Raw genomic sequence first — 72089 nt, 5'->3', positions numbered from 1 at the left:
ACTTCTCTGTGTATTGTCACATGCCAGCGAATCCTAAACTTCGGCTAAATTCTTTGTTTTCCATTAAGCGTTTTTTTCTCTTTCTCTCTCTCATTCGAGACCAACTTCGTCATGCGCCTAGATATGTCTCGAATGATTGCAGCCGAGCGCAAGCTTTTCTTTATTGTTCCAGGCGCTTCCAGTTCACTTCAGCCGGTTTATCTGGATACTTTTGCGGCGAATTTAATTGAGCGCTGCCGAATGCAGCGAGCAATCATATTTCGACGACCAACGAGCACGTATTCTGATATCGGCTCTACTGAGTTGCTAAGTTCTTTGCAGGAGCAAGTCAGTCCAATAAACAGCTCATTTCAGTGCTCAACCTGTCTGCTTATTTGTTATCGGGGGCATTGTCACACCTTTTATACCAATTTCATTTGACTTCTCGAACAACTGAAAAAAAAAAATGGCAAGAGTTCAACGCTGCTGAACCAAATATTGAGCGAGAGCACTAGCTGAGGGTTACCGAGAGTTCTTCTTCTTTTTCTTGTTCTTTAGCCCACATATAAATCCCCACTTTAACCAAGCCGTATGAACGTGCCTTAGTGGCCTATAGGGGTAACGTGAATGCCAGGGTCTTAGCAGGCTGATTCTGACATAACCGTCCCATGTGAAACAAGAGAACCAAGTTGGCAGCTCCTGCCAACTGAGCCGCGGCTCCGACCGCGCCAAGTCGACCGCTTGTCTTGGTAGCCCATCTCTCACTTTTGTGTCACGTAGGGTGTGACGTCAGAGCGGCACATTGGTAAGACATGGCTACCACCGCGCTACGCCGACGGCTTGAGTTGGTAGCCCAGCTCTCACCCTAATGTCATGTGGGGCGTGACGTCACAGAGTCACGTGGGTAACACGTGCGTGGCTACCGCTGCGCTATGCTGAAGGCTCGAAACCTAGAGTAGTATTGCTTTCGCAATAAAAAAACAACATGTGACAGTATACCTGGAAGGTATACGCTCACTTGGGAAGCTGGAAGGCAACAACAAAGCGTAGCAAAACGACGCGTTTTATCCTGCAATAAGCAAGGGAAGGATGCTGCGAAATTGCAGAAGGTGTGAAATTTCACTAAGGCAACATCCAATAGCTTTCATACAGGAACTGCTATAAGAACGTCAGTGACGTTGAGTATGAATGACAGTTTAGTTATGGGGGTTGCCTTCACAAAGCAGCTCAGGGTATGCGAGACGCCGTAGTGGAGAGCTCCGAATATTTCGACCACCTGGGGCCCTTTAACGTGCACTGAGCTGCACAGCACACGGATGGCTTGCTTTTCGCCTCTATCAAAAAGCGGTTGCCGTGGTTGAGATTCGATCCCGCATCCTTGAGTACTGCAGTCGAGAGCCATAAACATGACTATGAATGAGACTAAGAATTGCTATGAATGAGAGGAAGTACATTAAAGCGCTGAAGCCAACTTCCCTGCAGTGAGTTTTATTACGAGCCGAAATTTGCGCATTTTGAATTGAATAAAATGCGTGACAGGACTTTATTTCTGCAGACATGTTAGCTTTTGCGGTATCAATGGCAGAACAAATAAATTGCTAAACATTTTTAGATTTTACGAGAGCTGTACTGAGACTATAGCTTCATAGAAGAGATCCGAGAAATGTAAATTAAGAGATTTTGGGGCACGCTTGTACATTTGGTTTGACAATTTTGTGAATCTAATTGAATTTCCATTTGACCAGACTATTTGGGTCTTTTGCTCCAAGTATTATGTTTACTCTAAGCTGAGTCATCCCGCGACGCGAGATGTTTTCTGAACAGTGAAGGTGGCCGCAGATGAAGTGAGTGTTGCGTGGCGCTTGCGGGGGTGGAGGTAGCGTGGCCGAAGGGTGAAACTAAGCCGCAGCACGATACAAAATGTGCGAGCCTGTTGATTGGAACCAAACGGCATAGCGTGGCTACAATGTGCAAGTAGACAAAATCAATCAATTAGAAAGCATAGGTGAAAATGACACTTTGAGCTGAAATAGAAACGGCGACTCAGTAGGGCTGGAGCACCCCGCACGCTTATCTAAATGCGAAGACTACTTCGAAGATTAGAAGGGAATGTGAGAAGGAATCGTCAGGGCTATAAAGGCGTCTGCGTCATCAACTATGGCGAGAACTTCCACTGTGCTTCCCAACGGCAGGGCGTCATGAAATAGCCAGACTAAACGTATGGTGCAGGGAGAGGTATAGAGTTTTCCGAAATTCTTATGCCCGGCTCTTGAGGATGGAAGTTCACCGGCACTTTTCTCCGAAGATGCCTTCTTGCCAGCTCTGACCAGCTCTCGAGTAAACAAGCTCAGAGTGAGCTTAGTACTGGTCCATGTCAAGTGTGCAAATGAGCATTTTCGACATCGGTGAAGAGTTCTACTATGACGACCAGTGATCGGCTTTACGCGGGACTGACGTTGGCTTAGGAACACGCAATTCGAGCAAGAAACAAGCGGACGATCAATTAAATTTAAATTCAGTTCAGAACGTTATTTATCCCAGAGATGAAAAGGTCTACGGTTAAATAGCTACTTGACATGTAGCTTGACTAAGCCAGGACCCTTTTACAGGGCAACGTACAGCCTATAGCACTCATTAAGTATGATACATACGGATGGATCATGAATAAGTTACTTCGTGCTTAATAAATACAATAAACACAAACATGTGAATTTTCACTAATGGAATGCAGTTGAAAAAGGAAGCAGTGTAACAGATAAAACACGTGGAAGGTAATACACAAAGACAAAAAAAAAAATAAGAATCTAGAATATGCTATTATTCAGCGCTTGTGGATTTCATGAGGACGAAAACAAGGTACACTAGTAAACAAACATTACCTTTGAGAGAACGCAGCAAATTTAAGTATGCCAAATACAGAAACACAAGATATTCAAAAGAAAAAACTATTATTATTCATCATTTATTTCATAAAATCTCTCAGAAAATATCTTTCTTGAGATCGGTAAGATCATGCCACCATTCATCTTCCATAATTAGTGCATTGCTAACGTACTGTCTATTTGAGTTTTTTGCATCCAGGCCTGCCTTGGTGCATTCATTTTAAGGATGCTAATTTGCGAATGAAGTTACTCAGGTGCGAAGGCCTAGATTTCATTACAGGCAAAGTGTTACGTTGTAGCATTTTGTTCATTGGTGAAATACTATGTAAAAAATAACAGTGGTGTATATGATAGGTAGTCTGCAGATGAAAGAATACGAATCGTCTTTTTTACAAGAAGCTGGTTTACATGTTTATAAGCTGGCTACGGTTCACAAGGTGAAATGACAATAGTTATTCTGAGAGTGAAATTTTCCAAAACCACGATATCGACACAGAACGCTTACAGTTTTTGAGAAGTTATGAATGAGGTATTGAATATGGTCAGACCACTTGAAATTCTAGTAAAAAATGGCGCCTGGACTTCTAGCCTTAGCGGTATTATGGTTAGCGACAAAGGTATGGGTATTGTGCGGTTTACGGAACGAAAAATAATTGCTTCAGATTTTTTGGCGTCTACATTTAAGGAGCTAAGATTGGAGCATTGTAGTAACGCTTCTAAAAGGGCATTTCTATTAGCCAGTAATTCATTTGTAAATCTGACGGTAAGGAACAAGCTGGCGCTGTCGGCTGAAATTATAAATTTTTCCATCTCTGTAACTTTCACGAGTTCATTATATATAAAGTAAAAAAAAAAAATCTCCAATATACTTCCCCGAAAAGCACCGGACTTAAAATATTTGAAGGAGAAGCACAAGTAATTAGTGCTTAGATATTGATAGCGTTTATCGCGATATAAGGCAGAGTTGTGCAGTGCAGTTCCTCTGACCCCTACGCATGCAATTTTGTTTCTAGAATGTTGTAATTAATGGAGTCAAACGCTTTATTATATTCAATTTATATGCTTGGAGCTAGTAGCTTTCGTTCTACATTTTGTAAAATATTTTATTTATTTATTTATACACGGGCCTATATTCACCAGCAGGTACAATAAGGTAGGGGGTATACCACAGTATACTTTATACATTAGCGCCGAAGAAAACAACATGTAGAAACGTACACACAATAATAGAGGACAATTCAAGGAGTTCGGTAGGATAGAGCAAGAGCATGCGGAGAAAATATCAACGTAAATAAGTACTGGGAATGAAATGAAAATACAGGGTAATGCCGTACATAGTAAAAATTTGCAGAGTGTAAAACATAGTAAAGAGAATGAATGTTGTGAAAACAAATTGAAATACAGACCACGAATATCAGTATTGAGCCAGAGAAGCCTTAATATAATGCAAAATACTGAATCGGGTGTAGCCATAGCTGTGTCGTGAGGTAGATTATTTCATAAACGGATTGTGCGTGGAAAAAATGGAGGGGCAAAAATTGATGTACATATTGATATCTCTTTAGTCTTATGCGGAAGGTGCAGACTGCCGAAGACGCGGTAGTCAAATACACAGCCGACAGAGGCCTATCATGCTCTCCTCCGGAATCAGAGCTCTTTATCTACAACCCAAAAATCCGGAAGAAGAAAGAGGAAGACATAATCAAAGCCGACGATTCTCTTGTCCCTCGAGTAGATGAAATCAGAATATTGGGTATGTTCAGAAAGGCCACAATACAAACATAACAAAGAAACGGGGAAATTACGCGGCGCAGTTGACGGGCATTTTTAGGAGAGTTGCGCTCAGAGACCACGGCCTCAAAGGACGCAGCCTCCTAAAGATAACGCAGGCCTAAATAATCAGCCGCATATATTGCGCCCCAAACTATATTAAAGAAGTTGAACGAGACAGAATGTACACCATCATAAGAAAATGCACCAAGTGGGCACTAGGACTCCCTATGTCCCCTTCGACAGAAAAGCTGGAAAAGATGGGGATTCACCATGCATGACAGGAACGTACTGAGGCGGTCCGAATTGAGCAGCTAGAAAGATTAATCCGGACAAAACGGGGAGAACCATTCTAGAGTGGATAGGCCTCTACAATAGAGGACTACAGATAGAGGACTACAAAAGAAAACAGGAATTCCTTTCGACATGAGGAAATACTCATTGGTCCCACCCTTGCCGAGGAACATGTACCCGGTACATATTAAAGAACGCAGATTACAGAGCAAAAACATTGCAAGAGCAATGAGAAACTAGATTGCAGAAGAAGTAGCCTATGTTGATGCATCGTGTGGGAAACAAGAAGCTGCAGTCTCGGGGGTGGTCGATGGAAACCCAATACCCAAGATTACGGCCTCGTCACGCACCCACGACACAGACACAGCTGAAGAGTCTGCAATAGTGCTCGCTTGCGTTGGTACCACCGTGGTTGGTACACAAGCAAACTTGGTTATTAGCGACAGCAAAACTACTATTTGAAATTTCGAAAAAGGGAGGATCTCGGAGGAAGCCAAGCTCATCCTCTTAGCTCGATGAATCGAAGAATCGAAGAATATCCATTATAAGGATACCTGCACATGAATCTGTCCCTGGCAACGAGGCTGCAGACGAGGTCGTGCGAGCTCTCTACCACCGGGTGGCTGCGGAACAACCCGATTCCAAGGGAATAAAATATTGCATCATAGCATATCATGAAATTACCGAGAACTATAGACTAAACAGAAGGAGCTATCCTCCCCAATATCGGTCTCTCTCCAACCATGAGGCGAATATTTAGAGGCATTTGCAAGCTGGAAATTACATCTGTCCAGTTTGTGTCTTCCTGACACAGACTGGCGATGAAAACGATTCAAAATACAAAACCTGTGGTAAAAAAGGCACTCTCAATCACATAATGTGCGAATGCGCCGATTCCCCAGGCGCCGGCATAAACATAGATAGTAGAGAAGCCTGGGAAGCTTGGTTGCGAAGCGGAGATCCCGCCATCCAGCGGCTAGTCATCCGCCTGGCGGCTGATGTCGTGAAGAAACAATGCAAATTCACTAGTCCTTGGTCAGCGGTGTCTTTCCTCACCCACGCTTCCGGCCTGCGTGCCGGGGCCGGGGAATAGGAGGCCCCTTCTCGCTGGAACAATGAAGTTTTTATACATACATACGACGCTGGGCAGTGTCCGCAGGTGGTTAAAGATAAGCATCGATGCGAAAACGAAATAGATCTGGTAAAAAAACGCGAGTCGAAAAATTCTCGACGTGAGGAAAGAAGAGGCCATGATAAGCCATTTTTGATGTTAGTGATAACGCGGTGATGCGAATAGTTGTGGTAGACAAAATGAGGGGATAGATTTTGAATTTTTTTCCAATTTGTTAAGAACTCGTGTACGGGTCCCATTTGACACAAGCATATTTTACGATTGGGCGGACATTTGTGACATTCAGCAGTTCTTTCACATCTTGTGAAGCATATTTAAAGTTTGGTTTTATAAATAAAATTTAAAGAGCGGGCACCCTTCAGAGTTAATGCGTCTACATGGCAGTTCCATGTCTAGTCAGAGCTGAATGCTACGCCCAAATATTTTACGTCGCTTACTTGAGTTATCATTTCACTGTTTAATTAGTATTGTAAATCGATCGGTTTAGGTTTTTGGGTAAAACAACAATGCTTAAATTTAAACACAGTTAGATTCATAAGCCAGGAGCAACACCAGGATGAAATAATGTTGACATCATTTCGAAATTCGAGCCTGTCGGGATCATGCTTTCTCGATATAAGAGGGAATAATGAGGGTACAATTAAATCTTGGAGTTTATACCTCAGCAAATGTCATTTAATTAGATCAGAAACAAAAGTGGGCCAATCCCAGGACTCCTGGGGAACACTTGAAAGTACGGAAACGTCTGTCGATTGGGATGCATTAATCAAGGTGTTTTGACTCAGTCCTGTGGAATAATTTTGAATCTATTAAAATATATTATGCGGAAAGCTGGGAATTCATAACGTGTGCAAAAGAAGGTTCCGAAAAATCGTATCGGACGCCGTTTGGAATTCAAGTAATACGCAATCCGTCTGTAGGCCCTGTTCATAGGAAGCGAAAGTGTCATGCGATAATTCGAGTAACCGCGTAATGCAAGACCGGCCAAACCCCATGCTGATAGTCAACAACAGAGTTGCTTTTATTTAGGGGCTTGATTAAGTTGGAGTAGGAAACGTGTTACAAACCCTTGTAGCAAACGATAATTAAGGATATCGGCCTATAGCTTACCACTTGGTTCCGAATTCCACCCTTGTGAGCAAGCACAACTTTGCGCATCTTCCGGTCGGTTGAGAAATCGCAATTACTATGCGACAGGTTAAATATTATGGTTAATTATTCGGCCATAATTGTTGCACATGACTTAAGAACTAAGTTTGGAATATCATCAGGGCCTAGTTCTGAATATTGCTCTGTTTATTCAAGCAATTCGTATAGTCCGAAATTGTCAATGAAGATGTCAGGTATAGGTTCACAAATGCAGCTTAGGCAAACCGGCAGTTGGGAAGGCACAGTTCTAGCAAAAATTGATTCGAAGTATTAATTAAAGCAATTTGGCTTATCGGTATCAATATTTATAGTGGTATTATTGAGGGTAATAGTGGGAATGCCGACGTCGTCCTTGCGGTTTGACTTATCCAATTGGCAAAAGTTCTTTAAGGGCGAAATTATTAAGGGTGAGTTGGCGGGTTAGTTGGTTTTGCATGGCGAAGGAAAAGCGCAAGGGACGGGACACAGAGACACGAGGAAGTGCCTTGTGTTTGTTCTTTCTCATCTCTGTTTCCCGTTCCTTGCGCTGTTCCTTCGCCATTCTTTAAAGATTTTCTGCACCATTGAGCTAAGTTGGCAAGTGTAATTTTTCTTGGATGTTTTGATTTCACTGCAAGTAAATCACCCAAACCACATAGAAATATATCATCATCATCATCATCATCATCATCATCATCATCATCATCTACAGCCTGACTATACCCACTGCAGGGCGAAAGCCTCTTCCATATTTCGCCACTTAACCCGATTCTGTGCTAGCTGCATCCACTTGACGCCCGCGAATTTCTTAACCTGATCCGCCCAGCTTTCTGCCGCCCCCTGCTACGCTTTCCTTCTCTTGGAATCTGGTTTGTTACCCTAAGCGACCATCGGTTATACTCTCTTCGCACTACTTGCCCTGCCCATGCCCATTTCTTCTTCTTAATTTCCACTAGAATGTCGGTAACTTGAGTTATTTCTCTGACCCACTCTGCACGCTTGCTATCTCTTAATGTTACCCCTACCATTTTTTGTTCCATAGCCCTCTGGGTTGTCCTCAACTTAAGTAGAACTCTGTTGGTTAGCCTCCACGTTTCAGCCCCTTAGGTGCGTACAGGTAAGATGCAACTGTTTTATACTTTCCTCGCACACTCAGTAATGATATCTCTGAAATTACTGTTCATTGCTTCTAGGGTAATGTCGCCAGTAGAATATATATATATATATATAGACACATTTTGAGGCAGAAGGATGCACCAGCAGATTCAGCTTTCTATTTCGGATAAGCCGAACAGCAGCTACCGACTAGCCACAGCTCATCAACACTTCGTCTTCTTCTCACGACACGATGACCGGTGATGATTACGTTCAAATGAAGATGAAGTTCACTCACAGTGCTTAAAAACGTCCCCCTCCCGGACGAAAGTAATTATCCTAGTCGCAAATTATATCTCAATGTCGGCGGTTAAAGTGTTTCAAACGCGACAAGTGCACAATTTCGGTGCCGCGACACCAACGATCGCGAACAGGCGATGCAGGTGTGATGAGATAGTTTACAAGGGAAGTTTGCTCTAGAACCGTGTACGGGCCAATAAAACGGCTCAGAAACTTTTCACAGAAGCCGGGTGTGCGCGTAGGTGTTCAGAGTAGCACTTCGTCTCCGGGGCGGAAAGACACTGAGCGATGCGTCGTATCACACGTGCTTTCCCTGGAAGCTTGAGTGGCTTCAGTTTGAAGGCGGGCACGATCACGGCAGTGGGCGATACGAGACACGAATTGTTCGTGGGAAGGCGTGGCAGAAGGAGTGGAAGCTGAGAAGAAAGTTGCTTCGAGTAAGAAGGTAGGGTGGCGGCCATAAACAAGAAAAAAAGGAAAGTATGTGGTGGTTCTTTGAACGGCAGAGTTGTAGGCGAAGGCCACGAAGGGGAGTAGAGAATCCCAGTTGTTGTGCTGAGCTTTCTGCGAGGCCATTGGTCTGAGGGTGGTAAGGAGATGTAGTTTTGTGCACCATGCCTGAAGCATGAAGCTCTGCGGCGAGGACGGTAGAGAGGAACGACTTGCCACGATCGCTAAGGAGGAGGCGAGGGGCGTCGTGGCGAAGACGTATGGTGTGAAGGAAGAAGGTGGTAATTTCGGGAGCCGGAAGGAAGTGCTGCGGTTTCAGCGTATCTAGTGAGGCGGTCAACGGCAGTAACGACCCAGCGGTTGCCAGCTGGAGTCAAGGGCAGGGGTCCATACAAGTTGATTCCGAAGACTTCGAAAGGCATGAAAGGACATAGGAGAGGTTGCAAGAGACCGGCAGGAGGCGACGTAGACCACTTGCGTCGTTGCCAAGGGATGCAAGACGCTACACATTTCAATACTCAGGTTGAAAGGTGAAGCCAGAAGAAACAAATTTTGATGCGGTCACAGGTTTTGTGGTATCCAATATGACCTGCAGTGGGGTCGTCGTAAAAGGCTTGTAGAATTTGAGGACGCAGGGAATAAGGAATTACGGGAACACAGGTGTGGCCCAGTGGGCTGTAGTTGTGATAAAATAATGTGCCATCCTGTAATTTGAAATTGTTGAGCCGTCAACGGAGACGGGCATTTTGAGGTCTAATAACACCAGTGAGAGTATCAATTAGCTTTCGACAGTAGGGGTCAGCACTCTGGTGGTGAGCAGGATTACAGTCTAATTCTGGCGTGGGAGCAATAGAGGAGGCGCTAAAAGACTGGCTAACTGTATACGGTTTATATGGCGTGTGTGCGTTTGGACCGGTGAAGAATGCGAGGCCATCTGTTGCAACGGCGAAGCAATAGGACAACGAGAGAGAGTGTCGGCGTCCTTGTGCTTCTTGCCCGATTTGTGTGCGACAGTGAAGTCGTACTCTCAAAGGCGGAGGATCCACCACCCGAGACGACTGGAGAAATTTTTCAAAGAGGATAGCCAGCATAGGGCGTGGTGGTCAGTGACGACCGTGGAGTGACGGCCGTACAGGTAAGGACGAAACTTCTGAACAGCCCAGACGACGGCTTAGAATTCTTGCTCGGTAATAGTGTAGTTTTGTTCTGCTGGAGCGAGAGTTCGGCTTGCATAGGCAACAACATTTTCTGTAGAGTTGTCTTAGCGTTGCAGAAGAACGGCACTAATGCCATGGCTACTGGCGTCGGTATGCAAAATAGTCGGAGCTTTGTCATCAAAATGGCAGAGGACTGGACCCGAAGTCAGAGCACGCTTCAGAGTTTCAAATGCTTTTTCGCAAGCAGGATACCAGACGAAAGGCGTGTCGGTGTGAGGTGCATGTAAAGGTGAGGCAATAGAGCCGAAATTGCGCATGAATCTGCGGAAGTATGATGCCAAGCCAAGGAAACTGCACAGAGATCTTTGACCCTAGTCGGGCGGTGAAAGTGCAGCGCAGCAGCGATTTTTTCAGGGTCAGGCTTAATTCCTTCGCTGCTTACGAGATGGCCAAGAACAATTATAGATTTTTATGCAAAATGGCATTTCTTTGTGTTTAGCTGTAGGCCAGCGCTGGAAAGGGCTGTCAAAACTTTATCGAGATGAGTAAGGTGATCAGAAAATGAAAAAAAAAAAAATTACGATGTAATCTAAATAACAGAGAAATGTTTTCCATTTGAGGCCGCGGAGAACTGTGTCAATCATGCACTCGAATGTAGCAGGATCGTTGCAGAGTCCAAATGGCATTACATTGAATTCGTATAAACAGCCCGGTGTTGCGAAGGCGGTCTTTATCAACTCCATGAATGGGGATCTGCCAGTATCCTAATCTTAAGTGAAGGCTGGAGAAACATTGGGCACCGTGTAAACAATCGAGGGCGTCGTCAATTCGAAGGAGGGGATACACATCCTTGCGATCGAATTCTATTAAGAGCACGGTAATCTGCACAAAAACGAACCGAATTGTCTTTTTATTTTGCTTTAGCACAACAGGCGATGACCAGGAACTGGACGATGGTCGTACGATGTTGCGTGCAAGCATGTCAGCAACAGTTTCCTGAATAACCTTGCGCTCGGTTGAAGACACTCGATATGGCCGGCGTCTAACTATGCCTGATCCGTCTGTGTGGATGCGATGCGTTGCTGCAGGGGTTTCCCAATGCGTCTGAATTGACGTCGAACGAGTCTGCATGCTTGTTCAATACAGCGAGCAATGCGTCTGTCTGGTCTGCTGTCAGGTCGGTGGTGATTGTGTGGCGAAGTACTGCACTGAGCGAGGCAGGGGATGAATCAGAGCGATCGGAGGTGGAACCGGGAAGAAGAGTGACAGGCTGGGCGGAAGCAACTGATGCAACAGTAGAGCCGAGGCTCAGAAGAATGAATGGGCTCTGATTTGGGGTTGAAGGCGGTGAGAAGAAAAGAACCGCTGTAACTGTGAAGAAGTGACACGTTATTGATAATACCTCTTGACAGGAGACGAGGGTTGGGTGTAATCAGGACGTCGACATCGGTGACGGCGTAGAAGAGACAAAACATATCTTCGTTGCTCGGATAGGATGTGATCGCCAAACATAACTATGCGGGAGGAAGGTGGTTCTCTATTGGTAACAATGTTGGATTCAGTGACCTTAAGATGCCGTCAATGGTGACTCGGGCTGTACACGCTCCACTAGGGTTAATATTCTCTCCATTTGCCGCACGTAAATAGGACCAATGTAAGGAGTGCACACGTTTCGTAGTTTTAAACACAAGTTAAGCTGCATAATGGAAATAGTGGCGCCGGTATCAATTAAAGCTTCCAGTACATTTCCTTCAACGAATACGGTCAACATGTTGGATGGGAGCAGAGGAGGAATTGGAGCGACGGTAGGCGGTGCAGGTTTACCTCCGGAAACTGCACAAGTTCGTTTTCCGTGTGGCGGGCAGAAGCTGAAGATGGAGGGCGAAGGGGTGACAAAGTCCGGCGAAAAGGTGATGAGCGGCGACGCGATGGCCGTGCTTTCATAGACAGGTCAGGGGGAGTCGACGGAGAGGAAAAGCAACGGAGGTCATTGTCGGTGTAATACTGGCGAGGAGGAAACTGGTAAGTACGCGTCGGCCTGTCGAAGGTACCTGTAGCTCGCACGCTCATCTCGTAATTGTCGGTGGCAGACGCGTGTAACATGGCCGCGGATGCCGCAGTAGAAACAAACTGGCCGAGGTGGGAGAGGCCACTAATTACTATACACTGGTTGTCGCGGGAAGAGGGCGGCGAGGCTGATAGTCGAAACTGCGCACTCAGGTTCATCCATGACGCCGTCTGATAGCCGTTATCTTGTTTTAATCTTGATGAAAGATGTTCGGCATTTCGCTCGTCAGCGGCCTCACCTCCGCAGGTCGCTGTTCCTAGTTTTCCCGACGGCTCGGGGAGCGGGGGCTCGGCAAGCGAACAGTGCGGTATGTAGAGGGACGTTTACTTGGAGAACGATAACGGGAAGAGGTAATGACACGGGACCCGTATTGTGGGACGTCTGCAGGATTCATATGCGTCGACAGGTACTCCTCGATTTCGGGTGGTCATTCACCACTACTCCGAGGATATCGTACACGCGAATGGAAGCCACGAAGTCCGGCGCGGCGGTACGGACAGAACCTCAACATGTGACCGGCCTCAACACAGTGGTAACAAAGGAGCCGATTGTCAGGGGCACGCAGACATCAGTTCTCCGAAACCGTGCCTCGGCTAGAAGAGGAGGATGGCGCTGGCTTGGATCAAGAGTAGGGGTGTCCACTATGGCACTGGGAGAGTCGTACCCACTATGGTGCTGGCTTGGATGAGGCACAGTGGTGTTCATTCTTGGAGGATCACAGAGGTTATGATGCAGAAGCACGGACGCGTACGTTGGCGTACTCGGTGGCTTCACCCCAGGCACAGACGGTTCCGGGATGGCTTGCCTAACTTCTTCAAGAGCGCCCTCCGCGAGTGATGGAAGCCTCGACGACGTTAGACCCTGTAGCTGAATGTGTCTAACATCTTGTCTGACCGTAGATCAAATACGCTCCCTTAGGGCATCATCAGAACCGTTGAAGCCGGAACCATAGACGATCGGTGACATGGCGGACACGTTACGGTTACAGTGCTGAGCCCTGTGTCGCAGTGTTTGTTCTATCATGGTGGCCTCCGTTAGAAAATCTGATGCCGTGCCAGGTGGATTGCGCACAAGCCCAGCAAATAGTTCTTGTTTCTCCCCGCGCATTAGGTGGCGCACTTTCTTCTCCTCTGGCATATTTGGATCAGCAAGCCTAAAAAGGCGGATCGTGTCCTCGTAGTACATTCGAATACTTTAGATAGGGGCTTGGACGCGAGATTGCAGCTCCGACTCCGCACGCTCTCTTCGGTCGTTGGCGGTGTAGGTCGCCAACAGCTGGCGACGAAAGAGGTCCCATGATGATAGTGTCGTTTCGTGGTTCACGAACCACATCTGCGCTGAATCTTCGAGAGCAAAGCACGCGTTGTAAAGCTTCCTTTGCTCATCCCAGCCGTTGTAATTGGCGACCCGTTCAAATTGGTCCAGCCAGTCTTCAGCGTCCTCATAAAGCTCGCGATGGAAGGACGGTGGCGTTCGAGACTGGAGGACGATGAACGGGGGTGAAGACTCTCCGTTAGCCGCAATATTTGTGTTGAATCTATGCATGTTGGCTGCAGGCGTGCAGGAAAGAGTCTCGAACTCTGGCGACTAACCTCAAAGGCGGCGGCTGCAACTGCGATGGACCGCTGTCAAATCCGTGGTGGCTCTCGGTTGCCCTTGAGGGGTGGAGCTCATCAAAAAGGAAAATTTCACCCTGCACCTCCACCAATAATTGTAACGAGTACCGAACACTGAACCGATCAGTTCCACACACTGCCCTCAGTTTCGTTCTCTTCTTTCTCGGTTTCGGGAGGCACGCGGCAATATGTTCGTAACGAACGAGGCAGAACAGGATCAAGATATCTCGTATGGGACATTCACAGCGGGGAGAAACATTTGTTATTGAGCCGGAACAATAGATCTAACAAGACTGCATTGGATTGCGACCGCACGACCACACGATAGCACCTGATACGCACGTTCGCCCTGTTCGTTCCATGGACACAAAAATGGCCGAGTGCGCCTCAATTACCGACAATGCATCGCGCACAGCGCGTCAGGTAATACCCCCTATATCCTCTGTTATCAGGCTCCATCTGTGGGCCCCTCGCCAAAAGCAGCGAAATATCGCACCTTTTCTTGCGCTCCTTATTGCGGCTTCGGTTGGCTGCTCCCTTTCCTGCGCGGGTAAGCAGAATGGGTCCCCACGCGAAGTATAAAAGCGAGGCGCACTGTCACCTCGCCTGTCTTCACTTCGCGTCTTGCTGCTGCTGCTTGTATCGCCGCCTGAGTGCTGCTGGCTGAAACTCCACAACCTCCAGGAGAAAGATCCCCTTATAAGAATAAAACCCCTTTGTTGTACGTCCTGCCTCAGCATTTCTGTGTACTGTAGCGGAAGCTTCACTACGCTAGTCAGAGCAGAGTTTCGCGTGGTCAGCTGAAGGCAAAGCGGCGCATGCGCTGTTACCATGGCGAACAGCGGCACCGCTGCGCGCGTGTTCCGCCGTTTCTCCGCGCCGGTATCCATTGCTACGCAGAGGCACGACGTCGCGGAGGTGCGTGACCTTCCAGCAGATTGAGTCATCATCGCTGTTGAGTGGTGAGAAGGAGTGTGACGTTGATGGGTGCAAGGTTCTCCTGCGCGAAGCAGACGTTTCTCCAATTCACTGGAATACTCTAAAGGCCGGAATACATGGAGCGTTTTTGCTGCGTCAAACCGGCGTTTTACGCCCAACGGCGCGCCCTCGACGCCCCGCGTCAGAAAAAACGCGCGCTGCCGCCGATCTGGCCCTGCCAGATATCTGGCGCGTGGGCGGCGCGGCGTCCTCTCGAACCGGAAGCTACTGCCGACGGGAGCCAATAGGAGCGCGGAAAGCTGGTATTTCCGGTTTGAGCAGCCGATATCAACATGGCCGCCATGGCTGACGATGTATGCGGTAGTTTGGCCGCAGAAATGTGATTATCGTAAAAATAAACACTTAATCAAGCACAGAATGTCGCTTTTTTGTGAGTATACGACCTACTCTCGGATCGTTATGTGTTTGTTTGCTCCCTGAAGTGAAATTTGTAAAAAAAAACAAACAAACAAAAAACGTCCCGCTGGTATTCGAGCGGGCATTCCGAAGTATCTTCGTTCATTCGAGGGAGCCAAATCCTTGCGCACCTATGTACGCTTTCTACATTTAGCACAGTAGCGTTAGAATGAGCACTTTCGCGATTTTAACACGAGACAGCGTCGCTTCTCTCACGTACCTCGCTCTGCGGTTATTTCCGCTCGCTGATGCATTTGCTTTCGCATCGAGGGATCCGCAGCGGCGCTCGCGCCGCTTCGTCGTTCCATGTATCTCGAGCTGGGTGTTGCGACGGCGTGGCAGTTTTCGACGCGCGAAAATCGTGGAAAAAAACGTCGCTTGTATTCCGGCCTTAAGAGAGTTATAGATGAGAGGATTTGCGTTCCGCTCCTCTCAAAGTTTCGAGCGGAACCCCCGCGGAGCCTAGCACATCAACAGAGTGTTACCTATAGACCGTTTACAGCGAGTAGTTCAACTCTTCCCTAACAGGTGGCGCCACCAGGACGGCCGTCATTGCTGGCCTTCGGAACGCATCGGCGCGCAGTGCTAACTGCTGCTGTGTATCTTGTGCAAGAATACCAGCTGACTTTTAAACAGCGCTGCTTTGATGCAGGTGTCATGTGTATTATCGAAGTATTCTGCGAGGAAGTAGAGCTAATGACCCTGTTGTTTAATGGCGGAAGAACAGAAGACGCTTTCTACATAAGGTGCACATCATGGCCTAGGCAACCGTTTTTCTGGGAGGTGTATCACGAGTTCATGTTCCTTTCTGGGACAAGAAAGCGCCTGTGAATTGAAGAGAATGGCTATACCTCACGCCCCAGCTTGTTTTAGCGCCGGCAGTAGCCATGGCAATGCGAGAACGACCCTGACGTTTTCTCAGGAATTGAATATTGAGTCTTTGCACTGCTGCCGAGTTTTTTTCGCAGGGCGTTAAGAGGTACCTTGACGTTGCTATTAATGTCTATGCAGTTATACGAATTGAATGCGCAGAGAAGGAAAGTTAGTGTGGGCATGTAAGTGAATCTGTTTTTTTTAATTAGGTACTAATTCCTAGGATATGCGGGATCGAATCTCGGCCTCGACCGGCTGCTTTTCGCTGGAGCCAAAAACCCAGGCGACCGTGTTTTGTGCGATATCAGTGCACATTAAAGAACCCCAAGGGATGGGGATTTCCGCAGCCCTCCACTCATAGCCTGAGTCGCTTTGGGACGTAACACCGCACAAACAAAACCAAACTTTAATTAGACAAGTACTGCTGAAATACATGTAATAACTGCTGCTTTTATGAAACTAATGCACGGGCCAATGATGAAATTTACCATGATGAGATTTTTTTATATCCGCGCTTGCTTGGGCTGCGTACTGTGCGTTCTGAATTCCGGTGCGGTTTCCAGTCACCTTCGCCCGAGCGCAGGTGAACGCCGCTTAGCGCCTGATGCGGCCTTCAAGCAGCGTAATAGTCTTTTGAAGCCAGGACGTTTACAGCAGATAAAATTATATCTTATCAATTGACGGGGATTACACGCGCGTCCATATTGAGCAGTAAGTATTGTGCACAATGTTAAATGAATATTCATAATGCGTCTCAGCCAGCATAGTCTGAGCATGCGTTCGCCCTTTGAGCAAGAAAATTAAAAAAAAAATAAGTTTGAGGGGACAATCAGTTTGTAATCTATTCAGTTTTACAGAAAATGTTTTCCACTGAGAGCGCTAGAGAGGGTATTGGTAAAAAAAAATAAAAAAAAAATGAGTCGACGGCTGACGGTTTGTCGAAACGTCAAGCCAATGCAGATAGTTAGGAGGATGCAATAAATGAAATACATGGCTAAATTAAACCTTTTTTAGCACCTACAAACACACTATGAGCATTCACAGGAAGTTTTTCGGCTGTCTACAAGCTGGTTGTCCCCAACGATAGCGGGTACGCCGCACCGTGCAGCCGAGTACTAGCGCGCCGAAAGCCGTCAAACCAGAAGGTTCGAAGGCCAGCGATGGCGGAAGGGTCACACGATCAAATATGGCAGCGCCCATGCGCTCGCGCTGTAAAGGGTCTATACTGTGGTATTAGCCAAGCGGCTGCTCACCTACTTGAGCGTAAGGTATCACTAGCGCCACCTATCGGTCAGCGGTGGAGGTATAGGAAAAAAGTTATGAATCAAGACTGCATTTTTTTTTGTTGACGAGCTGCTAAATAAAGTCATATTTTGTAGTTTCACTACATTATTCGATAGCAGTGGGGCTGTATCCTTAGAGTGAGGTTGACAAAAGGCCAGAAGGCTTTACGAGGCCCGCTCGCTGCGCCACTCCGGGCTCCTCGTGACTCGCGCGGGAGTGGGGACGAGGAGACGTTCCGCTTGCGCGCTCCGGTCTGAGCGTGTCGCACATGCGCTGTAGCGCTTCTGATAGCTCGCTGAGCGGAGTGGACGCGAAAACCAGCTCAGCTATCACTCTCTATTCTAAGAAGACACCGCGCAGGCTTCCTTCGCGCCGCGCCGACCTAATAAACATGGGAGCAGATTATGTGACACCTTGTATAGGAGTTCTTAGAGCACAGACTTACTGCTTGGAGTAAAACGTTACCAATAGTTGCATACTCCAAGACCGCAAACAAGAAATCGTGCAGAGGTTTATCAAACGACTGTTCCAGGTCAATTTGAATCAGAACTATTTGGCTCGTCTAATATGATAGTGTCTCCAATATTTTACGTGAAATATGGACATGCGTTTGAATACTGCGGCCTCTGATACTACAGACGTGATGCGAACCTATCTAGGCCATAATGACTAGCTGCAGACGACAGGCAAATAACCTTTGCGCAAAAATTTTGTAATCAGCATAACACAGGGAAGTTGGACGATATTTTTCAACAGTTTTCGACTGATAAGTATTTTTGCTTTTAATGATTAATATTGCATGCCTGGAATAGAAAGTGGGAGGCAGGAAACCCACATCATAAGATGCTTGGAAAACTTCCATCAAAGCATGAGCAATGCAAGGCAAAAATGTTTTATAGAATTCGCTAGTAATACTATCTGGGGCAGCAGATTTCTGGCTCTGATTTCTGATTTAATTTCGTCCAAAATGATTGGTCTCTATACTACAGCAAACTTATCATCAAATCAAGGAAAGTTTTCGAGCAATGAATTTTAACGGGAACCCTGATTTGGATCTGCACAAGTGCCAAATAGCTTCCGATAATAGTCGATGAAAGCAGCTAGAATACCAGTAGCATTGCTGGATCACCATACTGAATTTCAATATTTCCTTCGCAAGAGCATTCTCTTTCAACACTGAGGGCTCGACGAGAAGGCTGCTCGTCAAAAACCTTCGAGATCTGGATCTTATCAAGGCCCCCTAGTATCTTCCCGGCGCAAAGTATTAAGACAGTGCTTTTAGGTTATCAATTTCTTTGACAAAGGCACTAGGGCTAACCGTCTCTAGCTCACGTACATAGAGAGGCGTAGCCCTCTTAAATAAAATAAAATAGGAAATAAAAGACAGTTGATTTGCACATATGTGTGTACGCAACTGAAATAATCAGTATAAGCTTTATACTTATTTCCGTGTACCTCTTTTTTGTATGAAAGGACCTGCTTGCAATCGGCTAGAGGTGTGATGTCACTCCTGATAACATTACACTCTCGTTAATTTAGACTTCAAAATCTATAAGCGTATAATAAATATATACACAGTTAACCGGACGAATTAATAAATAAAATGACTAGAATTATCACGTCTACTAGTTAACATGAATGACGTGTTTCAATACGCCACTAAATCCCGTGAATACATGTTCCACGAGGTAGCTGAGCTTTGCCTAAGCAAGCAGCATATAGAACACTTGTTCATATTGAAACGTGAACAATAATTATTACAAACAGGCTACTTGCAATATCGTGGCAGTTTTTGTAGCATCGCAATAACCCAATATTTTGACGGACTTTAGAAAACAGGATGAACATGGTAACAGTAAATTTTAGTGCTGATCTTTTCTTTTTAACCTTTTTGCTACAACTGAATATTCGTGTCTACCGTCAGTAACAGTTGTGCCATTTTTTAATATCAGGAGGATGGAAGATGCGTGCTGGAGGATGGAAGGCAAAGGTGGTGGGTAATGGTTGTTGACGTTGAGCACATCTCGGTGGGGTGTGGGTAGTAACTGGAGATATTCTGGGAAATGAAGGTAGGACGTTCGCAATGGTATGACATTCTGTAGGCTGGGAGTGTATTTATTGATGGATGCAGAGTTCAGGGGGAGAAAGTGTGGTAAATAACCATTGTAGGTAGGCCAGTAGTGAAGACCTCTTTGAGGGAGGAGGCGGCATCACACAACACCAGGTGGACGCCCTTTGTGACAGAGAAAGAGCAGTAATTTTAATGCGAAACGTGGGGCCACTAGAACAGCCGTGAGGTATGATGCAAGAGTGAAATAAATGGTTTATTATTTACGGCGGTGAAGACATACAAGGACCTCAGTGTAAAGAGTTGCTATATTGTTATCGTCTTGTCAGCGTTTACCTACAGGACCAATGGGCTGCTCGTATAATGCATGGAAGGAAGGTTAAAAATGTCTGTAACGTCTGCGGGGAATGTATATGCATCAGTTGTGCTGAGGGTGTCACTGGGGACGTAAGTCTACTTATTTTAGCGATTTCTAAGATCACTGTCGCTTCACTCCGCCGGTGGATCCTCCGCAGGCGGGTCTTCCGCTTCTGCAGGCTCTTCTGGCGCTGGCGGATCCTCCGGTGGAGGATCTTCTGGTTCTTCTGGCTCTGCTGGTGGTGGCGGGTCCACTGGTGCTTCTGGCGGTATCGGTGCAGGCGGTTTAGCTTCAGTTATAGTGGAGGCTATATTGTCAAGGGTGTCTTTGTTAATAACGACCAATGGGCCTGGCTTCAGGCCGCCTCCAAGGTTCCCTATGCCGTTGCTATCCGTCACGATCACTGCAACAGTTTGCAAAGGATAAGGGAGAAAAGGACACAATGTGGGAAGACAGCTTGCGCTTCCTGGAAGTCTGCATATATTCCAAATGCCTGCAGGTTCTGTTAATAAGGTTTAAGTTTTCCGAGACGTGGACTTAATTGTATGGAAGCAAAGTAAAAAAAAAATACATATCTCCAAATACCAGTTTAAAACGTTTAAACTGGTCATTAGGAACCGCGTAGAAACACAACATTTATTGGACTACTGCCAACCAACGGGCAGTATTTAAAATGCCTTTCAACTGAATATTCGTTGTGTTACTCTGTTCGCAGCTACTAATAAAGATTATTTAAAGCTGTTGTGGCCATATGATATACTGTTGTGTACTCGAACATTTCATTCGAAGAAGAAACGCAACCGCGTACATGAGCAGCGAGCGAAAGCAAAGTGAAAGGTTCTCTACAAGCCTTTTAGACATTACACCAAAAGCACTAAATGGTATTGTCTAGGCCCCTGAGCTACTTTGAAAGACCCCGAAGGGAGTGCAGTAAACAGCAATAGTTTGAGGATGACTGTATAAGAATTACTCTACTTATAATTGATTCAAAATGACCCTTTCAGCACACAAACGTGTTGATAATTTGTGGGCACGTTCGTTTTTCAACGTAAAATGATGTTTATTTTAGCCATGAGCTTGGAGAATAATACATTAACAAAAGAAATGGTCGCACGACAGCTTCAGATACTGCGGCTGTTCTAGATGGTCATCAGTGTTATCGATTAAACCTACACTTGAGATAAATAGAATTCCTCAGCTTTATAGGAATTACAATCCCTGGTGGACATGAGCCCACTAGCACACAGCCACTGTTGCTGCTTTGCTGGTTACAGATATCTGATATTTTGCAATCAGGCCTACTTAAAGTCAAGCACTCATTTGTCGTAAAAAATGGCAGAAAATTCATTTCTTTCACGGATCATTACCTCGGTTTCTATGCTCTGCATAACATAACATACACAGTTTGATCGGTGGCTTTCAGAGAATTTAGAGGTGCTCTATTGTGCTTTAGTGCAGGCGGCTCGAAGAGATGTACAGCAAATTTTTGTTTCCATAGGCACTACTGTATAAGCTCCTCTGCATATAGTGCGTGCGGGAAGCTGGTAGGTATCATGAGATCGTGTACTGTAAGCTCCACGTTTTATTCTAAAGGAACCCCCCAGAAGAAGTGACGCATAGTTCATATTGTTTTCATTCGTCCTATGTACTGTATTGAACTGGTTGCCAATGAGAATTTGGAAATAACAGCTTAGGTCGATTTAATGCGCGTCGAGATAAGTTGCATCCATATTTGCTCATCTGGAGCGCATCTAGATTTGTCTCCCCCATCCGTTAAATGTAGCAGGCGGGTACAGCGAACACATAACAAGCTTCGCAAAAAAATATATTTCAATTAATTACCGTTATGTTGTTTGAACCTACATGGGAACCAAATGAATTTCATCAAAATATATTTGATGCATCATGCAATTTTGATAAGTGAAGATAACGTTGCTCGATGCGTATTCGTTTTGAACTTTTATTTGCTCACGGCAAAGAAAAAAAAAGTGGTCAGTCAGCCAAATACAAACCTGCAATTTGGCTACCAGGCCCAGCTAGTATGAATGCTACTGTGTGCCTATGAATAAGCCCTCAGGAGACAGAATTTGAGATTGAGACATCTATCCCTCATAGTGCCACCGCATCTAAATTGAAGGGACCACGAAATGTCGGCAAATACCTCTTATAAAGGCGATAAATGTGTAGCATGGATGCCTTTGGGCATTCTTCCGAAATATAACACATTGGAACGAAGGGAGCAATTTATTCAGTCAGTTCAGCCGTTCAGTCGTGTCCGACTCTTCGTGACCCTATAGACCATGTCACGTCAAGCTTTTCGGTCTCTCACTATCTTTCTAACATCACAGAACTTCATCTGCAGCTCCTAGAGGATGCCATCTAACCATCGCGTTCGCTGCCTACCCCTTCTCCGGCGACCCTCAACCTTTCCCAAAATCAAATCTTTCTCCAGCGACTCCTCTCTTCTCATCAGATGACCAAAGTATCTGAGCTTTAACTTTAGAATTGGACCCTCCAATGAGCAGTCAGGGTTTATAGTCGACAATATCGACTGATTTGATTTTCTGGCAGTCCAAGGAACTCTCATGAGTCTCCGCCAGCACCACCATTCAAACGAGTCAATTCTAAGGCGGTCAGCCTTCTTCACAGTCCAGCTCTCGCATCCATACGTCACAACTGGAAAGACCATATAGCACGAGCTATACGGATCTTGGTTGACAGATTAATTTCTCTGCTTTTACTAGGCGGTCAAGGCTAACCATGGCTCCCTTTCCCAGAAGCAGGCGTCTGCTAATTTCATGACGGCATCTCCTTTCGGGGTAATCTTGGATTAAAAACGCGATTTTGAAATTCGCTGTCAGATTGAGTGGAGAGGGGTGGTGCCTTTTCAACTATACCCTTTTTACTTCATATTTCACGAATATGGTGATGTCCTGGTTAGCGACAGGCAACTAGAAGCTGCTGAGTTCTGCAGCCACGACGGCCGGGATGTCGCGGGTACACTTCCGGCAGCTGTGGAGTCGTCTGCTCGCATGTAGCATGAACCCTTGAGCTTATCGAACCTGGTTCCATAACTTGCAAGTGGCGGCGTCTAGCAGTGGTCTGAAAATATAGATTGGTGTCCGAGTGCGATAAGCGCATGAGCTTGCCGTACCCTTCAAATCTACACCATATTTTAAGAATAGGACTTAAAATAGGCGATGTCTACAGTGCTGTCCGAAGCAGCTTTTATATAACTTTCAAGCGCAGTGCCAGCTAACCGGTCCCTTTACTAAATTTTTTCAAGTTCGATCGCGTGTACGGAGTACTGTTAATACAATGAAACTTATGCCAGAAAAAGTCTGCTCCAAGCTACGTTTGAAGGCGCACAATTTCGTTATTTTCACAGCACCGGATACCACGAGACTTTCACAGAGGGGCCGGCCACGAGAACTGCGAGTGACGCGCTATGGTCGTGCGCTCTTCCCGGGTATACTTTGTTTTGTATCGAAGCAACAGAGGACGGCGCTTTGCAGTTGGTTCGCGCAAGATCGCATATTTTACGCATGCACTGTTTTATCGTCGAGCTTATTCTTCCTTATAAAAAGGAGGATGCGATTGAGTTCACAGCGCTCGCAGCAGCGTGGCTAGCGTACAAGCTGAAGTGTTGAGCCAAAATTTACAGGCGGTAGCTGCTGTGCGGCTGTGAGTTGAAACTTGCTTGTATCGAACCTATATCACTTTTGTCAGCAACAAGGTGTGGGTCAGCGATCACCATGAACGAATAATTTCGATGTTATTTGCGGGAGGTTCGGTAGCTGAGAGTGCAGTGGTTGGACGGAGCCTGAGCGCCCTATTCATATCCCTTCGAATGGCTTTATTACCACTGTATTTAAAATAACAACAGTTTACATGCAGCTTGACCTGCTGTACCGCTGCTATACCGGTGATCGAGCCAGTTTTTAAATTGCAACCAAGGCGGCATTGTTTACCGTAATCGAGAGCGATGGCAGCCTGTGTGACAAAGGCGAACCACGATTAACAGTAACCGCGATTTACAAAAACCACGGCTACCCCTGTTAATATGGTAAATTGGGGCTCGATGTCCATGTCACGCATGATTAGGTCCTCTCAACGGTAGGGTCCGCCGATCAGTGTCACCAGCCGACAGAAGAAATATCGGTAAAACGAATAACAGTGAGATTAAAGGCACGATTCCAAATTTCATAATACAAAAAATGTCGCGACCTATTGCATCTGCTTTGAAATTTCATCATTAAATCACATAATATGGAGTTTTCTGGCCCATCTTCACCTCATAAAACTCATGTCTGCTCTCTCCCTTGCGCGGGGAATAAAGTAAAATCCAGCGACGACTTTGACATTCAATCTCGAACCATTGCATGGGTCTGTGTAGCCCTGGATATTCATGGTCCCCGAAGTTCGTGCTGACGCCTTCCCAACCTCTACCTTCTGTTTCTATTTAAACAGATCTATAGAGTGGTTCTTTCTTCCGCCATTGTTGCTTCTGTAGCGCAATGCCTTCACGCTACGAAGTTAAGCACGGAATTATCAGTTCGAATTCTGTTTGTAGGTTTTCATTCTGTATGTTTTTGAACTCAAAATAATAATAAAAATCTATATACTAACGTATTCCCTGGGGATATGCTTTCCTATAGGGCGCACTTTTCCTTTAATCCAAAAAGTCGTAAAACCATTTGTGAACAGAGGCGGGAGGCGATATCAAAAGATGACGCATGGCAACGCTCACACTATGACATTACCTCCAACTTCTCGCCTTCAGTGAATGTGTGTTACCTTTAGGTTGTGTTCAGAGGCACTTCTTAGCTGGAATCGCTGTTTAACTTGATGAAATGCAGCCACTGAGCAGAAAGAAGTTGCGGCGCACTGCTGTTGAGATATCGCAATTATGTCCACCTCAGCAGTCACTGGCGGTAGTAAAGATTCGAGCTCCGGATCGATTATAGCACACAACGAAGACGGGAAGGTAGAAAAAGGCAGTGACCAATGAATGTGGGGAAGGCAAAAATCACACTCGCGATGACAGGTGTAACAACTGTAAGTCTGCAAACCGAACGTATGCAGATAACATTTTTGTGGAAGAGCCACAGTCCCCGAACTGATTTGTTTACTTTTTAAGATTTCTCGAAGTGTTTCAGTTGAGGAGGGGATGAGGAGAGCTATTTTTTAATCTCCGCTGCCTCTGGTGTTCAAGAAGCTAGCTAAAACGTTCTTGTGACGGAGTGACTATTGAGGGATTGGTTATATCTTGTACGCTTTGTTCAACCTCATTTTAAACATTTAATGGTCTCTTTACGCTACAGCAAGTGTGTACTCTGATTCCATGCAAGAATCTTCAACAAGGAGACTATTGCGTTTGGGCTTAGAGAAGTTTCTTACATGATGGCAGCCCGTTGACAAAATGCATGCTCATCTGTGGTGCACCAGATCAATCAATCAATCAATCAATCAATCAATCAATCAATCAATCAATCAATCAATCAATCAATCAATCAATCAATCATCTAAAAACTTTGAGGTGACCATGAGAAGGTACAAAGTACGATTTCGTGGGACACAAAGAAGTGATTAGTGCTCGGGAGGATGGCGCTGGATCCAGTCTGTGATGCTAATGACGGAAAGAAGCGAGAACAAAGTGTGGGCTTTCGCAACAGCCTTCTTTCTGAGTAGGTCTCCGCTGAATCAGTTTTCTATGTAAAATACTGGGGACATCTTCTGGTGGCGGCAGGTGGTCAGGCTTCTCAGTTATCTGCGCACATTCGATGGCAGTCGTGCACGCTCGCTGAATATTTTTTTCTGGTGCCATTCTCGCCGTCATTAGCGAACTGCATAAGTAATAAGCAAGGCATAGTATCTGCCTTTGTATTTTTGGAACAGCCTATAAAATTAGAGAGAAAATCGCAGCATCGGCGTATGATACAATGAGTGAAGACGTTGGGAAATCAATTATACATCTTCTAGGCTCAATATAAAGCTTTTTTGGAATTTTTAGAGGCAATACTGACATTTTTAACTCTCGGCTGTGTGTTTAGTTTACGTTGCTTGATATACTAAAGAATTTTTCAGACTGTTAGCAATCCTTAAATAGTAATGTTTTAGTAAAAGAGAGATTTTTGAATTAATTATCGGCGGTCAGGCGCTCCACGATACCGGAGACGTGTCTACTAGCATAATGGCTAGCTAATATTATATAGCTAATTTTTTCAATTGTTGCTGTTTGGCGTGTTGCATGCAGCAATGTTTGCAAATTAAAATTACATTGATATCAGTTTCTAAATATACGAAAATGCCATCCCTGTCCCCTTTCCATTGCAAGACAATTTAGATTTATGCTCGTGCGAGAACGTAACTGAGTGGCCCTAGCAATAGCAATCCCTGCCCCAAAAAAGCCCGTAATAGAGCGACGCACTTGTAACGATCTGGCGAACCCGAAAACTGCCATCTGGCCGCTCAGTACGGGATGATGGGCTAGAAGCTCTCAAGCGTAACACAAGCTCGTACGCACGCTGTTAGATGCTGCCCAGTTCTTTTGGCAAAGTACTGACCCGAAGTTCCTTGCACTCCAGAAGTGACTAGAATCACTCTTTCGGAAGTGTAAAAACTATGCAGGCTACAAACTCTCAATAAATAAATAACCGAACAGTAACAATAAAATATAAAGCATAAATGTTAGTTAACCGGCATTCTAGTTAATACGTCTTTTATATATTCTCACGCGCGTACGTAAGAAACCGTTTTTCTAACACAGAAAACCTGTACTTAAAAATCTGAAATTATTCGGCTGAGTCCCGGAGCAGGACTCTGCTCTTATCCTTGATGATCAGCCCTTCTCGCTGCTACCCAATTAAGCGTTTTTTTCTGCCTTTCGGTCAAACACACAGTAACACATGGTCACAGCGACGGAAATTTTGAACGGCTTTACGACTTATACTAAAATGAGAATCCTGGCACTTCAGGAAACCTACAGAAGTGTGTCAGGTTGCTTTCGAGATTGAAGAAAGTGAAGAGGTTCCTTAAAGAAAGAAACTCCGCGTCAACACATACCTCCAGAAGCTACTTGGAAGTTGGAAGGAGCAACTGGCATGATGGAGTTTCCGTATCCTGGACGAATAACGCCCCCGGCAGCTGTATTAACGCCAGTAATAGGCAAACCAGCTAATCCCGTGCCAAAAGGATTCGCAGGTGGCACAACTACAGGAGTCAAACCAGTTAATCCTGTGCCAAATGAATTCGCAGGTGGCACAAGTACCGTTTGGAAAGGTGAGGGTGGCTTGATTACGACAATCGCTGCCTCTGTAAAAAAGGAGAGAAAAATATGTTTATTGTGTATAATTTATGCATGAGGAAAATAAAAGCTCCTTTAGAAAAGGTAGGCTCGCCAGCCACGTCTATACCGCCCTGACTTCCAACAATGTGCTCAGTTTCCTTTGCCTGCCCCAAGTAACAAAACTCGTCTTTTTTCCTCTTCCTTGATCTTCACACGCATACGCATACCGTCCACTCGCTCCACACCCTGAAATGAGATTAATGTCAGACAGCTGGTGAAGCCGACCAAGAGGCTAGTAGCTTCGGCATGGAGGCAGTTCATCGCATGCAGTTTTCTAGTAGTCGCGCTGTCACGGCAGCTGTCCGAGTAGTCTCCAGTGGCGTCTTTTGTTGCGTATTGACCTTACTTCCTTCCTATGCTTGCGAAACGGTAGCCGCTGCTTATTGAGGTTGTTCGATGGGCCGTTGTCTTTGTTTACAACAGCATGCGCTGCAGAGGGGGTCGAAACACTACAGGACTTATTTGTTACGTTTGTTTAATAACAGCAGAGGCGAGCTTTTCCGTTTTCACTTCGGCCTCTTTCGCATGGTTTGTAGAGGCTGATGCATCAGTTGGAGCCAGTGTTTCAGGTTCTTGCTTTGTGATTTCATTCTTAGAAAATGTGTTGAACACTTGCGGAGGCCTAAGCATAATCCTCCTTATCGCTGCCTATTTCACCTTGCTGAGATATGATAAATGCCGTTTTATTCCTTCCATTCTCAGCTTCTGGGCTTCCTGTGTCAGGTACTCCTTGTCAGTCTGGCATTTTAGAAGGCTCTCAGACTCGATTTCATTGGAAGATCGCTCTTGAGGCTGTGTTCATGAAGTAGCTCACCAAACTGCGCTGTAGTTGGGAAACTTTCCGTGCGACTCTGTCTGCTTCTGAGCTGGTGGTATTGTCTTGACCCTTTCCGTGTTCTCGGACACACTACATCTGAATCGGTATTTCATTAAAATTCATAATTGCTGAAGGTGTGTTGAATTTTAATTAAGGTAGCCGCTCCTCGTTGACTGCTGGGATCGCGCTGGGGCCGTTAAATTAATATTTGCAATGAATATCTCTGCGCAAAGTTTCCACGTAACAGGACTTATCTAGCGATGAGCTCAATGTTAACTCAAGTAACGGGAAGCCGGGTGTTGGTGTGAACGCGGTGGCACATTCGGCTTACGTCTATTTACGCTTGGTTGCATGTTCTGGATTCTGGTGTAGCGGTGATTCAGTGATCACTGGTTCATGCTTTAAGGGGTTTCTTTGGACTGCAGTGTTGATTGCCGCTGTGGTTGATGTGTTCTTTCCCGCCCGTTGACGGATGCACTCAAAGTCTCAGGGCAGCGTCGTAACTTTTCTGGTAGTCAGATCCTTCGACCAATTACAAAATTGAAAGCTGCATCGGTGCTCTGTTTTTTCCAGCTTGAGCTGCACCTTTCTACACTTGTGAGCTGGGCTCCAGTGCAAACCGGTCGTTGTTCGAGTCTCTGGACGTCGGTGAATATTTGCCGATGGCCATGCACTGAGTCATATTCACTTTTTTAGAAGTACTTGAAACTTCACCAGGTAGTAATGCAACTTTTTTGAGGAGGATGCGGATACGGCAGGGAACTCTACAGCTGGGCTGATGAAACATTTGGGTGCAGCAGTAGTGGGTGGCTGAAGAGCTTTGGTATGATAGCGGAGCAGCGTGAATGAACCTAGTCACCCCGTGAGAGCGTCTTCAAACTCCAAAACAAATGCAAACTCTTCACACACCTCCTCACCGCAAACGAAATGGCTCTGGAAGCTCTTTCATGGCTCACAAGTCGCCTTTAAAAGCTGTGAGGAACACCCGAAACTGTCTGAGGGCGAACAGAGTGCCAGCGCCTGATTAGATGAGATGAGCAGCGTCACTGCTCAGCCGGGTCTATAAAGGGCGCTGTGCGGCAAGCTTGTTTTTGACGTGGTCTATATGTGCCCATAAAAGCAGCTTGCGTCGAAAAAGCGTGCCTATTTTCTTGGAGGATTCAATGGTGGAGCTCATAGTAGCCATGCTGGAGTGTTCGATAGTTTTCATCCTACTAAAATCCAGGATGGTTTTATAGCGAAGTTACTGCCGACAGCTGCGATTTAAGTACAACAAAGATAGAAAATGAGAGGCATATCAGTCGAATCTAAAGGCATCTCAGTCGAATTCCTCCTACCAGTATGAGGTTCAGTCTCAGTAGCCTCGAAAAATGACAGCCACCTTTTAACAAGCATAGGAAGGAAGCAAAATCAGCGCACAGTAAAAATCGACGTTGAAAACAATTCAGAGACTTAGTGTGACAGTTGCAGGCGATGAACTGACTCCATGGTACTAGCTCGTTAGCCGGCTTCTGCAGCTGTTTTGAAATGCGCCTTACTTGATGGCGTGGAGCGTGAGCTTGTAGATGATTCGAGCGTGCGTTTAGAAAAAAGGAGGATGAAGAAGATGAAGCTTAGGACTTTGGGCCGGCAAACAAGACTCAGACCCATGTAGGAGTTAGGGAGTAAATCAAACTTAGACGCGGCTGGTGCGTCTTCTTTTCTTCTAGATATTGTGATAGAAGGACGGGACACCAACCGCGTCTAAAACTGCTTTATTCCCTGACGACAACATTGCGAGTCGTATTTTTTACGTGCTAAAAATCCATTTCCTCCTCCTTGTTCTCCAAAAGAATGCACTATTATTACATCACTCTCACGCATATATGGAAGCGCTGTCCTATCAAATCACTATGTCAAACGCGCTAACGAAAACCAGTGATGTTGAACGTATACATTTATAGAATAGCAAACTGCTAATAATACAATTTTTAGCTATTGCCTAGAAAGACGATAACTTGGTTGCCATATTTATGTGTTTAATGATCCGCTATAGAATATGCTAAATGCCTGATGTCCTAGCTTCCTAAAGCGATCGCAAGGCCGATTTAGCGGCCATATCTTAGGATCAAGCCGTCAGAAATGCCAAACTGAATGAGATAGCACGCAGCCATATTTAAGGTGCTCAGAATAGATAGGTGGCACTCTAAGAACGCAATGCGTTTATGAAAGCCCGCAGAGCAGAAAACAGGGACTCTGTTGTGTATTCCTTGGAGTGTTAATTTCTTTTGTAATTTGAACCGAAAGACGTTTTCTTTCCTACCACATAGAGAAAGAGATACAATACTGAAAAGATATCCCCAATGTGCCTAGTAGTACAAAGATTCGACTTGGATCGGAGACTGAACCGGAGACGAGTTTCACGGAGATGCTCTGTAGACTGAGCCAAACAGAACAACCTCAGTAGATAGTAGGGTGAGGTCAAAAAAGGCAAATTGGAAAGGCACATGAAGCCTATACCCTTTCCTAGCAGAATCTTTTCACGATGAATTCTAGAAAAGATCATCATCAACCAGATTACTTTTACTGTAGGGCGAAGGCCTCTCTTATATGCCTTCAATTATTCCTGTCCTGGGAATCCACTTGATGCCTGCCAACGTATTAACCTTATCCGCCAACCTAACATTCTGCCGCCCCCTGCTACGCTTTCCTTCAATTGGAATCCGATTTGTTACCCTTAGCGACCATCGGTTGTCCTCTCTACGCACTACATGCCCTGTCCATGTCCAGTTTTCCTTTTGATTTCTACTAGAATGTAATTAACTCAACTGATTTCTCTAATACACTCTGCACGTTCATATCTCTTAACGTTACGCTTAATATTTGCACTCTATAGCCCTTTCTAGGAACCAAATTCTAGAAACCATATACTTTTAAGCGCAGAGTCAGCAGGAGTGTAATATATAAGCAGGAGGAAAGCTTTAATTTTGCAAATATGAATGCTTGACAGAGTTTCTCTTAACTGCTCATGTGGCTGGGATGAACTTAGTGACAGTCTGTAATGCTCGGATGTCATTGCGGTTCAGAAGTTTAAACTTCTCTACTTCCGCACTGTTAGTTACAATGCCTGCAATAAATGATTTATTTAGCTTACACGGTCTAGAAATATAACTATGCCTGCAAAAATCATGCAAAACATGACCAGTATTTCCCCTCCGAATGAGCACACTAGTGCACATTTCTTTAATGTTCGCTCCCTCCAGTACTTCAAATACAATTCAGCGGTAAACTTCAAATATGGCGCACGCTTCAAGAGAGTAACATTCAAAAACACCTGCAATTTATTTCAGCGAATAAGTCGCGCATATGCCAACGTTCAGCGGTGTTTTGAGTTTGGCTGCACATCTTCTTTACCAATCTGCTATCTGCACAACCTTGGCGGTATTGAGACACTGACGGAAACGCTGCGTAGTAAAACAACTCACCAGTTCTGCAATCAGGTCTTGAAATAATGAAAACTATTGTCAACATGTAAACATGGGTTGTCGAAATTTTATTGGTATCCAAATCCTGAAAAAACAAAATTAACAGAAATACCGCGGCTGAGGCTCTGTCGATGCTCCGACCACGGAGAACGTGAGAAGCTTTATATGTACTGCTCCTTTCGCTTGTGATACTAACAAATATAGTGGTGTTCATTTGGGGATAATGTTTAATTTCTCTTTCACAATCCCCCAAAATATAGGTCCGAGTTTTTGTCTGGTTTAATGCTTCTCACATGTACGAACGAAACACGGCTGACTGGAGTTGATCCGATGGTACTGCGCCCGACATGGCAAAAGAAATGTATTGCAAAACAGACCTTATATTAACCAAAAACAATCGATAAGGCCCTAAGCGCCCTAGGAGCACTGTCGCTGCGAAATTGTTCCCTGTTCACAAGACGGTTATCACCAGCGAGCTCCCTTTAACAACTTACCACGTAAAATATTACTCAAATGTCTTACAATCAGATCAACATATGAGAATTCGATGACCTTCAAAGCCATCGGGACCAATTGAACCGGACACTAACACGTTATTTCGATGCTTAGCAAACATCTTTGGACACCTTAAAGTTATATACGGTGACCTTTGATATAAAACTTCGAACTTACAACTGCTTGAAAATCGCCTTATGGGAGATCCCTCTCGACGAAATTAGTAGCAGTTGTTATATAGATTGGCGAACACCAAAATTTACTGCTTCTAGGCGGCGCCAGGAAGATAGTGTACATCTGAGAGTTTCTCGCATGGAGCTTGCTAGCAGCCTGCTTTCACGTAGCGCTCACTGACCCGCTCCCCTTTAGCGGGATTCACCCTGAGGACCCAGGTGTTCACACAATTATTCAGGCGAAAGCCTTTATAGGCTCACGAGTGCCGTCTGTTCGTGTGTGCGTGCGTCCCACTTCTCGTGGACGTGGGGCTGCGGTTTACATTTAAAGCTATCAATGAAGAACTTTAATTAGCGGTAGATCGTAACCGATAATGATAGTGATAGTGAAGCCAATGACGACGATAGTGACAGTGATGATGACAGTGAAGTTGACGTTAGTGGGTGATGTGAGCACTTATGACTTACAGTGACGTCATCACCTGGTGTCGCCATCTAACATGACAGGGTGACATCATGACGTCACATTCCGTTATGTTTAATACCCGGAACTGACATCGTTGTGATGTCGCATCTGGCCATGACGTCAGGCTCGGCATCATTAACGACTTCACGAGGCGATTCACGCATATACGAAACTGACCCCGCCGAGTATCCGATCCTGGCGGCCGTGCTGCTCCCTTTCATTTGGCGCTTTCCCGATCGCCGCACAACACGGCACAAAGAACCAGACGCAGCAAACCAGGAATAAGTGGCTTTAGAACAAAGGTTTTCGCCTCATCCCAATTGGTGGCCCAAAGTGCCCTCTAAATGTTTTTGGCACAGATTCGTAGCTCTTCACACTTCCTTATAGCTGCCACAATTGGCGCACACAATTTCGTGGCCACACTTCGATCAACTAACTCTTCAGAACGCACAAGGTATTAGGGTGAGGCCGGGTAAACCGACAAAAAAGTGGCAAAAGTCGCGTTGTTTTTCTTATTGTAAATCTCGAAAAGTTGAACACAAACCTATATTGACATATTCGCCAAGCTGTCAGCAAATTTGAAAATTATTGCAACATTAAACTTACGAAGAATCAAGACTTAGAAAAAGGTCCCAATTGTGTCATTTCACGGTGATCTCTTGGGCGAAACGAGGCACAAGGCCGGACAAAACAAAATATTTTTTCTATTGCAAACAAAATATTCGCTTCTTGCTCTCGGAGGCCGCCGGCCCCTGAGCACTCTTCATGAGTGCATTCGGTGCACATTCTATAGTGAATCCACACACACAGCAAAGCGCTGTTGTGGCGCCTAATTGTTTGTAGAAGAGGCACTCCTAGTCACATGTCTAACCGATTGCTCTCCAGAATATTTTCTTTTGGCTTAAACACTGCCACGAACACTCTAATCTGTTTTTTTTTGGTTTTCTGCTAACATCACGTTATTTCTCGATATCTTTTGCTGCGTCTAGCGTGACCTTGTAAGGTGACTAAGTCATAACACTATTTGCCCCAGGCTCCATTGCTTTTGCTTTTTGTGCAGCAGACACAGGAGAACTTGAAAGCTCGCTTCAATATGAGCTGTCTTTTCATTGTCTTCGGTAAAAGTATGCCGGAGCAGTTTGTGCGGGAGTCATTTACACTCCTAATCTGGTTCAACATAAGTTCCAGTTATAAGTGAAACATTTAAAACAGTTCCACTTATGACCGGAGCCTCTGTGGAAGCAGGTTAAGAGTGTAGTTAAACACACAACTTCTCTCCAGTAGTGCTTAAAATAAGGCTTCATCGACATGAGGATCATTTACCGGCGCATGAGAAAACGATCAAAGAACACACTTCCGGTAGTCTTGATAATATTGCTGATGTTTGATTATCGTTCAAAGTCTTTCTTTGTCAGTTACGGAATGCACTGTGCACAAGCAGATTTACGTTTGTTTCTTCCGAGTGAGTGTCGCGCTCTTCCATAATCTTTTACTCCACCAGTTTTGTTGCAGAAATATTTTAACTAGTGCCTTATAATTGTTAGCACTGCTAACCAAGGAGACGCAGTAACAACAATAATACCTAACTTTTTAGTGTAACAGCATTTTCGCACTGTTGCAAAAGAAAAAGAAAGATTACGCATCTCTTCGGCGGGACAGCTACCTCGAAAGTAGCACAAGATGTTTTACTGAAGTGCGCATTGCAAGATTTGCGTTATTTTTAACACGCATTGGGTGCACATTTATCGGTAGCTATTAATGGTTTAACAAATCGGCTAGTCTAGAATAATTTGCGCGACATGACGCTACGCAAAATGTCTCATTTTTTTCTCACGCTATCACAACTAAGGTAATCGATAATACACTCAGGAGAACCTAAGATTTCAAGAACAAAATTGATAGCTCTTCAATGTAAATAAAGGCGGACGACGTGTGAAAGCTTTTGGGCACAGATTAAATTTGATATATACGACAACGTGCAATCCACAGCGGGCGAATGCGTTACCGTCCGCAAGCGGGACGATCAGATGCGGCTATGGTTACGACGTTCCATACTTGCTTTCAACTTGCTTTGAAATTTCATTCCGTGCTTGTTTCCAACAGAAAATGTCTCGGTTAGAGACCGCTTAGCTCCGACAGTTTTATTCTAGTGTGAAAATATTGGAAGCGGGCATACAAGTGTTATAGGAGGTTTCTAGGCTTCACTCAGGGCTTAACCTGGTTGGACCGATGATAGCGCGTGGAGCCCTGTTCAAATAACTTATGCCACTGCACGCGGACTATGACGTCAGCATCTGGGGGCCCATCAGAAGTCAGAAACAAGCATAACAGTTTCTCAGCTCTTACACTAAAAAAGCAGATTCGTGCTAAAATGGTTTAGTCTGGCTTTCTTAAAGACCCGTTGGCAATAAATCATGTCCACGCTACCGATAAGTTGATAGAAAAATACTCGATATACAAACAACCGATGAACGTGCCTGCAAACATTACTGGAAGTATGACTCGATCCAACCTTCGTCTGTATAAAAAGTAAATCGGTACTGAAGAATTTGCTTTGAAGCAGACACGCAAGAAAAAGGTGAAGCCTATCAAAGACACTGAAAACAGTCGTACGACAAAAAACATTTCACACATTCCGATACTATTAAAATGCTAGAAAGATTCAGTCTTACATTCTGAGCCATCCTGACACTTGCAAGCTGAAGCAATGGTCCGTAGATGACTATCTTCTTTTGTTGGATGTTTAGCACCGATCTGAGTAAAATAAGAAAATTTAGCTTGCGCTGTGCAGTGGTGCAGGCGCGAGAAAGCAGCACGGTTGCTGAGTTGATACTAGCTCGCTCGCAAAGAATTCACGAAAAAAAGGCACTCTCTGCAGCATGTTGCGCAAGCGGATGATGACACGTGTGCTGATGAGTCAAATAGCTGTTTCTGTTTTTCGCAACGCAGCATACAGAAACGCAGGAAGTAGTAGAAAGAAAAAGCTCTTTATGCTTTCAAGCACTGAACACCACGCGGTGCCAAGTCTAATGGCTAGAAATTGCAAAAGAAAATGCAATGACGCAATCACATGTCGGTCATTAAAAATTTTTATTTCTTCCCATGACTATCGGTAGAACAATACGTAATAGAAAATATTATTGCTTGATCTTTGATGTACACCTAAACACGACCTCCGCCAACATCTTTTTAATCTAGCATTGAAAGCCTTTGAATAAAATTCAAGCTTCGAAATTGTTGAACTGCCAGTACGGATTTCAATAGCGTATTGACGAAGTCCACGGTAAGAATGACACTGCCTCAGTGCCTAGAAGACCAGAGTATAAGCGTGAAGTTATGCTTAATATCGAACTTTATGATCATGCGCATTTCGCTGAGGTAGGTCGCTCAAACGTTCTTATTGGTAGTAGTGACATCAAAGACGTGATTATAAGCGAAAGTCAAATGATTCTTTTAGACTGGAATGGTAGCTGGCAGGCTGTAGAATCCAGTTGCAGAGGATAATGTGTCAATAAGAAAATATGTGAAGGAAGCAGACAGGGTAAACTGTAAGCATGATCTGACGAGAATTGTGTGTATGGTTTTGACCATACCCAAAATTCGACCAGACACGACCAGCTGCTTTTCTGTGCTCCTCTGTCGGTGTATGTACGAGTCTGCAAAATGCCCACATCTGGTTCCCCGGAGAAACGGTGCGGAGCATTCACTCTCCTGTGACATTCAATGCCACCTGCCAGCCTTCCATTCCCAGAACAGCGCAGCTCTAGGCAGAGGTTGTTCTGCGCAGCTACACCGGATGTGTGCAACGCAGCTGCGCAGACAGACCAGGCTAAGAAAACGTGTGGCGCCAGACACAGGGGATGCTTTTCAGTGGTTTGCGTTATGTAATTTCATTTGCCATGGTATTTCGGCAGCGGCGCGGATCACAACAGCGACAGAAGTCCTGAATTTATTTTGCTAGGTTTGCTTAGCTGAACGTGATGTGCAAACTGAGCAAGCATGGTGCATTAGGAGGCGTAATTTGCATTTATGAAACGACCACATGTACCGTCGGTTCTGATAAGGAAAGTTGTATTAATTGCAGACTGTTTCTGGAGACATATACTTTAAGGTCGCATTTTGGGGATGCTCAGGTGATATACGCAGAAAAGTTGAGTCGAAGCTGGCCCGCAGCTAATATAAGCACGTCGTAAGCATCCATAAATTCAGTGTTCAAATAGCAGCAAGAAATACGTGGTACAGATTTGGTCTAGAATTTTTGATCCTACTGAACCATGGCAGTATTTTACACCACCAACTGCTTGTGTTTATACATGTGTGAAACCCTTGCATATGAATAGGGTGTCACTGTGAAAGCAATATTCTCGAGAACCATTGAAACTATTGTTTGCTGTTTTCAATAAACCACCGGCCTGCGTCTTTGTCACTTTGAGTGTTCATGCTCGGCATCGCAAAATGCGCCTTTATGACTTTCTTTGTAGTGCGAGATGCGCCGAGATTAGCCTGGAATGATCGCAGGGAAGTAGATCTGTTTCCGTGTTATTCCGGACTTTTCCAATATCCCTTGGCTGGTGTATCTAGATGTTTCCGCGCCGAATTTAAAGGGAGCATTGGCGAATACAACGGGCATTCCTACATCGATGACCGACGAGTACTGTTGCTGCTTTCGACGCCGCCGTGTTACTTTATTTTTTTGCGGGCGCGAAGTCAGACCAATAGTTTCAGTGCACCGCTGGCCATTTCAGTTGCTTACTGGCGGCTCTATGACTACCACGTGACATTATTGTATATGGCTCTAATTATGAAGATGATGAAGCGGGCGGTAGTGTGGGTTGGACTGCTAGCTCTAAGCCCACTGTCCATTAAGCATTAAGCATGCAACATCATCATGTCATCGCGCTGTACTATTTTTTCCATTTCGCCGTATTTGCTGGTCGGCCCAAAACATTTTAGTGTAGGTGCGAGGCGCTTCATCTGTGCAAATTTTGTCCTCTGAAGCAAAACCTTCCGCCGCATTGGTTTTGACTGCGAGCATCTGGATTTTGTCGCCCAGATTTTTATTAGCTGAACTTGACTCGACTTGACCAGCTGCTCTCTCTAGCCCCGTTGTCACTCCTTATCACAAGGTATGATAAGCAGTAGAAGCTCAAAACTGAACTGAACAAACCGACCTACCTGATGGCCACTAGAATCAAGACAACACCCGCTCCAACCGTCCCGACGTGTTAATTGGCCATGGTCTCCAGGAAATGGCGAACGCTGGATTTGAGGGTCCAGTGGAAGCCCTCATCCCATCCTTGCGTTTATCGCGGTGGCAAGCACCCCATCTTCTTTCTATTTTTCCTACCAGTGCTCATCGCCACTGCACGCGTCGTATTGGGCTCCGGTTCGTGCTGCAAATACGAAGATGTCGAAGTTGGCGGTGGTGCTGGGCGGAGCAGTCGCTCTAGGCCCATTGGCCATTGATGCATACCTCATCATGTCATCACGTCGTTCTGTTTCTGTCACCTGGCCTTGTTATTTGGCTCGCTACAATGTAACAGTATTATAAACGTTGTATAGACGGTGCGGCTGGGAGCTCTCCGGCTGTGCCCGTTCGCCTATGCGCGATTTTCGGGTTATCGAGTTGATACTCCATAGTTGTAATAAAATAAACTACACTGCAAGATAAGCTTGCATGTTTTGTGCGGAGAGTGTGACTTCGTCATTGCCGCACCCAGGCCCATCACCTGAGTGTTATCTTGGCCCTAAATGTAACATCACGCTGTAACGCGCGCGATGGAAGTAACTGTTGAGGTTGATGACAAAATCGAAGCAGACAAATGACCAGCGATAGGGAAGATATCGTCTTCTTTTACTTTGGTGCTTTGTAGCGCTAGTCTTCAAGATGTCATTCTGGCGTCGCATCAGGCCTAGCTTTGTTGGCCATGCCAAATCATTACGATTTGCCTTCCATTTCTGCTCCGAGCCAATACGGCCCAGCTCCGACACTAGTCGCTTCAGGACCGGCATTTCCATATCGTTGGCACACTCTGTTTGGTGACTGCTTTTTTGAGATACCTTTCTTCAACGCCCACTTGAGGTTGAATCTGCCATCGCCTAAAGGTCAGGATTATTTGAGGGCCGTCAACTACATAGAAAATCCTGCGAAGTTTGCCGAAGAGCCTGAGAGATTTGTTCATGTGCTTTCAATGCCACATGCAGTTCGAGGTGGTTGCTGTTCAGAGCAGACACACCCAACAGAGCTACGCAAAGTCTAAGACCGATATTACAGCTGCTTTCAAGCGAACTGATTAGAACACCGCATTACTCGCTTCAGTCTGCTCCCACAGCGTCACGCATTATAATTTCTGGCACCAGGCGGCGTCCTTCCCATTGACCGCAATCAGCGGCTCATTCTTCAGGCAATTGAAACCTGTACGGCTGTCGCTATTGAGCGACTCTAGCACATAAGAATCATAAAAGAAATTGCAATTTGAGCATACGATCTCTGCACCATAATCTAATAATATCGAACCCCTAGTGTGTATTTACGTGTTTAAAACTCACAGCCTCCAGAAAGGGTGCATTAATGCAGTAAAGAACCTTTTTTATCGCTACAACAAGCGGTACGGCACCCATTAAAAGGCAGGATCAGTGCCACAATACACAGTTTATGGAAAGCGTGAGTTCCATACTCTGAAATATACCTTTCAGGGTATGATTTTTTACAGTGTTGCAGTAACTGGCGCGTTCGAGTCATCAATTGTGTCTCACTCGATCTGTCCGAAGAAGGTTTGTACTCAGCACTGCTACAGAGAATTCCGAGAAAATCTACCATACCCAACCAGGAAATTCAGAAAATATTGTCATTGTATTTACAACGCAATCTCCATCAGAACAGGTTATTTTGACCGGACACAGTGTCATATGAATGAGCGCAGTTATGCGTGAAAGTGGAGACATTATGTGATTCACTGAGATTGTTGTTGTTATGTGTAAGAACGCGCGCCTGACAGCTGTACGTGAGGAAGCAAGCAGACATAAAATGGCGCGTGCCACATGCAGATCCTTAAAGGTTTACTGAAATTAAGTTGCACATGTCAGCGCTTGGAGCTTTGCTTATAAGAGAAATAGCAGTCGTCACTAAAACCGGTTTTCATGGCTGCCACGTTGTATAATAGGCTAAGATTTCAGTCATGAAACATCTCAATTGCCTAGGACTTGATGGACATGATGTTTTTCACAACATAAATTCGCCATTTTGTGCCTTTGCTCTAGACGCCGTCGATAAACATACATGACTGATTAACAGCTCTGGCTTCTATTCCTAATTCCTAGCTTTCCTTGAGCATTCTGTGGCACCAAACGGCCAGCTATGTTTGTCATATCAATTGTTTAGTTTAGGCCAGCCATAAAAAACTGAGTTCAGCCTAATTTATGTTACGTTTATGGTTTAAGCTTATATAAGAAAGCTAACAGCTGTTGATTATGGTGGAGATATATTTCGTCATGTTTCGTAGTCACTGAATTTTAAATGTTTTCACCTTGTTTATTTATCCTTCGTGGTAAACAAGAAATAACAATACATGAAATTTATTATGGAGTGACAGGACGTCTAGTTAAAAGCAGCAATATGCCTTCGCAACCAATTATAAACCTACCTCTAGTTCCCTAGGCTTGGTGTTTTGTGAAATAAATTTAAAATTGAAACGCACTAAAACTGCTTAAATGGTTACTATTCGCAGCTCATCTGTTCTGCTTTTCATAGTGCTGCATTTGCAGAAATTAGATCTATTGGCGTCGACCTTCCACCCCATATTCCAGGAAAAGCGCGCCATCCTCACTGGCTATACCGAAAATTATTTTATTTTGTTGAATTCGAGGGGTCAGTCGTCTTCAAGAAAGCGAAATTTTGGAGGACGAAAGCAATCAAAGCAGTCTTAATATTTTCACACTGATTCAGGTTGCCAACTGCTGGAGGAAAAGGGGCTTAAATTAGGAAAGGTTTCGTATAAGGTTCGTAATTTTGGGTTACGAAGTGTACCGCAGCTCGCCTATTTGTATTTCACCTATACTAAAATGCAGCCCCCGTTGTCGAGTTAAAACTCTACATCCCTACCCTCAGAAACACAGAGCCCTGAGAGCAACTTCACAGGGCTAAGTGAGCTGCTCGTGTTTTGAAACATCCGATGTTGGACAGGTCTTAGAATGTGGTAAGCAGAGATCGAGTAGATGCCGGATGAGGCTTCCAGTGCGTTGCGCGATCCTCGTCTGCGTGAAATATTTGCCCGTACATCCTAGCTTGGGCAGATAACAATTGCCTTTGGTAGCTTCAGGAGTGTTTTATAAGTTAATATATTTTTCATGACGTTTGAAAACACCCAGTTAATCCTCGTGTGCTTTTTATGTACAAAAAATTGGGACACAAAATTTATCCCTATCCCATGCAATAAAAAAAACCCTTTGCCCTCCACTACGGCTCTCCTTTTTCTCTTTTCACTTTCACTTTCACATCCAACTTCCTCCCTTCTCTTACAGCGTGGTTTAGGTGTCCACAGAGCAAGTGTGACAGATACAGTGCCTTTCCCTTCCTGTGAACCAACTATTAATAAACATTCTGGCGGATGACTCTGTGTTGTTCACTTCCCCGCTTCAAAGGGGACAGGTGAAGTTTGTACTCCTTTAAGCATCTCTTATTGCTTTCTGCACGAAGTTTGCAAAATTTGTCATCGGGAACTTTCGTAACAGAAAATTTTGCAATTATATGATGAGGAAAGCAGCTTAGCCTTTGATAAACTCTTTAGGGAGAATAAAGAATGTCCTTTTATTTCAAAATTTGGTGTTGAACAAATCTTTATTTAGGCAAAAAGATGTATACAGGATTTATATTCATACCATCCTTGAATCACATTGTAAACTGTAAATTGAATTTATTCTTGCCAAATGGCTTAAAGCATTACGCGCTTTCTGCTTCTTCGTTTTGCCTGATCTTTGGGCCGTCTTCGTAACCATTCACAACAACGAATATTTGTTCATGCACTCTGCCCCGTTTCGGGCCTAAATATGACTTAGAGGGACATTTCAGGCGACGTGGGTTTTGAAGACAGCTCCAGGAGTCTCATCGCTTCGCTCTGCAGGTGGGTCGTCCGGCGCCGGCGCTGGCTCTTCTGGTGGTGGTGGCGCTGCCGGCTCGGGTGTAGCAGCAGACGAATGTTTGTCGTTCAGGAGTTTTGCGTCAACTGCAACGATGGGCCCCGCGCCGCTCGCAAGGTTCTGCATTCCGGCACTATCGGTGACGATCACTGCAGTATTTTGAGAAACAGACACGGACAAGGGCCGATGTGAGACGACGTAGGAGGCGGGCGCTTATAGCAGAGAAGGCAAATTAGTGTAGTGCATGCACTTTAATATCTAAGCATGGAATGTCTGAAGAGAAGTGCTAACGATTACAAAAAAAAATGAACAAGAGGGGTATGAATTTATCAACCGATTCGATGATTCGTATCCCTGATTAGCTATATTCAATCCCAAAAAAATCACCTGGAGCCCGTCAACTGAAGCACCTGAATAGACGTTGCTGAATGCCAAAAGCTCCTACCTGAGCATGCTTTTACATTTGCGTGTATCTGGTGCAGAGTAATGCAGCTCACCCAGCCTTAAAACGGATGTTTCATAACTTGCAGCAAAATTGTTGCGCTGCGCATTCAAGTTCAGTGAACTCTTACTGCTGACATGTTGCTGCAATAAAGGAAACAAATTCACAAGTCGCAGCCTTTGCTGGCATGCTCACGAAAGAATATCGACTCTACTGAGTATTCCGTTCGGCACTCTGGACACTGCTGCTTTAAGACTCCCATTACGCTAAGATAACGACGGCGCCTGCCGCCTACACCTTTGGCAGAAGTGCGACGTTACACTCAAGCGGCCGATTGAATGAGAGAAATTCTTCATTGTTGACAGAAGTGCGACGTTACACTCAAGCAGCCGATTGAAATTAATTTAAAACGTAACATTAAATAAAGTGTGATCAAAATGCATCTCAGCATGACTTAAAGTGAGCATGATATGGTAGCAGTTTTAGATAAAGAACACAAAGGCGATCACCTGCTTTATCCTAAGTATATCACAGGCAGGTCGCGATAAACTGTTTTAAATGTATCTTAGGAAAAAACAATTGATGGAAAAGTATTGCAAATCGCTAAAGTGGCGCTTGCTTTTTTAAGAACCATCATGACGCCTTCAAAACTAAGTTGTTAGAACAATTATCGCTGAGAGAGAAGGCCACACTTTCAGTTCTATATTTCTCGGCTTTAGCGGACATACATAAAGTGGTTTCTTTTGAAAGCTTCCAAGAGCAGCAAAACGTGTTGGAAAATGATGATTAACGACGATAATAATAATATATCTGCTTTCTAAAGCGAACATTGAAAAGCAGTTGGATTCGTACACCTGATAAATGTACGCGGGAAGATACCCGTGCCATTTAGCACGATCTCATTATCGCACTAGGCACAGCTGTGTCTTTTATATTAGAGGCTCAACATTATAGCGAGAGCCAGCCATTTTAAGCAGTCACGTTTCTTCATGTCCGATCTATTGTACTGTTCTTTACCTATTATGAGCTTGACGATGTTAACGCGATGGAATTAAAGACCTCACGCTCCTGAATATCTGGAGCTGTAAGGGAATGTCAGGGATAGTGCTCTGGCAGGTGGTAGCTTGGCGCTGAGATGGCCGTATAGTGACTGATAGGAAAAATTGGTTACGCGATGAGATCGCATAACTTTGCAGGAGCTATAAACTTTGGTAGCTGCTTTGGGGTGGGAATCGAGCCCAGCGGGGCAGATGCATTTCGATTTTCACGCTCTACGAACAGGACTTGCAGGCCTGCTCGTATCGCTTGTATTAAGCTGGGCTTGTACGGTTGCGTTTCACGTAATGTTGCGACTTGCGAATGTATCCTCATGCGATGTATGAAATAACATATTCTTTAATTAACTAATTCCCGACGACGAAGAACAAATTGGATATATGCAAATGAGGAGCTGTAAATGCTAACCTTTACGGCTTACGTGTTACATGTCAGAAGCGGAAGTTAAAGGAGCATAAACACCTAATGTTTGAGTTAGTGATCTTTGTAATGATGCAGAAGACATTATTGCACATGGTGCCCCTTGCGATGCGTTCCTACGAGCGCCGAATAATTTACAACAAAATATACTTCATCGCCTTTATTTGTTTTTTGTTTCAACAACCATGACAGAAATCACAAGACGTCTTTATTCACCATTCATATAGGTGTTTTTCATTCATACCATGAGCTTGAATAGACTTTGACGTCGCAGTTACCTCTCCGTTGCTGAAACTAGAATTGAAACTGGAGCGAAGAGAAAATTTATCTATAAATTATGCAGCGATCGAAGGCGAGAATAACGTGGTGATCCGTATAGAGGAACGCCTTACGCATCATTAACAAACAGAAATTCAACTAAAATGTGTTGTCTATACTTGTTCAAGGGACACCAAAGCTTAGCATTAAAGCATTAGTTCATTGTGTAATTAAGAGTAATTAGAAGTCCATCTAATGCCTCGAAACTTGACCATAATAACAACCATCCATCGGAGTGAATTCCAACTCATAGATCAACAAATATCCTCACAGCTATCGCCGCGGCAGATCACATGGCGTGTTTAACTACCACTCTTTCCTGCTGTCAAGGCTTACTCATCGTATACTCCCATTTGTGCGAAATGAATGCAAACACACCCTTACTGCATTTCCCGCTAATGTAAACTAAGCGGCCAAAACATTTGGTTGTGTAGAACAACTTACATCAGCAGTCTCCAATTAAGCCAATTATTGCCTGAAGTCTGAGCTTGAAAGCCTAGCCTCGAAACCGAAGCTTAATGAAATGTGCCTTGCTCTCCCACATGCTTTAAGTTTGGCATCTCTGCTCAATTTTTGTTTTCATTTCTGTCTTTTAGTATTCGCATAATTAGCTTTTTGTCTTTGGGATGCCCAGCTTGTACCAGATATGAAAATGTTAAGCATACGCTATTTGTCGAGACCTAATATTTATTATATGAGCTTTTCTAATTTTTCCAATTTTTTAGTGCACCAGTTATTGGTGGCATATATTTGGCTAAACTGGACTTGGTTCAGGGGGCCCACAGTGTCTGGCAAGCCGGATTGATTTGCAGCCCTTTGCCATGGTCCCCCGTAGAAATTGATTTTGTAGTTTTAAATCTGAATACTTAGATGCGCACGGAGCCCTGGTTGCGCTCATAACGATTAAGGAGATGCAGAGTTTTGATTACGAAGAATAAATCGAAATATTGAGTGGTTGCCTTATTTATACAGCATAGCGAGGACATAACATAGCCTGGAAACTAACATATGAAATTATTTTAGAACAATTCTGTCTGTAGCACGCATCACAGAAGGATGGCGTTCTGCTTAGTGCTTAATTGCACACCCAAGAGAGATGACCGGCACCAGCGTTCTTCCAGGTGTAATGTAACTTCTCGTGCAAAAAAAAAACGAAAACTTTGACTGTGCTCCAGGCTTCTTTTCACTTTACTCTTTAATCCCCTCCGCCCTTTACTCTAGTCTAAGGCAGCCAACCTTTCTGGCTTACACTCCTGCCTTGCTCCCTCCTCCTCGTACCTACTTCGTGTGAAGTTTTTATTATTCAATTAACCGACATTGAGGCAGATATAGCTATTTGCTTATGCATCTAACTGAACCATTGCGGCTTAGGAAATGCCATACTGACCGCACTTGTCGACCTGCTAAGAGATTCGCGTTGAGCACCGTTTTTCCCACGTTGCAACGAGCGCTTCTTGAGATTTATATTAAAATATGTCAAACGTCCAAAACGTTATCGCATGATCACCGTTAAATGAAAAGGTTGAAGAGTACGAACGTGTCTAAGGGCTCAATATATGCAAGAAGTTTTGCTTCGCTCACACTAGGGTACAGTAAGCGGCCGCGATACTATTTAGGACGAATCGAAGACGCTGATAATAGAAAAAAAAAATGCGCCAGCTCTTCGAAACGTCGAGTAAACCGCCATACAGATTACGCCAAACGAAGCGAATATAGGAGCTGGGGCGATCGAACCTGCTATGTTATCCTGGCCGAAATCCATTAAAAAATGCTACAGAAACTAAAATGCGCCAGTCAGGTGCGTCACATTGCTAAATACGAGAAAGGTAACGCCACCAAAACGCGAAAATATATTGTTTATTCATATATTATGTTTATTGTTATTGTTATAATATTGTTTATGGACACTGAGCTCCAAACGGCATCAACCGAGATCGTTAACCGGGCGTAATGTCCCCTAATAATTGACAACACTATTTCGACTCGTATAAAGACAACATCCTAGTCTCGCGAGTGTGGACAGGAGTTGCCATCCGCGGAGGGTGTCTCATTGTTATTTTCGAGAAATTGATTTACGAATAAAAAATGGCTATATCAAGTAGAGGTGAAAAATGTGCCTGTGTGCAAAATTCCTTTGATGTGGAGTAAGTATATAGTTAATTAATAACAGTCAGAAAGTCAATTTGATGTTGAAATAGTCAAGGACGTCGATATATGTGCAGACCTTAAACAGTAGCGGACGTCAAAATTGTGCAAGAATTTTGGAAAATTTTAATGTCAAGCCTTGCGATAAGTCTACAACATCGAAAGCGGTCACAAAAGAATAAGAGAGGAAGAAGTAGTAAAGGAGAAAAAGAATAAAAACAGTAACAAAAGCCAAAAGAGAAAAACGTTTAGAAAGTAAAAAGACAAAAGAGGGCAAGAACAGAGGAAAAGGAGGAAAAGAAAAAGAAAAACAAAATAAATGTGTGATAAAGCGACAAATGGCTGGAAACAGTCACAGGAAAGATTTTTGCCCTACCGCACTCAAAAGTGATCTAAGTATATCGAAATAATTTTTGCTAATCGTCAGCTAATTAGAAAAAGGAACTAAAACGTTTAAGAGTGACTTTTACAAAAATGTGACAAGGACAGCAGATTAGGGCAAAATCAGACGATATAATTGTTAGCGAGCCAGCAGCGCGTGAAGCATAGCAAGCTCGGGCGGCAGAGAAAGAAGAGTAGTCCGGCTACCCTGGAGAAAAAGGCAGCAACTATGGGGAGGAAGACGACCGAGAAAATAAGAATGACGGACTCCGAACCTACGGAGGCATGTAACCTCCACTCTTATTTAAATTACTATTATACAATTTGCAAAAGAAGCAGAAAAGCATCCTGAATGTAATTTGTGCACCGTTAAGTGATCAAAATTGCCTACATAGTTGCAGAATGTCAGTGTGCAATCAATAAAAATTAACCGGAGGGCCCTTTGAACTGCTTACGTGGTGCGAGTGTGGAAGCATTAGGGCCCTTTGTTACTCTACACTAGTTACAGCGGTGTAGCAAATCTATAAAACCTCCAATGGCGTTTTGCTACACTAGTGTACCTGGTGTAGGTTACAAACATCGCCCTATTGTCTCATCGTGAGTCCTCTTGGGAGGTTCATTGTATGTTACGTGGCTTAGCCAATAGCGTGTGGCAGTTGCAGGGTGGCGACTACGAACCACCTATAAATTCGAATGCTCTCTGAACGCTAAATTATTTGTTTTATAAAATGTTATCTTTTATTCAGTTTGATTCAAAGGTCGACGTCACTTTGATTGAGAGTCTAAATTGCAATCTATAAGAGTCCCAGACAGCTGGATTTCGTCCCATCCACCCATCTCAAAAGTGGAATAAGAGTTGGCAGCGCCTGCCAGCTATAAAGCTCCGCTTTATTCAGGACGCATTTTAACGATGCCTATGTGGCTTAGAGTCAGCCTGTTTAGCAGAGGGTAACAGGCTACTGATGCCTGTAATAATATGATGGTGGAAGAATACAACCGTGATTCGGATCTCGCCCTCTCATTTCAAAGGGGAGGCCTGAGCTGACGACACCTGCCAACGCTGCCATGTACTGTGCACTCGTAACGTCATTTACCGTATGGCCAATGATGCACGGGCATGTCGCCTGTCATCTTCCAACTGCAAGAGCCATTCTAGCAATTGTTTCGCTAACATCGCCAACGGCGAGGCCTGATTTTCTAACGAAAGGGGCCTATAAGTGTACCTTTACATTTGGCTGATAGCTAAACTCTGCCTGCAGAGGTAGGACGTAAAACCATTAAAAGCTCCTTCTGTGGTTCTGCTTGCCGATTCTGGTTAGCGAACCTGCAGTTTGATACTCGCTTAGTAAACACTCCTTTCAATTTTGTCTGTAATGTACAAAATATGTTCATAACCGTGCACTAACAAGCTGCTGCATTACGTGAAAGATTTCCCAACAAAGCTATTTAGGCTGGTTTTACCAAAGCCCTAGGAACGTGCCTGCGTTGCCTAGAAGTAGTGTGTCTGAATCAGGATTCAAGGGCCGAGGATGGCAGAATGCGCATCTCATAGAAGAAACCGGACTGTTATCTCTGTGGTGTCCTGACGTCACGCAATGCTTAGATGAATAAGGTCTCGGCTATGTCGCTTGCCAAGTACCTCTTGCATGCCTGCAACATGTATGCTTGTGATGGTTCGCTCACAACGACGATGCCGGATGTCCTGAAGAACGTAATTCAGCGCTAGCGCATTAGAAAATACATTCCTAAATGTGGTGCCGAACATGCGGGAAATACACACCCCCGGCAGCTGGCTGGACTGCGGGAACTTGAGCGGGCATAAGAGTGTTTCCATATGCTTGCCCCGTGGGAGGCATTCCAGCTGCCATGCTGACACCATAGCTCCCAGCAGGCACGCCCATGGATGATACGCCTAAAGGGCTCATAACCCCCGTGTTCACGGTTTGCGCTGGCAGCGGCTGGATCCCGACGGGTACCACGAGGACGGCTGTACTCAAATGGGGAAAGAGAAAAGTTACATGCAGCACGTTTATTACTCAGTTTCGCTATAAACCAGTTAAGAATATGCGAAGACCATCTGTACTAACGGCCCACAGTCGAACCAACAATCAACTAAGTTGCTGATGCATACAACAGCATGAATGGCGTATTCGGCCATTCTGAATAGATTCACGAATGATTAATTTATTCAGATTTCATTGTACCGTTTTTTTATATGCATCAGGAATTCTCTAGCCTAGATAAATACAATCCACCTTGCGACCAACATTAAGTTTATAACCACGAATGAACGTTCATCTTATGCAGTAGTTTGATCGTGTTTTTATTTAAATCTTTCGGTCACTGCTGCCGCTCATTCTTTGGGACATGTGCGCAGAAGAAATTCCAATAGAAATGAACGTTATGGCAGGCAGTTGAAAGCCAATATAAGGCAACCGAAAAGTGCCAGAAGCATCTGCATTTACATGCAAAAGGGAAGACATGTATGACTACTAATTAATGCTTGACTAATGCGATCAAACAGTGAGGGACAGAGAAAGTTGCCAAAAGCTATACACTCGCACTGCTGAACTTGTCGGTTATTCTGGTCAACATTCCTGCCTTCCGCCCTCCTTTTCTCTTCCTCCATAGATTATATTGCTGCGCAAATTTCTTCGACATAAAAATAAAAAATGAAAAGGAACGCAAGAAAGAAAAGAAAATATAATTGCATCAGAACAGAACTCTCCTGATCGAGAGCACATCACCATCAGCCGGTTAGTTCTCTAAAAGATGGACACAGCTTTTCTAAATTACCATATCAAACGTACAACCTTATACAATGATCCACTCGCACCATTGCTGCAATCACAGAGTTTTTAACGAGCGGTTAAATTAAAGACATATAAAAGTACGGCATTCAATATGAACTATGGTGTTAGAGTTGCTTTACTGTGAAAAGGGTTCCTAGAGAATGTTCCGCAATATTTGCTGCCTGCGGTACCACTGCACTGACGCTAATTATAAACGCAACTCTTCCAAAATATGAATTCAATTAAATCGTGAAGTTTGCTATAACATGTTTAACTTCCAACGATTACAAACATCAGTCCAGAGGGGAGTGTTCTGTAACGTAGGGCCTTTATAAAATGAACGTGTAAGTGAAAACTCTTTCACATTATCAACCAACATCAATGTCCAGGTTGAAAAAAATGAGTACGCATTTCACAGGAGTACGCATTAGGGACTCTTGAATGGTGCATGTTTTAGAATTCAAACCGTAAAAGATAAGGCTGGGTATGCATTTAACAAATTTGTTTCGCTTTATGTTGTGTATGGTTCAAAGGAATACTCAAAGAAATTATAATCATATGTAAATCGCATGCAATTGCAATATCTTTCTTAGCAATTGACACACTTACAGGTTCATCCATTCTCAGCATGAACACTATAACGTTTTTCAAATCGCCAATGTTCACAGAATGTATCATTGCCGCTGCTCATTTAGCCATCCCCCAGACTTCGGCAATAGTACGAAGGAATGGAAAGATATGGTATACAGAGGAATGTAGAGAGGCCAAAAAGAAGCAAAACAAAGCCTGGGGAATTTTTCGTCGATACCCTACACAGGAAAATCAAATTAAATATAAAAAGGCAAGGGCTAAGGCTCGAAATATCCGACGTGATGCTGAAAAAAGATCTTGGCAAGGTTATGTGTCTTCAATAAACAGTTCCGTCACAGCAAAAAAAAAAAAAAATGTGGGAGCAAGTCCGCAAACTCGATGGCAAATTCTCTCCTTTTGCAGTTCCTTTCCTTACAACCCCTGATGCACAAACAAGTATACTCGAGCAGGCTGAACTATTGGGAGAACACTTCTCTCATGTTTCTACTTCCCTACACTACACAGACTCCTTCTTAAAGTATAAAAACACAGCAGAAAAACAGAGACTTCCTACAAATGGTTACAACAACGAGCCCTACAATAACCTAATTACAGTTCAGGAACTCCATAGAGTATTAACTAATGGCAAAAAAACTGCACCAGGCCCCGATGAGATACACTATCAAATGCTAGCCCATCTGTCCGAACCTGCAGTAGAAGCACTCCTGAAATTTTTTAACAAAATCTGGGTGTCAGGCAAAATGCCTGATGCTTGGAAGAAGGCTGTCATTCTACCATTCCTGAAGCATGGAAAACTGCCAAACTCTCCTACTAGTTACAGGCTAATAGCCCTAACTAGCTGCCTTGCCAAATAATTCGAAAGCATAGTCAATACAAGGTTAATGTTCATTCTTGAAGCTCGTGAACTCTTTGATGCCCACCAGTGCGGCTTCAGAAGAGCTTGTTCAACACTGGATCATCTAGTTCGGTTTGAAAACACAGTCCGAGAAGCCTTCATACATAAACAACACTCTCTCGCAGTTTTCTTTGATATGGAAAAAGCGTACGACACCACCTGGCGATACTTCGCGATCTGGCAGACCTTGAAATCGCGGCAGAATGTTGAACTGCTTAAAAGATTTTTTGTCCGACCGCTCGTTCCAAGTACACCTCGGTTCTACACTCTCGAGGAACTTTACACAAGAGAACGGAGTACCGCAAGGATGCATATTAAGTACTACACTTTTCATTGTAAAAACGAATTCCATAGCCAAAGTAATCCCACAGTCTGTTATGTACTCACTTTATGTTGATGACCTCCAAATCGCGTCCACATCATTCAGCCTATCGACGTGTGAACGACAGATGCAACTAGCATTAAAAAAACTTAGTAATTGGGCAAAAAATATGGATTTAGGTTTTCACCTCAGAAAACAGTTGCCGTTCTTTTCTCTCTGAGGAGAGGCCTGCAGCTCAATCCCACCCTGCACCTAAATGAAACCATACTGCCGATATAGCAAGAACACAAATTTTTAGGACTAACGTTTGACAAGAAGCTCACATTCCTCCCACACATAAACAGCCTGAAAGTCAAAGCCTCTCGAACTCTCAACATCCTTAAAGGACACACTGGGGCTCTGATGGGACATGTCTTCTCCATATCTATCCCAAAGTAGTACGCTCCTGTTTAGATTACGGGTGCGTGGTGTATGGGTCAGCAAGACCGTGATATCTTAAACGGCTGGACCCAGTACATAACCAAGGTCTACGTCTTTCAACTGTTGCATACAGGATATCGCCGGTGACAAGTCTGTATGTAGAAGCAAACGAACCGCCACTAAATACAGCAGGACTATGCTTACACTTTCATACGTCCTGAAAATTCGCTTGTTACCGAAGCATATTTGTTACTCCATACTTACAAACTGCCCCTCAAGAACACTGTACATCAATAAACCTCGATCCATCAGACCTCTCATACTCCGTTTTGAAGAGCAGTGCCGGGAACTCAACTTGCTGGATGCACTTCCTGATATTGCACGGAGACCTGAACCACTGCCACCTTGGTACAACTTCACTGCTGTATGTGACTTCACATTAACTCAATTTCGCAAAGGACAAACACCGCATGAACACATTATACCAGAGTTCTTGGCATTAAATGAGAAATACAGTGATCACAAGGCATTTTATACAGATGGTTAAAAGAAAATATTTCATGTAGGCAGTGCAGTAATAGAAGACAAACAGGAAAAAACAGTAAGGTTACCACAGTGTGCCTCAATATTTACTGCCGAATGCTACGCCGTATCCCTAGCAATAGATAAAATAGTCAACAAAAACATCAAAGACAGTATCATCTATACAGACTCTCTGAGTGTACTCGCAACACTACATAAAAAAAATGCTACAGAACCTTTAGTAGGGGACATAGTCCATTATGTAGTGATAGCAAAACACAAAGACTCAATATCAAATTTCAAATATCAAGCCAAGGGGGCAGGTCCTGCTAAGCAAAACCAATCCCTAGCTTATTGTATGCTTGCGTTACTTTGATTCGATATTCTGCTGCTTGGATACAACGGCGCCGATAACTCTGTGGCCGGCTTTAAGTTGAGTGGACGGCCCAGAAGAGACCTCATCCTTGAAGCAACGCTCTATCTAGAAGGGGCTATTTACCTTATCCCGTGGAAAGAATGCGTAGCAGTGTTCACTACTGGACACGGAACAAGAGCACATGTCGTGTGATTAGCGTCAGGAAATTACGTAGCTCTGCACATAAGGCCATGTATCTAATAAGCGCCAAATATGTGTTAATAAGAGGGGCCGAAGTTCATTGCTACTAATATGGAGAACGAAGACAAGATTTGCTAATCCGTTATAAACACGGTCTCATCGCCGAGTCTTAAAAGATATATGAAATGAGCAATATGAACACAGGTTGGTGGCCGAAACACGTCCCTGCTTTCAACCTGTATTTGAACTGAGACTCTTACCGCGCGGGAACACCCTGTAACAGTGTATAGCGGGGAAAGTTGTTGCCGTAGGGTTAAAAAAATTACGATGCCCCCTCGTGGTTTCGTGGCCATTATGTGGAAATTCATCCAAATGATTAAGATGCATTCGGTGCATCTCTAATGTTTTAGCAAATTTACTGTTTTATAGTCTCATTCCATCAAATAGACGACTAGAGGAATTTTCCTGGTTATCCGAACGTTTGGTTTGGTGAGTTTTACATCCCAAAGTGGCTCAGGCTATAAAATACGACGTAGTGGACGGCACCGAAAATTTGGACTCCGTGGGGTTCTTTAACATGCACTGATATTGCACAACACATGGGTTTCTTGTTTTTCGCCTCCATAGAAAAGCTGCCACCGCGGACGGGATTCAATCCCGCATCCTATTCTCGAACCTCCTTTCCGAAAATATTTCTATCAACCTGAGAAAAAACTGTAACGTGCACTTCAGCAAATTAAGTAGTTAACAGCACCTATAAGGAGATTGTTCTGCGAAGCTGAAATATGATTTGCGGAAATAAACTGGCCAGCGTTGAGGCACGATGCCCTACGTTGAATCGGTGGGCAAATTGCGATTAGCACTGTGTGAAATTAATCGTAAGAAAGGGCAGTAGGAGACCACCATTTGTAATGAGGTAGTAATTAAATCTACTTACCAGCTTTTGATTCGGCTATACAGGTAAGGAAAAGTAGTACCAGCATACATAGGGTAGTTCTGGTCCTTGCTTCCGTATGTAGCACCTGAGAAAAGAACATCAAAATCACTGAAATAAGCGGTCGAATAATAATGCACTTTATACGCTGCTTCAAAAAATATGTACGTACTTCCCTAAAGTATTTACATTGTCGTCCTATCAGGAATAAAATCCTTATATTATTGAACCCGAATGCACGAGCGAAACCATTTCTACAAGTGCCCATATTGCGGTCTTGCCGAAGTCTGAGCTGTATGATGTAACGCCTATAAATGCTGACATTCCTTTTCTTCGCTTGCGGGGCTTTATACTTTCTTCAATCCTATTGTGCGCTATAATAATCTATTGCAGACGGCAGTAGAATTTAGAGCTTTTAATCTGCATTGGCATTAATATATTCTGCTTAATTACAGCTCTGGTACTGGCTTTGGTTTTCCCTTTTATCTGTAAGTGTTCGAAATCGGAGAGATAACCAGAGCTTCTTTTCATACCTTTTATACCGTTATTATGCTGAAAACAAAGACTAGAGGTCAGAAATTAAATGCTGCTTGATAAGCGCTTTTTGTGAAAAGACAAAGGGTCGAAACACGTAACCATACTAGCACTGTTCTATGTTGCGAGACAATTGTTATTGATAAGGTTAACGGCTTGTAGGTAAAATCAAGGCGCTGCTGACCAATAAGGATTACTCGCTGATAGGAGGCTACGCCCATGACGGCGATGACAAGTTTGGGCCACACGGGATGCCTGCGCTCTCGTCTAGAATTATACCTGCAATGGCATTCCTCATAAGATAGTGCCCGGAATGGTACCTTTGATTTTCAAGAATGCAGCCGCATGGGGAATGACCGTTTTTCATGAATGAACATATTTCTGACAGATTCTGGAAACGGTACAATGGGCGTCACGTGGGGATGGATGAAATAATGGTGGGACAAACATTAGGCTACGAGACTGCTTGAGTGGTCAGCCCGTGCGGTGTTGTGTGAAGTACTGTAGCAGTGTGTTTAAAATTGAGCCACTGCCAGAGCCTCCTGTTTCGAGCTCAATGCCCCGATATTTGCTCAGCACGAGCAAAGCTAACCGACATTTTCTGCCACACACTGTCGTCACAGAGGGCGATTTTAGTTGGCGGGCTGTGGGGATGTATAGCACCACTCTGCAGTATACCGATCTCTCTCTCTCAGACTATTTATGTCATCTTGCAGCTCGTCTTATTTTGCCCACTATCTTACTCTCATGTCAGAGTTTCCTAATACCTTGTCGACTGAAAGTTGTTTTCCTCCAGGGTTTGCATCCTTTTGTTCTGTAAGTATATAAAACGCCTAATGTGGTTCAGTCTTTTCACTCTGATGCTATTCATTCTTGATTGAAATGATAAGGCGGCGAGTTTGCATACTCGTTCCCAATCCAACCTAAATATTCAGTGCAACTAAGAGTCGTGCTGTGTAAAAGTATTTGCTATATCTAAATACAATGCTCAGCTTTTATTACACTGAGATGCTGCACTAATTGTGCAGCTCAAACTGAATTGACAATGCTGTACATCTTGAAGATAGCGCTGCCCTCTCAGCAATTGCTTAACCTTACAATTGAATTAATTATCAGAGCTCAATCGATTCCAAGTTCTTTTTTCTCGTCGTACTACAGTCGTCTCGCAGCATTTATAGATATATTGAATTGTCAGCTATTTTTGATATTGTATCAAATGCCGCCTTTTAATCGATGAGAAGAACCTGATTACGCAAACAGACGTTTAAATGATATTTTATTGTAATTTGTCACAGCATAATGAGAAAGTAACTATTCTTTTGTCGCTTATCAGCAGAGAACAAAACAAGTGCCAGAATGGAGCACAAGTTGTAACCTTCTTCCCACGATCAGTGTTACAAAGAACAACGCAAAATCAGCATAGCTATTGTGAAGAAAAAAGCACTGGATCTTGGCTTCGATTGGAAGAGGCTATATACAATAACACAATGCGTACTGCAAGTCTTGTTATCGGCGGACGTTTTATTCTCGATTGGTGTACATTAGTCATTGGCTTAATCTGCGTAGTACGAATATCCCGGTCTTAGCGGCAACACGCTATGTAAAAGCGAAAACAGTGCAGGTCTTTCAATTTCATATGCTCGGTTCTCGAATATTTCAAGACCGGTAGATTTGAAAGAAAAATATTTTGTGCTTGCTGGCTCTGACAGTCAGCTGAGCGCTCGCACCCTTTGCGATCACCTTTAGTGCTTTGAGAACTCGCGTGGACAATTGTGTCTGAAAAACAAGATCTCTTCAACACTGCCTAGCATGATGGGTGACTTAACACACTCGTGTAATTACATCGTTTTATCCTGAATAGGATAATCATCGAAGGCGACTTGCGCAGTTTGTTATTTTAATGCGATTGCATTCAAGGCCCCATTCTCCAGAAAATTCACCGTTCCCATTTTGTCGACGTGGGCGTCGCGAGATAACAACTAACTACCAAGGCCACGCTTGTTCGTAGTGTTGTGCAATGTCACACGACAAGGTCACATGGCCGATTTGGCAGGAAGTGCTAATTCGGGCGAGGAGAACTGAATCTCCCAGCCTACTTGAATTTTCAATTAGGCCTGCTACCCGTAGGCCACGCAGGCCCGTTTGTACGACTCGGTTAAATAGCTTTATGTTTATGTCGGATAGTCTTACACATCACATAGCAGGTGAAGAGTGTATGATAAATAGTATTTGTGGGAGATTAGAGAGACGTGGTTAAGAGTAGAGTGAATAGACGAGTCACAAATTGCTTGTACGCGAACGAAGGTCTCCAAGGCGGACGAGAGCGGTTAATGCTGTCTCGTTACACATTTAATGTGGAGCCGATGTGTCGCCGCCAAATTTTGATCGCGTTCACAATATTCAGGTATAGCCTGCACACATTGGTTTTGCGGAGCTACGTTTTGTGACTTTTCTATTTCAACATAATGATTCAATTTGATTGAGGCCTAGAAGTTCGACGAATCTATGATAAGCCATGCTACGTTTTAGGATTTGAAAGTGAGGTGAAGGCTCTCGGCATTACTGGCAATGCTGAATACCTATGCTGTTGCAATGGCAAACACCTGAAAAGACGATTCGTTGTACTGGATGCAGTAATAAAGTGTTTCTATTTTACTGCTATGCCATTGGCATTGGTTGGAAGCAAAAAAAAAAAAGAAATTTATTTCATCTCCTTTAGCTCTAATTTCAAGTAGTTTATAGTTTAGACGTGATCATAGCAGGCTGCGCTTAAGTCAAGAAGCAACCGGTAAAGCAAAATGAGTTGGTTTAATTTTTTATTTTTATTGACGACGTGAAGTTCAGTTAGCACGCATGCACCACAGCTCTAAGGAGAAGCAATACTGAAATTCATCAAATAATCGAGCCTTCACCAACTGTTTTGTGTCAACCAGTGGATTAAACTTTATTATTTACTACGTAAATGTTGCAAAGTTTATTCAAATGCTTTCTTGGGGACCAGCATGTACCCCTAAACAAATGTAGTGCTATTATCAACCGTTTTGCTGAATGAGGTCTAGAGCTCTTGAATAGTGTCATGAGGTAGTAATTTGCTCCGCTTGTACTTCTATTAGATCTATTTAGGATGGTATACAGTAGGTTGCGGCACAACACTACTACTTAAGCAGTATGAAGCCTTGTTGTTGTATGGCGCATAACTGGTTTAGGCTATCATGTGCCACATTAACTACGAGTTAGTGTTGATATTACGACAACGATAACGACCTGCACTGAATGAGAAGCAGGTGAACTAGTAACGTGGAACACTAGCATAGCCAAGCGTATCACTCCAGGTACCAAGCACAATAAGCACAATTAATGCTACCGAAATGACTTAAGCATGCGTTGCTTACATTTGCAGCCATCACGACGTTCACAGCTTGAAGACAGTGTTGCTGCAAGGACGACAGGCTTTGCTATAAAGGAAGCTAATTCCACTGAGAGCGAAATCAGCAAGTGTCACCAGCACAAGCAGGGGGCACTGGTGAAAATGAAACCGAGTAGAGGATGCGTTCTAGTTTGCACGCTTTTCTAGTATTCGCGGACCAGAGCCGGTTGTGCAGCCTATTGCGCAAGTGCATAAAAACATGCATGCATATGATTCAGAGCACATCATCTGTGGCGGCAGTGTCGCAAGAATTTGGTCCGACCGGAAGTTAAATAACAAAACTGAAATTACTCACTGTACCTGCTGAGCCTGCAGTGAAGGCAGATCTGCACCGATGCCCAAACCTAGACATTGCAAGAGGAAATGAAATACAAGGGTCAATACCAACCTTCCTTTTCCATTATACAGAAACATCATAAGCAGTTAGAAGCCGTTTGGGCTTAATTCTGCTCTTGTGCAATTGTACAGAGAAGCTGGTGCGCTGTTGTGGTCAAGTGCTTTCAAAAGGAGAAAAACGACTAAAAAAGAATGCATGGAACGAGAAAGTCAGGTTTTTGCTTGTTTCCATTTAGATTGTCATTTTTGTGGTTTTTTTAAGTTAGATACAAGGTGCGGCGTTATTTGACATCAAGCATGTGTAAAAAGTTGTGTCACGGCCAGTTGTCTAGCTCGAATGGTTGCGAAAACAGTTATATCTGCACTGGATGGTCCATTTGATCCTTATTTTAAAGAGGTCATGCCATGTTCATCCAATATATTGGAGTTTTGTAGTCTAGCAGATAATAGTGAACCTTACTATATTATTTTCTAAATTTGAGAGCCCTAGACCCCTTCTTTAGTTCAAATGAAGTGACTGAAGTTGAGACAACGAAGCAACTCTCACCGACAGCGACCGCCATGTTGAGACGATTGGTGACGTCACAGAATGACTCTGCGTCGTCTGCTGCTGGGCCGCTGCCGATAAGCTGCCGATACACTACTGTGCTCGCGCTTGCTCAAAGACCAGCATGACACCTAATGAGTACACTCAGCATGCTTCTGAAAATATAACACAGACTGTAGTGAAGCGAGATTTAGTTCTTGTCCACACATCCACCTTCAGTGCGACCGCCGCCATCGTCTGTGGTAGCACTGCCCGCGCAAAGGCGCTGTCGGATGACATTGTATGCGCATTTCATGTGTTAATTTTGAGACGTGTTTCAGTGTGCAGTGTGTACATTGTTAGAGCGGGCTAGTTCATGCGGCTTTTGTACATGGGCGCCGGCTTGCTCTTGAATCCCCACCCACAGGCGCCGTGCTATTGCCTAGGTTAAAAGCGTTGAGAGATCGAAAAGTAGTTTGCGGTAACCACGGTCAGCGGCATGAGTGCGGTTTAGTCCGCCACATCGGCTTCGCGTAACCGCGGTTGACGCTGTTAGTGCACAGTACATGCAGCAGACGACGCGGCGCCATTAGATGTCGTCACCGGTTATCCCGGTGGCCAGATCAGCAAACCTTTTATGAAGAAACAAAAATACTAGTTTTAAAAATATCTGCAGCTACAGTGGAGCTGAAACTTTCTGGTTCAGTTCGTTGGCATATCTGGAATGAGATTCAGTAAACAGTTTATAACCCAAATTGGTGTCACGATGACTTTAATGGTCGCTTGTACTCAAAATTTTGCAAGCGCCAAAATTTAATCTGGATGGCGAAGTTGAATAGGGATTCTGGAGGCTGGAGATTGGGTGTGAGGGGGTTCTGAGGCTGGAGTGTGTTGGGGCCAGCCACCTGCGGAGGCTTTGAAGTATTGTGGCGGCTGGCGAGTAGCGCTCTGAGAGACAGCTTACACTGTGTCTGTGAATCCTTTCTGGACTCAATATTTTGCTCCGCAGCTGACCGCGCTTCAAGTGAGTGAAGAGATTGGTTGGTAGTTGTACGTTTTGGGGGAATAGTTAAGTGAGTTCGCTGTGGATGACACTCCTCGAGGCTAATGCAGGTAGTCGTTGGGTAGCAGAGAGGAAGCATTTGCATGGAATGTTTGGATTGGATTCATTGTTTCAACAGACTTCAGATCACCTGTAAACCACATATGGAGTCAAAACATTTTGGAGCACGTTTTCGGTGGTCGGAAGTTTCTCATACGTTTCGTTGGTATGATATTGTTGCGAAAAAGGTCGGCAGTGGTGAGAGAGGAGCCCTCGCTCTAGGCCAACTAATAATAATCTTTCACCCTATCGCCAAGTTGTGCCGTCTTCTTGCTTGTCGCCACGTAGCATTTTGGTGGAGGTGCGGGGTGAGTCACCCCTTCCTTACCTTGGAGCGTAGACGTCATGCGCACGCCGGGACCATCGGCCCGTAGCCCGGGGATATCGCCGCGCAGCTTCGCCCCAGCCATTCCTGCGCAGACCTGACCAGATGCAACTATCATCGATCCGGCCCCAGCCCGGCTCTGAAGATAAGGCGCACATAGGAATCAATCAGAGACGAGACCAGAGTGAAGACCCGGAGGAACAAAGGGCATGAACACGCAACCCGCACCCAGCCGCCCAACGCAACCTCGAGCCATCTGTCTCGTGGACGTTTCGGCGGCGGATGGTTGAAGAGCTCCATGGGAGGCGGATCCCCCAGACATCATCGCGGTCATCCCTATTATGATTTAAAGTGGATCATTCTCTTTTGTCTTTCATTCGACATCCTCACCGGTACGCCACCACCGACTTCAGCGAAGCGATTGGGACGATAGCTCGGTGGTCCCGGGAAGTGTTGCGAAGAAGATCGGCAGTGGCGCGAGAGGAGCCCTCGCACTAGGCCAGACATTAAATCATCGTTCATCCTGTCACCATGTTGGACCGTCTTCTTACCTGTCGCCACGTAACATTATAATGGCATCTTTGCTTTGTACGCAGCTGCTCTAGCGGCATTGTAAATGCGTGCATAAGAAACGCATATTTTTATAGGTTAGAGACAGAAAAAGCTTTCATTGCCTATAGATGCTGACTGAAATTATGGCTAGCACTTTAGAGCATCACCGCTTTACAGTATTAACAAAAGATCAAAAGACCAAACGATCAAAAGATGACAAAAGCGCATGCTCAGAGAACAAAACGAACTTTTATTTATTTATTTATTTGTCTTTACCCTCAGGACCGTACAGGCATTTCAGAGGGGAGTGGGCAAAAAGAAATACAGGAAAAAAAGAAACACTGCAAAAATCGGGTACATAAATAATACATCCTATATATACAATATTAGCTATGAAATCGGCAATAATTGTATTAGTAGACACAAAACTAGTAGTACTTATACAATGCAGGTTAAAGCTTTGCGAAAGTTATTTGTATCAGTAATAGATATAATTTCATTAGGAAGATCGTTCCATTCTTTGGAAGTACGGGGAACAAATGAGCGTAAGAAAGAATCTGTTTTGCATAAAGGGATGGCTACTTTGCAGGGATGATCAATGCGATGCGATATGTAATAGGGTGTCTGAAAAAAATTGCTGTGTAAGACGGAATGATAATATAACTTGTGGAATAGGGTTAGCCGGCAAACTTTTCGTTGTGAAGCCAATGATGGAAGACGCAAAATAGTTTTCATTTCTGTGGCACTTGCTCCTCGGTTATAGTTAGAAAGAATGAAACGAGCAGAGTTATTCTGAACGCGTTCAAGTGCAGTAATTAAGTAATCATGGCTAGGATCCCAGACCGCTGCTGAGTATTCTAATTTTGGAAGTATTAAAGTTTTATACAGGAGTGATTTCAAAGTAGACGGGGCGCGGGAAAAATTACGTCTCAGATAACCTAGCGTTTTGTTAGCGTTGTTGATGATGTAATCTATATGAAGCCGCCAAGTTAGGTCGGATGAAATGTGGATGCCTAGGTATTTATAAGAATGGACGCTATCAAGTTCAATGTCATTCAGAGAGTATAGAGGGGACGAATTAGCAGCACGGGTGACACGCATTACCTTGCATTTGTTAGAGTTTAGTTCCATCAGCCATTGATTACACCAATTGATTATAGCCGTGAGGTCGCGCTGTAGAATGTTAATATCATTATCGTCTTTTATTTCACGAAAAATAACGCAGTCATCAGCGAATAAATGTATGTTAGAAGACACATAGGATGGAAGATCGTTTATATAAATTAGGAGCAATAACGGTCCGAGTACGGAACCCTGTGGAACACCTGATAGAACATTAGCAAAGGATGAGTTGTAGCCGTTAGCGCAGACATATTGTGAGCGATTGGTGAGAAAGCATTCGATCCATTTGAACAAATTGGTGTCAATATTTAGGGGAAGTAATTTTTGAAGAAGCAACTGATGACAAACCTTGTCAAATGCTTTCGAGAAGTCTAAAAAGATGCAATCAACGACTGATGACTTATCCAGTATATGATGTAAGCTATTTGTAAAAGAAATTAGTTGAGTCTCACATGAATAAGTTTTGCGGAAACCATGTTGTGCAGATGAAAAAAATGAATTACTCTCAAGAAAGTTCACGAGTGTGGCGAATATGATATGTTCAAGTAATTTGCAACATGTACTAGTAATGGATATGGGGCGATAATTAGCAGGAGAGGACTTGCTCCCTGATTTGTGAAGTGGAACGATCTTTCCAATTTTCCATTGATCAGGAAGTGTGCTTGTGTCCAGTGACTGTTGAAAAATATAAGTTAAAATAACTGAGCTATAGGCACAAGTGCTTTTTAAAAATTTTGCATTAATGAAATCATATCCTGGACTAGAATGGTCTTTTAGAGTATTAATTAGGCGAGCAACACCAGCTGTGTCAACAGTCACTGGTGGCATCACCAGGTAATCATGATAACATATAGTAGGAAGACTGGTACAGATTTTGGATGAAAAATTATTAACAAAAGCCTCATTTAACACTTCAGCACAGATATCATTATTAACCGATTCACCACATGAGTTTAACAAAGCGATAGGATTGCTGGATGTGGGATTGATTACTCGCCAGAATTTTCTGGGATTTCTTTGTAGCATGTCCGGTAGGGTGTTAGATAAAAAGTGGTCCTTGGCACTTTTTAGTGCCATTATGTATAATCTGGAGGCATAGGCAGCCCAGCGCGAGTCAGTTGGTGAACGTTTTGTGATGCGATAAAGCCGTTTTTTCTTGTTTGATAATTTTTTGATATGGGCGTTGTACCATGGCGCATGCGAGTTAGAGACGATGTTGCGGACTGGAATATATTTGTTTGTTAGACGGGCAACTTCCCCTGCAAAGATATCCCAGTTTGACTGAATGGAACGGTCATGAAAGTCTGAAAGAAAAGATTCCATGAAAGTGCATAGTTCATCATTTATTGCCACGAAATTTGCTTTCTTGTAGTCGCGTATAATCTTTTTTGCCTTTGTATGTTTGGGGGGTGCCGCATTAAGGTGAAAAGTAATTGATAAATGGTCACTAATGCCTGAAAATAAAGTAATGTCTGATACAAAATCCGGTCTATTTGTCAGGATGAGATCAAGTGTGTTTGAGGCATTAGGTGATATTCTGGTTGGTTCAGTAATTAGCTGCGTCAACGAAAATAAGGAGCACAAGTTAATGAATTCATCACCCTGCGCTGAGAAGGGAGGCAAAATGGGCATCGTATTAGTGTTCCAGGAAATGTTAGGAAAATTAAAGTCGCCGAGCAGGAGTATAGGAGTAGAAGGGAAAGTAGTGCATATTTTATTAAAACAGTCATGTAGTTCGTTTATAAAGGCAGGCGGTGCAGATGGGGAACGGTAGCATGTACCCAGTATCAATTTACGATGATCAAGAATTAACGACACCCAGACTATTTCAAGACCAGTGTTAATATTGATACTTGAGGATGAAATGTCATTAGATATAGCGAGTAGAACCCCGCCGCCACGATGAGCCAACCGATCACATCTGTATATGGTAAAATTATCTGCGTTGTGAAAAATTTCGTGATCTAGAACATTAGGCGTGAGCCATGTTTCAGTAAGAGCAATAATGTGAGCCGAACATGTATCAGCAATAGATGATAATGCATGATGTTTATTTTGAACACTCCTAGCGTTAGTAAACAAAACAGACAGTTTCGTATTGGACGCAGAAATCAGACCACTGCCCCTCTCGCACCCCTAAACAATGGCAGAGGATGATGCATCTGAATGACTGGCAGTGCTATCTGTGCGTGTCCGAAGTTGTTTAACGGAATCCGACGCTATGTCATACGTGTACAACCTGTTGTTGATTGATAGTTTATCATATTTTAGCTTGAATTTCGGCGACTGAGGTAGAGATTTTGCGAAACCTATTAGCTTTTTGCGGACGGTCCTAGTTGCAGCCGAAAAATCTTCGTTTACTATGACACCGCTTGATTTCAACTCACTGCGCAGTGAAAGCACTTGATCTCGCATTTTGAAGTTCGTAAACTTTGCGATAACGGGGCGACATTCGTTAGAAGAAAAATCGCCCAAACGGTGAGCACGATGGAATGAATCAGCGGGAAATGACTCAAAAACTGCCTTAATCTGATTTGTTAGCTTTTCTTCTGTTTGGAGCCAGGATTCTTGAGAATCGGGAATGCCGTAAAAAATTAAGTTATCCCGACGAGAGCGATCTTCTAGCTCGTTCAGAAATGGAAATAGTAGCTGAATTTCAATAAGTGTTGTCAGAACACAACAGCATCAGTTTTCATGGTGTCGATGATGTCACCGGCGACCATGATGGCATGCTGGACGGACTGCACATTCCTAAATTATTGCAGTTGGGTGTAACACGATATTAATTTTGGTTTCCTAAATGCCCTACAACAGCGTAAAATTCTTCGTCCGAGTAGAAATGTTGGTACGTTTGGGACAATATCGTCTCCAAAACAATATGTAAGTTCGATAAAACACAAAAGCATCGGGACAGGTAGTCAATAAGTCCACCAGAGATAGCGACAAAGTGGAACCTTGTTGGACGCAATTAATTCACAACCACATACTTCTCAACGTATTGTGAATACCGTTCCCCATTCCTGCTATACGGCAGAAACCTGCTCCCCTAGGAATACATTGAAGTAGGATGGACAGTTGGGCAAGTTGGTACAATTGCATAGTGGGTGGAACAGCAATGTTTGGTCTTGCTTGATAGAGTTTCCACGTGGCTGTGGAAGGAAGAAGATATCTCTTGAATTTTGGCTGGTCAAGGGTTTCGTTCTCTGTAACAATCACGTGACATATTGTTTGTATAAGAATCCGCTTTCTTCCTAATAAAAAATTAGTTGCGAGTCAGCGCTCGTCTGTTGTGCGTCTCTTCTTGTGTTTCGTCTTTTCGAGCTGTTCCACCCACTATGCAATCCCCTAGGAATACATGAAGTAGTTTGACAACGGCTCGACTTCCGACCGATGGTAGTGGAAAAAAAATGTCTTACAGCTACTTTTAGGTTCGACGAAGATTTGAACGTACTGGTCCTACACTCGTGCGAAATCTTGGGTGCTCGCAGTGCTGGACGAAAAGCTACCCCACCAAGCAACATTGTGCGTCTTCATTTCGGGAACCTTGTAGGAGTCCGGAAATTGTTTCTTTTTTTGTCTATGTAATTATTTTGCCTTACATCACCTTGAATTCTATTTCTCATTTTGCCCATTATCCCCTCCACTCTATGTGAAAACAGATATCAGAGCATGTAGGAAGCCTTATAATACTCTTTGTAGGAAGCCTTTGTAGGAAGCCTTATAATACTCTCGCATCGATAAGTGAACGAACATTTGTGATTTATACTGTTTATTCTGTAAAAACAACTAATTCTTTTGTAAAAACTAACTAATGTTGCTGATTGAGCTTTCGCTTAGTACAGCGCTGCACTGTAGAAGAAATCCTGAGCGGCATTCTATTCTGCAGGGATTTATATGCCGTCTGTGAACCACTTGGGTAGCGGACCTAATATGCGATTTAGGGAAAAAATATAGAACGCGTACAAAAATCCCTGTCTAGCTTCCGAGAGCACAAAGAGCTTGTTGTGGTCGCACAGAGGAATCAAACAGGAGCTTGAACGACCACATGTTTTTAACGCTACGAACGTCCACTGATACCCGTCAAGATAACCTTCAACATGAGCTGCAATGCGGCAAGGAACCTCCGAACACCACCGACAAGTCACAGTTACTAACTGCAAGTTGGTTTACAGCGCAGACATACAAACACAGGAAAGAACGAACTGACAGAACAGAGCGCGGTTTGTCCGGTGTTTTTCTGTCTGCTCTTTAAACTAATTTTAGTAACACACCAACTAGCTTGCAAAACTCTCTATAAGGTCGCTTCATGCATTTACATCAACATCACTATTTATCGTTGCTATCTTGAATAATTAAGACCGCAAGTTTCTGCTCAATCATTATCAAGATTCTCATGAGTGTGAGCTGTGTTTGGACAGACGATTCATACATATTGTTTTGTTACACAAGTTATAGACATGGCAATCACCACCATGTAGGTACAGCTGCGCACTAAATATTCATCAAATACCATGACATGTTGTGGTTCTCATAAAGACGCATCGCGTCTCATGCTTAACCCCACGCCCAACACCACACCAGACACGCGCCAGAATACACTGTTACCGCGTTACATAAGAACCTGGGCGCTTCTTGTATCAGCGGAGTGAGTCCAGAAAAGGCTTCGATAGGCCAGGTGCATGCGCTGCGCATGTTAGCTGCGTGGGAAAATTTGCTAATGCACCCGACGAATAATTAAAAATACAGGCGCTGCACATCACAGTCATGCTTAATCAATTTGAGGTTTTGTTAACGCCAAGCTTCGACGCTGGGGAACCATGTCAGGTTTTTGACGCTGGGGAACAATATTAGGTTGTTATCCTAGCGTTGGAGGCAGCAGGCGCCTACCGAGCACGACGCTACCAGCCAACTGCAGGAAACCGTCCAACACATAAATATGCCTGGTATAAAACGCATAAAAGTGAGTGGCCTCCATGTGGGCTAATTTCATGCCTCTTCACCAGCTGCGCTTAACAACCGGGTTAGTGCCAGGAAAGCCAAAACGTGCGCAGCACAGAATGTGGTTTTCTTTATGCGCCACGCAGTGCTAGTTAACGAGCTGTTCATTCATGTACTACTGCGTGTACCATGCCATTGGCAGGAATTAGCGGTTTCAGTACCTTTTGCGGGTTTATGTTTGTGCAAATGATGAAATCGTCTTTATAAAAACTAATGGCGTTGCCAATACATACTCGGAGCTAGCTTTGTAATAAAATAAATTGGAAGGTTGTGGCCAAATGGAGAGCCATGAAAATTTACGGTAACATTATTCTGCTAATACATATCCAGGCTTCCTGTGTACGTTAGTGGTCAAGCCTAACTTAGGTTTCCACCTGTTTATCCTAGATGAGTTGCGTATCAATGTCGCAAGGGTTAACTGCACCGGCATTTTTGCATATGGGCTTGTGTAGTTTTTCTGTGCCAGACACGATGCAGATGCAGGGTTTCCGCAAAATTACCCTGGATTAGAGTAAGTGCGACCGCTCACAGAAAATGACAACAGCTGTTACAATAATCTTCGTGGGAATGGAAAAGCATGGAAGTAGTACTGACGAGCACAGATAAGCCTTTTCTAGCGTCTCTATCTTTGTTGCCATTCATAGTGATGTTCCGGCTTCTACATGCGGCGGTAACCGAGACCACATCTATATATTGTACGCTGCTACCTCAGGTGTAGTATAGATTGCAACCCCTATTTAATGTACGCTGCTGCCTCAACAGTGTCGCTAGGGCGCGGTATGAACTGCACTGCTCGCCATTGTAAGTGCAGCGACAGGTCCTATTGTGTCATACCAATACGCTTAATTCTCTTTACTTTAATGTCTGAATTATATATTAGATGTGCATACAGGTTTTTCTTTCAGACGATTCATATAATGTTTTTACGAATTTTACAGTATTACCAAAAATTGCTTGCTTATGACGTTTACACTACTGTAATTTTTGCAGAATTATTGCGTTATACGCAAGAATAACTGTGAACTGTATCAGCATGCGCTGGACTGCTTGAGACTTTCTGGCCTTCGTTATTGCAACGAGATGGGCGGCTGGGTGGTTTTTACTGGCTCTCTAGTTCCTGGCTTCACCACACTGGCTTCTTAATTATCAGATGCCAGTGTTTACACGCGCGTCTATCAATACTCTCTCGAAATTTTTTCAAGCAGGTATGGCATCCCTTTCGCAGTGATTGCCTGCCATACTAGAGCACCATATAAAATGCAGGCCCAAATGAGCAATTGCATCAAATTAGGGAACGGCCCAATTAAGTCCATCGCGATGAGTTGGAATGGTCTGTACGGTGGTGAAATGCGCTTTGAGAGACAGGCTGCTTCACAGGCGAAACCTTTCGGCGCTGGTAATCACGTTATGTTTGAACGTAATGTGTCATATCGGTTGACAAATGAGGCCAGTAGTACATTTCTTTAATTCTGGCTAGCGTCCGAGTGACTCCCAGGTGACCAGACGGGGGTTCGAAATAACAGGCTTGAAAAATTTGTGCCTTAAGCTTGCTCTTAAATATTGACGACTGTTGGCGCTAAAATTAGTTATGACTAGAACGCCGTCACTTAGCCAAAGAGAAGACAAAGTGCGAAGTGGAAAATATTTAGGTATTATGTGGCTGGCACCTTGAAGAGCATCTATTAGGTGGCTGACCTCGGCATCGTTACGTTGGCTATCGACAAAGTTGGATGAACTGATCGTATTCAGAAATGCGCCGTCGTCACCAGCGGCTTCTGGAGCTTGTTGCCCAGGAGCACGGGAAAGGCAATCCGCGCCTAAATGCTTACGACCTGACTTGTACGTTACAATAATGTCGCACTCTTAAAGTCGTAGGCTCCATCTTGCGAGGCGCGCAGAGGTGTCTTTGAGGTTTACCAGCCAACAAAGCGTGTGATGATGGGCCACCACTTTCAATGGTCTGTCATATAGGTATGGTCAAAACTTCGAAATACACCACACGATGGCGAAGCATTCCTTATAAGTGACAGAATAATTTGCATCGGCCTTCGACAAAGCCTGATTAACATAGACGATCATACGTTGCTGTCCGTTCTGTATCAGTACTAGGACAGCGCCCAAACCAATATTGCAAGCATCGGCGTGCACTTCGGTACCGGCGTTTTCATCGAAATGTGCCAGAACTAGAGGTGACTGCAGGCGACGTTAAAGCTCTTGATATGCATGCATTTGCGGTGCCCCACGTAAGAGGCATAACAGCAGTAGTAAGACAAGTAAGGGGGCGGCTATTCCCGAGAAAGTTTATACGAAACGCCGATAATACGTACACAATCCAAGAAAACGGCGAACTTCTTTCTTGTCCCGCAGTGTCGCAAAAATTGGCTATAACAACTGCTTTTTCATGATCTGGCAGAACACCTGCCTTGCTTACAACATGGCCTAAAAAATTCAGCTCCTTGTAAGCGAAGTGGCATTTCTCAGCTTTCAGAATGAGGCCCTATTATTGGATGGCTTCTGGCAAGGCGTAATGGCGACGAAGGTGCTCCTCAAATTTCGGGACAGATGCAATCCTGTCGTCTAAGTAGTCCTATAAAAACATAGTCGTCTACTTCAGATCTCTAAGAACGGTGTTGTGAGTCTCTGAAAGGTCGCGGGCGAGGAGCAAGGACCGAAGGGCATGACTGGGAACTCGTATAGCCCGCCGGGTGCAATTGAAGCCGTCTTTACGCGGTGCCTCTCAACTTCTGTCTGCTAGTATCCAGACTTGAGATCCATAAAGGAAAGGTAGATTCTGTTGCAAAAACGATCTAAGGCGTCATCGTTTCTGGGCAATGATAAACATCCCTTTTTTTTTGTAACGTTGTTCAGTCGACGATAGTCAACGCGGAAACGGTGTGTGCCGTCTTTTTTCTATGCAGAGAGAGAGAGAGAGAGAAAACTTTATTTCAAAAAGAAAAAGAAATGAGAAAGGAAAAAGAAAAAAAAAGGGGGGAGGGCAGTGAGTGGAGTCTTCATTTCAAGACCCCAGTGGCCTGGGCTGCCGCTCTTGCCTGATTTACCAGCCTACGCTGGGTCTCTAGATCATAGCATTGCAGAGTGGCCTCCCACTGCGCCTCCGAATGGTGCATGTTTATGTGTGGAGGTTTGGGGCCTGTGCGCCCCCATGTGACGTGGTAGGCGGTGGGCTGGTCGTTGCAGTGTAGTGTAGTGTTCTGGGAACATTATGTTGTATTGATGTAGGTTGGGGTAAGTGTTGGTTTGGAGCTGTCTCCATTCCCGCATTTCTTGTGCATAGACGCTTGTGCGGAGGGGGATAAATCCTACGTTGTTCCCGTAGGTACTTAAGTCGCGCGCCGTAAGTCGCTGGGACGGGAATGCTGGTTGTGAGATCGGGATTGGTGGCCGCCCGGTTTGTGTGACCTCGAGCTAGCCTATCCGCGACCTCATTACCTTCCAATCCAGAGTGCCCCGGAACCCAAGTGATCTGATGTTTGAGCTGTGAGGTTGTAGCCAATTGGTTAGTTGTGAAGCGAGCTAATATTTTAGGTATTCAGCCTGCAAGAAGGAGCCGACACGCAGCTTGTGAGTCGGTGATTACGTGCAGCTCTCGATTGGCCGCGTCTCCGTAGGTAATGGCCAGCACGATCGCCGCCACTTCCGCTTCTTTGATACTACAGTGCGGGATGGGCATGCTGGAGACTTCTGTGTATGGAGAGCCCACCACCACGGCTGCTGCTGCGTTCGATGTATGCTCGTATAGAGCGGCATCCACATAGACAGTTTTCGGACTGCGTTCCACTGCACGTTTAAGATAATTCACTCGGGCGTGTCTTCGGCCTTCGTTGTGGACTGGAGACATGTTCTTTGGGAGCGGGGACACATACACTCTTGCCCGGTACGGAAGAGGAATGTTAGTCGTTGACTGTATAGCTTGTACGTCCGAAGGATAGCCAACGCGCTCGAGAATGAGCCGGCCAGTCTCAGTTGACAGAAGGCGTTCCCTTTGGGACAGGAGGACAGCCTCTTGAATTTCTTCAAATGTGTTGTGCAGTCCAAGAGCTTACAATTTGACGTTGGAGGTGTATGGTGGGAGGCCTAACGCGTTCCTGTAAGCTGCACATATTATTGCGTTTACTTTGTTGAGATCTCTTCGGAGCAGGGTGAGGTAAGGTAGTCCATAGGAGAGGCGACTGATGACCAGCGCCTTCATCAGACGGATCGTGTCTTCTTCCCGCATGCCTTTTCTGTTTCTGGCCACCCGGCGGATCATTTTAGAGATCTGCTGTGTTGTATTCTTGAGGAGGTGGAGCACGTGGTCTACTTTTCTATCACTTTGGAGCCAGATACCCAGGATTCGTATGAGTGGCACTTCCCGGATTGGGACCCCATGCAGGAGGATGCTAAGATTTCCCGGTGATGTACAGTGGTACCCACGTATGCGGATGACTTCAGATTTATCTGGGAAGCATTGGAGCCCGCATCGAAAGACCTCTGTTTCAACGCAGGTTGCGGCTGCTTGAAGTGTTTCTTCTTTCTGGCCTAGAGAGCCGGTGGTTGTCCAGATCGTAATGTAATCAGCATACATGGTGTATCCAATGTTCGGAACCTATTGCAGAGCCCTTGCGATTCTAATCATGGCGATGTTGAAGAGGAGCGGCTAGATGACCGATCCCTGTGGCGTGCCCTTGTTTGGCATGTCTTGAAGATCCGATCTCATGTCACCCCTTCCTATCGTTGCCGTTCGGTTGGACAAAAAATTCTTGGTGTATCGGAAGGTGCGTTCGCCATAGTTTAGGTTATTGAGCTCGGATAGGATTGCCTCGTGAGATACGTTATCAAACGCGCCTTTTAGATCTAGCGCCATAATGAGGTGCTCGCCGCTTCACGGAATGTTAGAAAGTACCTCCTCCTTGAGAAGAAAAGCGTCTTGAGTGGACAGGCCCGATCTGAAGCCGATCATGGAGGGATGGAAGAGGCCGTTATCTTCTATGTAGTGTTGAAGTCGCGTCTGGATGACTCGCTCATAGAGCTTGCCCAGGCACGAGGTGAGCGATATGGGTCGTAGCATTTTGACCGCCGGCTTCTTGCCCGGTTTTGGAATTACGATTATCTCCGAGCGCTTCCACTCAGAGGGAATTTCATTCTTCTCCCACAGCGAGTCGTTCAAATACTTGGTGAGGTCGCTGATTTGTGCCTTGCTGAAGTTGCGGATAATGGCGTTGCTGATCTTGTCCGTTCCCGCCGCCGTGTTGCGGGTGCATGATCGAACTGCAGCATACACTTCGGCTTCAGAAATGGCAGCATCGAGTGCCTGATTTTCCTCGCCCTAGTAGGTCAAAGAGCAAGGAGGAGCTGGGCTGGTGCCGATATATTTGTCCTTAAGAGCTTGAAGCAGCGTGGCGTTGTCTCGTGGAAAAAGGTGAGCAATACGCTTCAGGGTACGTGTAGATGCGGATTTTGATTTAGAGGGGTCAATGAGGTTCCGCAGGATTGTTCAAGTACGGGACGTTCCCAGCGTTCCTCTCAATGACTCGCAAAATTGTTGGCAATTTTGTAGTGCTAGGTTGGCAACGTATGTCTGGGCTTCCTGCTTTAGCTGCGCAATCCGCAGACGGAGAAGTCTATT

At 44.4% G+C, this 72089-nt stretch overlaps 2 protein-coding genes across 2 annotated transcripts; both read right to left on the bottom strand.

Annotated features, from left to right (window-relative positions):
- Positions 1-19657: 19657 nt before the first annotated feature.
- LOC146195839 (uncharacterized) lies at positions 19658-35437 on the bottom strand. Its single transcript, XM_084596293.1, has 4 exons — positions 35285-35437; positions 31479-31563; positions 26915-27163; positions 19658-20252 (listed from the first exon to the last, which is right to left on the bottom strand). Exons 1-4 carry the CDS (start codon positions 35294-35296, stop codon positions 19981-19983), a joined length of 618 nt encoding a protein of 205 aa, XP_084452419.1. The 5' UTR covers positions 35297-35437; the 3' UTR covers positions 19658-19980.
- A 5998-nt stretch (positions 35438-41435) lies between these two features.
- Positions 41436-48481, bottom strand: LOC146195838 (uncharacterized). The gene is made up of 2 exons (XM_084596292.1): positions 48290-48481; positions 41436-41896 (listed from the first exon to the last, which is right to left on the bottom strand). Exons 1-2 carry the CDS (start codon positions 48432-48434, stop codon positions 41676-41678), a joined length of 366 nt encoding a protein of 121 aa, XP_084452418.1. The 5' UTR covers positions 48435-48481; the 3' UTR covers positions 41436-41675.
- Between the last annotated feature and the right edge of the window lie 23608 nt (positions 48482-72089).

This window comes from Amblyomma maculatum, chromosome 3 (genome assembly GCF_055883805.1).
Source record: "Amblyomma maculatum isolate TAMU_Amacu chromosome 3, ASM5588380v1, whole genome shotgun sequence".
Taxonomy (NCBI): Eukaryota; Metazoa; Arthropoda; class Arachnida; order Ixodida; family Ixodidae; genus Amblyomma; species Amblyomma maculatum.
Note: the sequence above shows the minus strand (reverse complement) of the source record. Positions and strands in the feature narration are given on the sequence as shown.

Excerpts from the sequence above, each read along its gene's own strand:
- LOC146195839 (XM_084596293.1), bottom strand. Across the intron at positions 27,164-31,478 it reads AAGACCTGATTGCAGAACTG|AGGCAGCGATTGTCGTAATC; the intron begins GTGAGTTGTTTT and ends CCTTTTTTACAG. Across the intron at positions 20,253-26,914 it reads CTTCCAAGTAGCTTCTGGAG|TGATCGTGACGGATAGCAAC; the intron begins GTATGTGTTGAC and ends AAACTGTTGCAG.
- LOC146195838 (XM_084596292.1), bottom strand. The coding sequence starts at position 48,434 with ATGAGCCCTTTAGGCGTATCATCCATGGGCGTGCCTGCTGGGAGCTAT. Across the intron at positions 41,897-48,289 it reads AGTCCAGCCAGCTGCCGGGG|TGATCGTCACCGATAGTGCC; the intron begins GTGTGTATTTCC and ends AAAATACTGCAG.